Source organism: Electrophorus electricus, chromosome 25 (assembly GCF_013358815.1).
Source record: "Electrophorus electricus isolate fEleEle1 chromosome 25, fEleEle1.pri, whole genome shotgun sequence".
NCBI lineage: Eukaryota > Metazoa > Chordata > Actinopteri > Gymnotiformes > Gymnotidae > Electrophorus > Electrophorus electricus.
The window spans coordinates 3287297-3358690 of record NC_049559.1 but is presented as its reverse complement, the minus strand read 5'-3'; the positions used below and the strand labels follow the sequence as shown (position 1 = coordinate 3358690).

The 71394-nt window shown below is 40.6% G+C and overlaps 4 protein-coding genes across 9 annotated transcripts in view; 3 read left to right on the top strand and 1 right to left on the bottom strand.

Annotated features, from left to right (window-relative positions):
* map3k19 (mitogen-activated protein kinase kinase kinase 19) overlaps positions 1-10530 on the bottom strand; it is an 11587-nt gene extending 1057 nt beyond the window's left edge. Inside the window, exons 1-12 of one of the 2 annotated variants that reach the window (XM_027010021.2) lie at positions 10274-10530; positions 8924-9115; positions 8474-8628; positions 8015-8130; positions 7757-7839; positions 7136-7196; positions 6276-6363; positions 2951-3198; positions 2809-2852; positions 654-2708; positions 403-507; positions 1-163 (exon numbers count right to left, since the gene is read on the bottom strand). The exon at positions 1-163 is cut by the window's left edge and continues 535 nt beyond it. In XM_027010021.2, the coding sequence (XP_026865822.2) occupies positions 1-163; positions 403-507; positions 654-2708; positions 2809-2852; positions 2951-3198; positions 6276-6363; positions 7136-7196; positions 7757-7839; positions 8015-8130; positions 8474-8628; positions 8924-9115; positions 10274-10441 (3478 nt within the window). In that variant the 5' untranslated portion in view covers positions 10442-10530. Of the gene's footprint in view, positions 164-402; positions 508-653; positions 2709-2808; positions 2853-2950; positions 3199-6275; positions 6364-6729; positions 6845-7135; positions 7197-7756; positions 7840-8014; positions 8131-8473; positions 8629-8923; positions 9116-10273 lie in introns of those variants that run through there. The other variant, XM_027010022.2, reaches the window with a different exon arrangement.
* Positions 10531-12020: 1490 nt separating this feature from the next.
* Positions 12021-41793, top strand: kif5c (kinesin family member 5C). Of its 3 annotated transcripts, XM_027010056.2 has the most exons (26): positions 12021-12487; positions 20637-20724; positions 20883-20956; positions 23023-23127; positions 23610-23658; positions 23814-23869; positions 24233-24320; positions 24643-24767; positions 25718-25822; positions 26302-26450; positions 29392-29540; positions 30448-30614; positions 31231-31299; positions 32534-32740; positions 32990-33136; positions 33718-33906; positions 34079-34196; positions 34440-34516; positions 34900-35009; positions 35350-35451; positions 35621-35681; positions 35834-35905; positions 36774-36878; positions 37043-37259; positions 38403-38562; positions 39766-41793. In XM_027010056.2, exons 1-25 carry the CDS (start codon positions 12362-12364, stop codon positions 38546-38548), a joined length of 2901 nt encoding a protein of 966 aa, XP_026865857.2. In that variant the 5' UTR covers positions 12021-12361; the 3' UTR covers positions 38549-38562; positions 39766-41793. The 3 variants fall into 3 exon arrangements, with proteins under 3 accessions (XP_026865857.2, XP_026865859.2, XP_026865858.2); XM_027010058.2 differs by lacking the exons at positions 38403-38562; positions 39766-41793 and having other exon boundaries at positions 37015-37148; XM_027010057.2 differs by lacking the exons at positions 12021-12487; positions 20883-20956 and having other exon boundaries at positions 20659-20724.
* Positions 41794-42095: 302 nt separating this feature from the next.
* lypd6b (LY6/PLAUR domain containing 6B) lies at positions 42096-60059 on the top strand. Of its 2 annotated transcripts, none has more exons than XM_027010052.2 (5): positions 42096-42167; positions 58065-58198; positions 58439-58537; positions 58838-58968; positions 59113-60059. In XM_027010052.2, the coding sequence occupies exons 2-5, from the start codon at positions 58093-58095 to the stop codon at positions 59287-59289; spliced, it is 513 nt and encodes a 170-aa protein (XP_026865853.1). In that variant the 5' UTR covers positions 42096-42167; positions 58065-58092; the 3' UTR covers positions 59290-60059. The 2 variants fall into 2 exon arrangements, with proteins under 2 accessions (XP_026865853.1, XP_035378879.1); XM_035522986.1 differs by lacking the exon at positions 42096-42167 and adding an exon at positions 46764-46818.
* Positions 60060-69684: 9625 nt separating this feature from the next.
* Positions 69685-71394, top strand: part of lypd6 (LY6/PLAUR domain containing 6) — a 21718-nt gene continuing 20008 nt past the window's right edge. For both annotated transcript variants that reach the window (XR_004775609.1, XM_027010034.2), the window contains exon 1: positions 69685-69806. The gene's annotated coding sequence lies outside the window, so the exon portion shown is untranslated. The remainder of the gene's footprint in view (positions 69807-71394) is intronic.

The following is a 71394-nucleotide window of genomic DNA, read 5'->3' as shown; positions in this document are numbered from 1 at the left end:
TGCCCAGGAACCCCACTATGTTGGGATGATGGAGGTTCTTCAGGAGATCCACTTCCCTCTCCAGCCGATCATACTCTTTCTCTATGCTCTCTGAATTTGAGATGTCCAGTGTCACCTGTTTAACTGCAATGAGCTGGCCTTGACTAGTAAGGCCACAGTACACCTGCATTTTAGAAATATGGTGCGAAGTGTCATTCCTAATGGACACTAATTCCTTAAAACTGCTCATTAATTAAATTATGTAGACCGGTAAATAAAAATAAGAATTGTGCTAAATTTCTTGATTACATGCTGAAAGTTAGTTTCACAGTCTCTTATAGAGGGTTATACAATACCATGAATATTTATTTTAGGATTTAATTTTCTTTGTTTGTGATCAAATGGATCAGCAACAGTACTTACGGTTCCATAGGCTCCTCTTCCCAGAACCTCACCTTTTGTCCATGTGATCGTATCATCTGCATTGAACTTCTCAGTGCAAGGCAGTTCATCAGAACATGGTGTGCCCTAAGAAAGAACATTAAAAAAAAGACCTTGTATATGCAGCATGTGCAACTTGGTATCTATAAATTCCCAGTATTTTGTTAAGTTGAATATTATTTTATTACAACTGTAAGATTACTTCATTCATGTTTTGATTGAATATCTTTTACCTCACTGAGAACTTTGTTGAATTTCAGTGGAAGGTCAGTTAAGATCCCTTTGCTCTCTGTATTTTCAGTCTTTAGTGTCTCTACATCTTTCTCCTCCAGTGAAATTAATTCTTCTGCCAGGCATCTAAGCAAATCATCTGTTACAGGCCCCTCACCCACTTCATCCATAAATGTCTGGTACACAGGCGACCTTGTCCTATCACTCGTCCATGTGTTCATCATGCCTTGTGCTGGGAACGTATCTGCTACAGATTCCACACCTTCACTTGAGACATCTACCTTATCTTTACAAGCTTCTGTTTTTACTGGAATGATTTGCCTGCTGAGACCAGCTGGCACGACTGAATGAGATGAAGTGGGTAAATCTCTCTGCTTATGATGAATGGTTGTCCGAGTTGCAGAATCAGAAAGAGCTTCTTCAATGGGTGACAGCATAGCACTCTCCACATTCCCCACTCTCATTTGAAAGTCCTTCTTGTAATCCTCAGTGGTAAGAATATCATGTCTACTCAACTGTCTATAACCATCAAGGCCAGAGACGACAACTGCATCCTCTTTATTTATCTGAGCCTGATTGTGGCTTTGTGTTCCACTTGATCGGGTTTCCCTCCTTTTGCGTTGCTTCCCCTTAGCTTGGCTGCATTTCTGTGGATGTTTCTTTCTGTTACATTGTATGGATTTTTGAGCTCTGCGTTGGCCATTTAATTGTTGATTAACTGGGGGAGTTAATGTGACCTGTTCAGTCCTTTCTGCTGAACTGCCTACTCTGAGATTTTCATATATTGGAGTAGCAAACATCTCAAATATGGCTGGTCCTTCCTTCCCTTGATGGATTGCCTGAAACATGTCATTGTAACTGACATAGTCCAGAGCAGACTTTGCTCGATATGACCCTAAAATCCCTGGCTTTTTCATCTGTCTTGCTGTCTTCAGCTCCCGATTGAGAAGTTGCTTTTGACTTTGCGATTTATTTAACATCTTCTTGTCTCCATTAAATCTTACATGATGCAGAGGCTCAGAGGGCCTCCTTCGGTTCAAGGGATCTTTCTGTTTTTGACTTTGCTTTGGGGATACTGTCTTCGGCCAGTCCAATTTGTTGGTCTCCTTACTAATACAACCAAGTACAGGGCCCAGCTCTCCAGTTTTAACTTGAGATAAAATGGATGAATTCCTTTTACTCTTTGTAGGCTTAAGAGTACTCTGTACTGTGCTTCTGTGGGCCAAGATGTTAAAAGATTGATTGGTGAGAAAAGGTCCACATCTTTTTTCCTTGATTTTGGTTGTCATAGTGGGTCTGCCTTTCTCCAGTGAAGTGGGGCGTAACACTGTGATGTTCACAGGAGATAGGTGTTCAGGCTCAGCAGCACCTAAAAAGATGGAGCATTCCTTTCTAACTACAGGTCTGACCAGTGTGGCTAAACCTTCATGTCCATCAAGGGTATTTAAAGACCCTGTTAATTCAACATTTTTGTCCATTTTTGTTAGGTCTGCTGAATGCCTTGTGCCACTGTTACAGTCATTCACAGCTTCACATTGATGCTGCAGGGATGAAGCCCTCTCAGTATTTTTCAACGTTTTGGAAAATTCAATTCTAGAGTCAGTCCTCATTTGTTCTTGAACTTGTCCGCTGCTCTTGATTTGAGATGTGACAGGCATATCAGTATTACTTGGATTTATTTCTTTGACATCCATTATTTCTGAATTCACCAAATGTTGAAAAGAGGATGAGGAGCTGAGGGATCCCTGCAACTCACTCTCTATGTTCCTGAACCTCTGCTGTGTCATACTGCCACTATCATCTTCTTTATCTTCCTCCTCCTCATCCAAGGAGCTTTGACTGCCACAGCTTTCCTCACTGCACCCCCCTGTGCTCCTGGATCCTCTCAAGCTCTCCCTCCTTTGCCTGGACACTGAGCCAAATGTCAAGTGTCTCATGGGCATGTGTGGCAGGTGCAGTGAACTGTGGTGGTTTGAAAGCACAGGGCCACTGCTGGATCCTCTGTCAAGTGGAGCTAAGCGTTTTGGAGTTCGTGTGCACAGAACAGAAGGTGTATCCTAAAGATTAAAGTCCAGAATATAAGTCTTCTAAGATGCAAAAAAAGAGATCATGAGAATGAACTGTAAGACATCAGAGCACTACGTACAATAGAATTACCTTTTGTCCAGAAACATCACTGTCTGTTTCACCACTACTTAGTCCTGTAATTTATTGAAAAGTTAAGTGATTTATACGTAACAAATATTTCGGTTAAAACTGGCAGTTTTTGCCACTTCCCCTGTACTGAATTTGTACTCACGGTTGTGTATGTTTGCCCGTACTTGTAATAGTTCGTTTGCATCCAAGAGGGCCAGGCATGGATCAGACTGGCTCAGTTGAGGAAATTGTGGGGCTGGAGGATCTATTATGATTGTGCTCTTCTCTATGAGCCTTGGAGGTAAAGGTATCAGGGAGGCTTTAATGGCAATAGCAGAAGTGGAATGCAGAGCACCAAGTTGATCCCAGCATTTATTTCCATCCCTCAGGCTTGGCAATGATGATGTCCAACTAGGGAAAAAATACCTTAATGTTATATTCTAAATTGCATTGTTACGTATATATTAAATGTTTATTTATATCTGTTTATATATATATATATATATATATATATAATATATATATATATATTATATACACACACACACACACACACACACACACACAAGTTATTTAACCCTAACTCATGCAGTGAGTAGCTTCTCATTTGTTAAACAACCATGTCGAAAGACACATCCTATGGTCATGGAAAAGATGTTAATCTGTTTCAGAAGGGTCAGATTATTGGCATGCATCAAGCAGAGAAAATATCTAAGGAGATTGCTGAAACTACTAAAATCAGGTTAAGAACTGTACAACGCATTATTAAAAAGTGGAAGGACAGTGGGGAAACAACATCTTCGAGGAAAGAATGTGGTCGGAAAAAAAATCTTGAATGATCGTGATCGGCGATCACTTAAACGTGTGGTGAAATCAAATCGTAGAAAAACAACAATAGAAATCAGGGATATGTTTAATAGTGAAAGTAAGAGCATTTCCACATGCACAATGTGAAGGGAACTCAAGGGATTGGGACTAAACAGCTGTGTAGCCTTAAGAAAACCACTTGTCAGTGAGGATAACCGGCAAAAACGGCTTCAGTTTGCTAGGGTGCATAAAGATTGGATTCTGGAGCAATGGAATAAGACATAATTTTCACACATGGATTGGCCACCACAGAGTCCAGACCTGAACCCCATTGAGAATCTTTGGGATGTGCTGGAGAAGACTTTGCGCAGTGGTGCAAATCTCCCATCATCAATACAAGATCTTGGGGAAAAATGAATGCAACTCTGGACAGAAATAAATGTGACATTGCAACATTGACGAAGGACCTCTGTCCAAAACATCCCATTTCCCTGCAAACCTTGTGCACCTTACTATCAAGTACAATAAACAAATATATACCTTTATTTTATGTATATATATATATATATATATATATATATATGTATAGATAGATAGATAGATAGATAGATAGATAGATAGATAGATAGATAGATAGATAGATAGATAGATAGATAGATAGATAGATAGATAGATAGATCGATTGATCGATTCAGGAGTACACCAGAATGATGGCCCCAAGTAAATACTGAGTACCTCAGTCAACAGAAACCTGAGGAGTATTGGAATGAGGAGAAGCAGGAACCATCATGGGAGGACAAACCTATGCACGGTATATACCCACCAGCAAATAGTGGAAATGACTGATATGGAGAAATCCTACCAATGGCTGGAAAAGGCTGGACTGAAAGACAGCACAGGAGCAAGCTCGGAATATGAGATCAATAGAGACTGGGATCTACCACACCAGGCAGGACCCCAGATGCAGGCTGTGCAAAGATGCCCCTGAGACAATCCTGCACATAACAGCAGAGCATACATGGGATGTATAGAGCATACATGGAATGCCATAACCAACTGGCTGGCATAGTATACAAAACATTCCAGGATTTACACGTGGTTTCATGTCAAGGATGGAGTATGGGGTTCACTGCACCAAGAGTACAGGAGACCTCCAGATAGGTTTAGAAGCTCAATTTATTGGTAAAAAGGTTTTTAAAGTAAACAGCAGTTCAGCAGGACTCTAATGCTCCTCAGACATTAATCAACAATCCTATTAATTAACACTGGACTAAGCTTCAGTACCAGGCTAAAACAGAATTAGATGAAGCTCATTCAGCAGACAATCATGAAAGGAGTAATGCTCATATCACCTATATCTCCAACCTCCACCTGTGCACAGTTCAATGATCATTATATCAATACGTTTATGGGTTAATATGAACATTTGTTGACTCACTCCTTTTTTATCCACAGGTGTTCTTGTTCGGCAGCTCCCCCTACCCTCGTATGGTCACCTGTACCTGACCTGACTGGTACAAAGGTTGGAGCTGCTCCAGCTTCCAGTTTTTTGGAACAAGGATCTCAGGTAAATCTACTTCTTTGGTTCACTACATGAGGCATCAGGTATCACTAATGTCCAGCAGGTGACATAGTGATTGGACAGGTCTCTGATTTCATCACATGGTGGAAAATGGCCATGCTTGTAGAGCTTCCAGATACAGACTTACAAAATGGTAATAGCTAATCAACTGGAAATAGTAGTGGTGGATGAACAGCAGAAGAGGGCTGTAGTGATAGATGTAGAAATCCCAAGTGAGATCAACATCAGGAACAAGGAACATGAAAAGCTCGAGAAATACTAAAGGCTGAAAGAAGTGATTCCAGCAGCAATTGGAGCACTAGGGGCTGCAACCCCCAAACTGGAAGAATGGCTCCAGCAGATCCAAAAAACAACATCCGAGATCCCTATCCAGAAGTGTGGTGTCCTAGGAACAGCTAAAATAATATGCAGGACCCTTAAGCTCCCAGGCCTCTGGGACCTGATCTTGTAGGCAAAAGACCAGCCAGAGGAGGGTGAGTGGGGGATTTTTTAAATATATGTATATGAATATTCAAATATATAGCTTTATTTTTATAAACTATACCTAAGGTTTACATCAGTTTTTTAAACTTTTATTTCTTTCTTTACTTCCTTAGATTTAACATTAGAATTCAATTCTGGATTATGTTTGATAATTATGTCTGGATTATTTTATTTCAAAATAATTTCAATATCAACAATTAAATGGGAAATTAACAGGTATTCTCAGATCAATTCCGACTGCTGCACACTCAATGTCCCTAGAGTTTCATCTCTTCCTCTCCCTGTCCATTCTGGGATAATAGCATGTGCTGAAAAACATGGAGTTATGCTGACAGTTTGTTGATGCTGTAACTGTATTCCTCTGTGTAGTCTTTGTGTGAACAAGTGCTAGTCACTGAACATAGAGGGGCCAGTATGGCTTATTTTCTTGAGCACACAGTGGGTCTGTTTGTATTTGTGGCTCTCTGTATGCACGCATGCGCTGCTGCTCTTTGGAAAGTATTTGTGCAACTGTGCAGCTGTTTGCTAACTAGTGGATGGCAAGTAAACTTGGTTTATTTGAATGCTAATTGAGTCTAATTAGCTGAGTTAGTGTATGTGTGGTCAGCTGCCTTACCCATTTCCTTTACTAAGCTGTGGGAAGCTTCGTCTAGGGTTCTGTTTGGGCTCCATGGCAGTCTGGAAGCAAGGGGTGGTGATCTTATCTGCAGACAGACCGACACATTAAATTATTAGGTCACAGTGGGTGAGCAGATCAGGGACATAGTTATAACACTGGTTTGTTCCAGGAGCCCTATTCACCTGATGGTGTTGTCAAAAGACAACTTAGGCCTTTTCTTATAAATAAAATTATGTAGCTGTTACTGATGCAGGCAAGACAAAATAGTGACATAGTTAAATCTGCATACCAACTTATTTGCCCATTTCAGTCTCACACCAGAGTATTATGTATAGACTTAGCATCCATATCAATGTCTAAAATGCTACTTTAAATGGCATAATCGTAACAAGCAAATCTATTGTTGGCAAAAAGTAAAATGCATTTAAAGCAAAGAAAATCTCACTCCTGCCTCTTTAGATGACAGATATCAGGTTGTCCATTCAGAAAGACCTGTTTGTTCCTTCAAGCTTCTTTGTTCATGACAATTGTTTCTGTAGAGTTCAGCCGTATTCCAGTAATGTGCTCCTAGGTGACTGCATGTGTACTTTTTTGTAGTCACTTAGTACAAAATAGGCTAGTCAGCTCGGCGAGTCCCACCTCTTCCATTGTCATTGCTCCTTTGTGGGATGGGCTGCCTCTGATTATCAGTGTGTGTGTGGACAGGGTGAGCTTGTGTGTTTAATTCAGCTGAAAGGGTTGCCTCAAGGGGCACACAAAGTACAGAGAGGTACTGTATTTCTGGAAACAGAGTGCAGGTGTATCTCTGGCACAGTCTTTTTGACTCAGAGAGATTGAATGTTCTGAAGTTATCTTACCTTTGGTAAAATCTTTGTGGCCCTCTCGGACAGCAACATCCTTATATGATTTTGCTATGTTCTGTGAAAAAGGAATTTCTCTGTTTTGCATTTTTAAAAGCAATGTCATGTACAGATACCTCAACTCTTCGACTTCATATGGGAGGATCCCATGTCTACAGTATCATAATGGATATTATTTGCGGTGAAAACCCAGCTAAATGCTGGCCAGCCTTGATTAAGTGTCCATGAAACTGGTGATCTTTGGGTTATGCATGCTAAGCAATGACCATCTGGAGTTCACCTGTTCAATCAGTGTGATTGTTTAATACAAGTCATCTGGGATGCCTGAATGTTACCTTTAAACTGTGGCTAAGGGCCATTCAGGTAGAAACTACTAATCAAACTCAAATACTCGAGTCACGTTTCATGATTCAGTCTGCCTTAAAAGATTATTCAATATTTCTCAAAGGTGTCATCAAATTTGACAAGGAATTAGGTTTTTCTGTATTTAAAAATCTGTATTTAGATGATTACCATTGTTTTAAGATTAGATGAAATTTAACTTTTACCACACAGAGTGTGAATGGTCAGTGGCATTTTTGCCATAAGTAACATTCTTGAGTGAATCCTGCAGCTCACTCTGTCACTGGCTGGAGTTGTCAAACCACATGGTGCAGGGCAGTCTGAGGGGAAGTCACCAGCTGACTCCACATGTGGAGGTGCTGTGGTTCAAAACACATGAAACAAGAAAAACGTGAGTCATGTATTATGTCACATTTTGCTTTCAAGAGACTTTGAATCATTAGAGGGCAATCTGCAGGAGAAAAGGGAATTTGATCATATCTGAAATTTTACTGGATATATTAACGGTTTTCAAAGGAAATAGTCTAATCTCACCTGACTGGGATAGGGATTCCAGAATAATCTGGAGCAGTTTCTCCTTAAGAGAGCTCTTGATCTGAGAGACGTAGTGAAGAGCAGTGTAGCCCTTTTTATCCGGCACTTCAGTGTTTCTGGAGAGCAGAAGAGCAAGATGAGTAAGGACTCATCATGTGCTGCTCAGGTACACAGTTGTTCTCTACATGGGTTTTTTCTCCAATTCTGTGAATGTCAAGCCCTTCAAATGAGATGATATGGCCTGAGTCAGGTGTAACAAAGCAGTGAAAACAAACAAATGTTCTGTCCATGGGCTCCCCAAGACAAAGGCTGAGAACTAATGGTTTAGTTCAGTCTCTTTCGCTGTGCCGCAACTGATTTCATTGAGAATAAGGCCTTACTGCAAAAGTTCAGAAAATAAAGTATCTATGCAAAATGGATTATAGACTGAGTGAGACGAGGCGAGGCCGGTTGGCATACGCAGACAGAGCCAGCAGTGCCTTCACTACTTCAGCAGGGCAGTAGTCCCAGAGAATGGTGCCCTGCAGCTCCGTAAACAGGTCCACATCCCTCACCACCAACATGAGTGGTGTCAACCCATCCCGGTTCTTCACATCCACCAAGTCTGTATGCATCTGAAACAGACGTTCACAGTGAAAAATTCTGTTAACCAGAATTTCACTTTTTATTTTTATATGTTAACTTTTATTACCCATACAAAATCAATTTGCAGCACCAAGAGGCTGGTTTTACTTTCCTCTGGCTATGGTAGGTGCCCTACCCTGGAAAGTGATTTCAGATGGCTGGTGTTAGAAGTTTCCAGTCATCCTGTGCTTTTTTTTCTATGTTAGTGTCTAAAAGCATATTGCAGTCATATCGTGTTTCCTGTCTGACACATGGTAAGGGTAGGTTACATGCTGGCCCGCTTACCAGCAGGTGCTGCAGGGAGCGAATGTCACCTTTCCAGGCGGCCTCTAAGAGCTGAGCTGGGTGGGACAGTGGTCTCGAAATGGCTGCCAACAGCTCCCTCTGCAGGCCTGGCTGACTGGCATGCAGAGCTGTCTGGTTGTTGTGGTTGCACAGTGTTACATCTACGCCCCTGTCCAAAAGGAAATGCATTACCTGCATCCAAAAACAAAATATGAGGAGAGGTGTGTATGCTGACCAAAATCAACCACCACATATATCCTTACCAGGCTTCCTAGCAGCACATATGTAGTATGTGTATACATCTTTGTAGTATGTGTATGTTAGTATGCATGTTTGCAGACTTAAACTGATGTCTGTGAGATTTTAAGGGAAGCAGGACCTTGGGGAAAGTCACCATTCCCATTGGAACCCACACACTTGCAGAAAGTCATGTGCTTATTGTGAATATCATGCGTGAGAGACTGTTCATTACATAAACACATGACCAAATCGTAATTATGCCTCAAAGTAACTGCCAAGTTAGATGTTTTCATGCTAGAACCGCTAGTTATTTATGTGCTCAGCCTGCATTAACTAGCAATATTAATTACTTCATGGACCAATTTCCAAACAAAGTGCAGTGTTGTGCACCATCGCTTTTGACTTAAAGCCTCCTAAATCTGTGCATGAGAACCTTTCCTGTAGTGTAAGAATATTGCAAACATGAAAATATCATTTTAGTGTGACCACAAGCTCCTGCCCTTTGACTGTGGTAATAGTTATTCACAATTAATAAATAATTTTTAAAAATAGCTTTTAAAAGATAACTGGTATAAAGAAATAACTATGACAAATCAAACTGTGTATTACTAAATCCTCTCTTTTTCTAGATTGCTAAGGCAGTTTGTCAAAGTTGGATTCTCTGAGTAGTCTGCTTTGAATGATGCTTTTGAAATCAGTACAGAGGATAAAATGTTATTTTTTTAACTATAAACAATCCTCTTTTTTATTTAAATTGAGTGAACAACTGATCTGAATACAGTTGTAGGACAGGTGACATAAGGGTGGAATTTGGTTAGCAAAACATATAACTTGCAAAGAACAGTTATATTATCTTGCTTTTTGATATGGCTACATTAAACACCACTATCTAATGTATTGCTACTTAACTGCTAGATATTTATCTGCTGCAAAATATCTAAAGACAAATAAGTAAACAATACTTTTGCGAAAATGAAAGTCATTACAAATGACCTGATATCCAAATGCTACAGATTGAGTTCTCCGTTGGTGACAACAGGCATTAAACTTGTCATGGTGTACCTTTATGTACGTTTTATATTGCTACAGAATTACTGCAGTGCCTCTTACCTTAGTGAGGCCCATCTGGCAAGCACTGATAAGGGGAGTGGAGCCGTTGGAGTCGTGAGGCTCGTCCAGTTCCTCCAGTGTGTAAAGCCTTTGCTCCAGCCCCACACTCACAGCCTCCAGCTCCTCCTTCAACAGGAGCTCCACCATCCTCCACCCCTGCTTCTCCATGGTGCACAGAACCTTGATGCAAGCGTGATCGCAGGATCTGAAGCCGCAGGAGCAACCCCGGTCAACACATCATAGCGGCCGTGCTGTTGTCTTCGGCCTGGCTGTGATTTCCACTCTAGGTCACCCAGCTCTTGGGTGCGGTTGCTGCTTGGTCCTGGAGATCGCAGGTCTCCTGTAGGTCCTGTAGAGCAGGAGAGAGCTGTTTGTGATTTTCCACCATATAAGGTCACTGGCTGCCTTAAGGCATCAGGTGCCAGGCTAGTAAGTCAGCTTTAATGGATTAATGGATAACTCTGCCAGATCATGCTCTCCTTAAAAGCTACAAAAACAAAGTCAGTAAACCAGGATTGGTATTTGGTCCCTACTCACACAATCTGAATCTGTATTTATTACAGAAGCATAATTCAATGTTGATCCACTTGTCAAAGTCGCATAAAAACTCCAAGCCTCTTCAGGTTAGAACAATGATGTATTTCTCTGTTTGCAGCAAAATAATCAGCATTTGAAGCAAATTAATTGCAGTGGGCATCCATGAACTTGAATATGTTTTATCTGTTAATATCCTCATTGCTGCACTGCACATGCAGTCCTCCGCACAGAGCAGCATTGAGTTAACAGCCTGTTACCTAGGAGACAGTGGAGCTGGGGGACCAACAGTGAACTGAACACTAATCTTTGTTTCAGTCTCATAACAACCCATGTGTGTAGTGAAAGGAAGGTTTGGGGGCATTTTTAAATTTTCTCTCAGTTACCTAATTTGTTTTGTTTATATGTGTGTGTGTGTGTGTGTGTGTGTTGTTGTGTGTGTGTGGTGTGTGTGTATGTATATATATATAATTTGCAAATATTCTGAACAACAGTAGAGTTTGAACCCAACATAGCTTTGTGCTGTGCTTCAAAGGGTTTAAAGCAACAACCATACAAACTGCATATCTGCATAAAATAAAAACAAGACTATGAGCCAAACAAGACGTTGAACCATGAAAATTAAATTCTCATTTCTGCCTCCTGCTGGTAGAAGAGGTGAAGTGCGTATCATGTGATGTAACAACTGTACCCAGCACCTGAAGCATGACACATCACTTATTATGTACTATGTACATGCTATGAATATATGTTTTAGTCAAAATATTTAGTAAGGCAAAAGAAAAACGTTTAGACTAGGTCTACCTCAGCCCAGTAATTATAGATTTGCCATTCTTCAGAAGGCACTGCAGTTACCACTTTTTACTACAAATTGTGTCTTATTTCACATTTGGTATAATTATCTTTGTTCTATAATTACTGGGTCAAAGGACGTAATCAGGACGCTATCAGTCCATCCTTCTTAAACCCAGTCATTAGTGTGTATATATAGCTTCAGACTTGCATGTTTATGGGTTTACTGGGTAGTTTTCTTTTCCGGTTAATGTTGGTACATATCTCAAGAAAGGTTAAAAAATGATTTGTGTGTGTTCCCTCTGGCTAAAATGTGTGTGCGTGTGTGTGTGTGTGTGTGGGGGGGGGGGGCGCTGTTGGACAGTGCGTTTCTACCCTGGAAACGGAGTATGTGCGCTGTAGGTAGTTGCTGCGCGTTGCTGATGGTGCTCGAAGGGCGATCCAGCGTATGTGCTCCTTGGATTCTATATATAACACTGTTTGCCTTTACAGTTAAAATAAGAATTTGCTTAATCTCACTGCATTTAACTGAACCGACGTCATTTTTAGGCTGACAGCCTTTTACAGGTGGAAACCCGAATTTATCGCGTTTAATTGCAGTGGGTTGAAATTTTCGCATTAGCAGAAAACTGGCAGCAATGGAGATTTGTGGTTGATCCGTTGCCTCTGCGAACTACTGGGCGCCAAGTTTCTACCGACTTGAAGTTTTCTCAGGATAAATCTGTTTTCTCTGGATAAGAGTGGTTTTCAGTCCAGCTTGTCATGGTGGATGCAGCTGAATGCGGTGTTAAAGTGATGTGCCGATTCAGGCCATTGAATGAATCGGAAATCACTAGAGGAGACAAATTTATACCGAAATTTAAGGGGGAAGACACGGTCATTATAACGGTAAGTTGCCTTACTTTTGTAAAACGTCAACTGTGAAAAAAGTATATGTAGTCATCCTAACTTAGTTCTCAGCTCAACACTTTTTCTGTTACGAGGATATGAAGGTAGAGAAGGTCACGTCAAATTTAAAGCACTGAGATGCAGACCACTCTTGATTACTATAAACGCTATAAGCTTATTTCTGGGGTCTGTTCCACACCCCTCTTCACACGAGCCTCATTTATACCCGCAACCAACAACTTTTTTCCCCATTCATCAAGTATTTGCCATGCTGACTGTAACAATGTCGATATGTGTTACAGGCGTAGCGTGTTGTTTTCATCTTTGGGATGTAGTTGATTTGAATATTATTCTGACTATTATTATACTATTATATTATTCTTCGGGTGGCTCGGTAAAAGAAATGTCCAATTAAAATTTCCACTACAATGATAGCTTGATATTCAGACAATAGCCTACGATTTTCTATAGGCTACATATGGATTGTATTTGTGGACTCCCTATAGACCATGTACACATTCAAAAATAGCTGAATAGCCTACAGAATGACAGATGTGCATTGATGGGGTAGAAATGCTAATTCCAGTAGAGTGATATTTTACATATGGATGTCTCACTAATAAAGGGTTTGCTACCTTTTGTCTGAACAAATGCTCTTGGGCAAATTATGGGCCATTTTTTTAAGATGGAAACTGGTCCAAAAATACAACCCCTGCTATAATGCAGAAAATCGACATAATTAAAAACAAATAGGGCTATATTAAAAATCAAAATATATATAGTGTAGTTTAGGTCTAAATGTTTGTGTGCACTGTGTTTGCATTCATTTCTTGAAGACAGCTGCTTTTCAATTTAGCCTATAATTTCCAAATTTCATAGAGAAATACAGTTTTATAAAGTGATACCTTTATAGAGTATTATACATTTAATTTCACTCTTTTCCTTTGGTTTTATAATAAATAAGCTATGGCTCACCACAGTTTTGTTCTAGAAGCACACAAATTGCATGTACATATCACCTAGTTCAGTGTAGCCCTCTACTACTGGTAGACCTATTAGTAATAAATTATTAGGAAATCTGTATAGTCATTAATTATTGAAATATAGCCATGTTAATATATGAACACCTTTTAACTTAAAATAAATACATTGTAATTTGACCTGTAGTTCTGTGTCTGTATGTCAAAACACTGCAGATATCACCTATTGTGCTGACAGTTTCCCTGATTTATTTGTTCAAATGGGTAATTTAATAAGTACTCCTAAAATTAACCCTTAAATTAAGCATATTATCGTTCACATAAATTCTCAATCTAATCTTGCCTATTTTGTTTTCTGGAAGTACACAGTATAATCTAATTTTAAGACCAACAAAGTGAATTTCCTGCTTAATTAGGAACAGTGTTATTGCACACCATAAAACTATCACAGTATGATTCCTTTAGCACAATATTAAAAGCAATCTGAGTAAAAATCTGAAGTAACTGGAAGACACCAGAACAGAAGTACCACCTTGAATAAAAGAGTATCATATCTATTTTTACATCCTTAAACTGTAGGTATTATGGCATGAAGTAGCAACACATGATTATTAGATGTGGTGATTATCTGCTGCTTTATGTCGAAGTGTGGTGTTCTGTTGTTCTTCCCACCACTCTTCCATATTTTCCCTAAATAGGTGTGTGTGTGTGTGTGTGTGTGTGTGTGCGCGTGTGTGTGTGAGGGAGTGAGGGAGAGTGAGAAAGAAGGAGAACATCATGCCTGCATCACAGATTAGACATATGAAACAGAGGCTTACATTTCATCAACATTTTTCCGCTGATGCTTTGAGAGGACATTCTCTCTCTCACTCAATTTAAAAAGCATCATGGTGTCAGTGGTCCCTTGTGCAGACTTCACATTCTTCATGTTCCTTCGAGCAGCATTATCTTGTGTCCACTTTGGTCACTGTGCTTTAAAGGAAACCGGTCATAACTACAGAGAGAAGGAGAAGGATTACATGTTGAAGTGTCTGCTGGTCTGCAGCAGTAGGTCATGCTTGTTTAGTGCTGGGCCTTGTGCAAACACACCCTGATTATGCACAGGGAGTCAGCCGCTCCCTCCCAGTAGTGTGTGAAGGAAAAAAGGCTTGGAATGGATTGATTCCATGATATCATTTATACAGTTATATTAGTACTATTACTATTATTTGATTTTCACATATTTGTACACCAAGATAATTCCCAATGACATTTGTATATATATATGAGAGAGAGAGAATGTGAGTTTGAGCCATCAGATAAATCGACAGATCATATAACAAATGTGCTTTTGATCAGTCTGACATTGAAGCTCTTTTTGAAAGTAACTACACATTCCTGACTTTGCTTCCTTAGCACTTTTCAGCTGTTATATATGATATTAAGGCATCCTACTGTATGCTATTAGTAGTTACATCTCTGATTATAGTATATGTGTGTGTGTGTGTGTGTGTGTGTGTGTGTGTGTGTGTGTGTGTGTACTACTCACTGTGAACAGATCACATGTTGAAACTTGTACAGTGAAATTTCACACAGTGCAGCACCTGTTCCCTTGCTCGCTCTCTGCTGGGTGTGTGTAGCTGAGCTAATTTCGACTACTAGCTTGTTGTATTTAAGTCTTTCCAAAATCTCAATGTTTTAAAGTCGTGTTACTTTTGCACACAGAACTGATGCTCTATATCTCAGATAAGCGTAATCCATGTAGCATTGATTAGGTGATGTTTGGTTTTGTCACCACCAGTGAAGATGTGGTTTATTTTTAATTATTTCTTTTTAGAAGTAAACTAGGTGCTAAATAACTGTCTCCCTAGATTGTAGCTGAAACTCTGTGGTAGCTTCACACTGTCCCCTGATGAGTACCTAGTAGTCTACTAGGTCACATTTTTCAAGCAGCTGCCGTCCTGACACTGACAATAGAGGATATTTGTAATACCCCAAGTTCACCTTCCCCCAAAACTCTTTTCCAGCATCAAGCTTATTCATATGGTAATCACCATACTCATGCACAAATTGACCGCTACATCCATTAGACAACCAAATCCTGTCCCCAAGGTTTAGAAACATTTCTGAGACATTTACATGGCTCTTTGCCAAGCATGGCTCATCCCCAGGTGTAGTTCCGGACCCTTGGCCCTGAGATTTAGCTGATCCTCTCTGAACTCAATCTGTCCCATTATATTTTGATATATGCACATATATTACTGTCATTGCTTAACTGCACCTTATTAATAACTTTTATTAGGTGGCAAAGCTTTCTTTGTACTGTCACGTTTAACCTGTCAGCATGTATTCTCTAGAGGTTTCCTGATGTGGGGTGTAACAACATAGTATATTTAACATACATACTTGGAATGGGAGAGGGGTTTTGGCCTTAGCTCCTTTCCTCTTTTCAGACATGAGCAATAGATTTTAGGATTTAATGTTGTAAAACACCCATCTACACATTTGTCCATCTATCTATCTATCTATCTATCTATCTATCTATCTATCTATCTATCTATCTATCTATCTATCTATCTATCTATCTATCTATCTATCTATCTATCTATCTATCTATCTATCTATCTATCTCTGTTTGCTTAGGCTGTGCTCTGTTTGTCTCTAATCTGTATCTCTCTTACTCTCTCATTCTCTGTCTGATCTGTCTTTCTCTCTCTCTTTTTAATCTTGTCTTTCTCTCTCACTCTCTCTCTCTCTCTCTCTCTCTCTCTCTCTCTCTCTCTCTCTCTCTCTCTATATATATATATATATATATATATATATATATATATATATATATATATATATATATATATATATATATATATATATAAGTTAAAGCATTAGTACATTAGTATAGTGAGTGTTTCTTTTGTGTGTGCGAATTATTTTATTTGCAATATTCAAGGCCTGAAAATCTTTTTTGTTATTTTGATCAGTTGTCATAAATGCTATAAATTATATTTTCATTTGGAAATTTGTAGAAGTGTTGTCAGTAGTTCATGAAATAAAACAAAAATGGTCATTTTACTCGCACATGTTCGTATACTGTGGCCAGTCCGTTAGAGTGGCCTGTTAATTTATGTCTTTCTAGCTTATTGTTCTCCACTTAAGATTATTAATCAATGTATTGCGACATTCTATTTATTTAGGCCAGCCTTGATGTTCGAATTCTATGTACAAGGCTGCATAGAAACCCACTCAGAATCCTTAGGAGTAATTTATGTTTCTATCGTGACATGGGGTAGGGGTTCTAGAGGCATGATTCATGGAGCAATACTGGGACTTGTGGAATATTTATGCATTGCCAATGCAGGCACACGTTCAAGCTAAACACCCACCCACCTCTACACATACATAAAGATTCACGTAGTATAATTTCTATGTAAAGGTGCCATCTGAGTACTGGTGTTTTGCTCCTTGTTTTTCACATTCAATCTATTTCTGTCACAATAACATTGCAAATGTTGCTCAGTATACCACAGTCAATCATGAGTTGGCTTCTGGTACCATTATAGTGGATGTTTCAGCCAAAGTGTTGACATGTATATGTGTCACAGCCCTGTGTTAGTAGATCGTACATCATGTGACAGAAATTTATTTGTGTTATAAGTAATGTTGGATTGGTTGGTGAGAGAGTCTGCTCAGGCGTGGAACACTTAACAGTATTGGTGGCTTTAAGCCTTGATCTGGCTGGAACACAGACTTCCCCCACACATCTGCCCACCTATGGAGGCCTTGACCGCCCCTAGAGAATCTGCATTAATTATTGACCAAAGGAAGATCCCATTTTGAGCCTGCATCTTTATGTTCCTGACCACTTGCGTGTGTGTGCATGTGTGTGTGTGTGTGTGTGTGTGTGTGTGTGTGTGTGTGTGTGTGTGTGTGTTTGTGTGTGCGTGTGCGTGTGTGTGTGTTTGTGTGTGCGAGTATGTGTTTGCTCATGTAAGCTCTCCTTTGTTTTCTTTATAGAATGTGAAGTATAGGTCTCAGTTCTGGAGCTCTGTATTTTACAGAAATATATTTTATTCACAGGGCCTTTTAAGCAGGAATGAAAATAATAAATTATCTGTTAATATAGTTCATAGCCTGATAATGCTGCTCTTTTTGTGACTAGCCACAGAGTATTACCCCATAAATGTGTACCAATTCATAGTGTATGTGTAGTTTGGGAACCATCAAAAATCTTTTTTCCAACTGTTCTTCAGCTCTAGGATATTTAGCACTGGTTATGACTTTTGTATGGTGGCTCCTGCACCCCTCACTGGTATATATCCTGCCCCTGTGTGACACCATTAACAGATACAGAGTGAGAGTAGGACAGAGTGCAATGACTGGAAATAAAGACAGACATTCCTCCTGACCAGCAATCATGTTTCCATCTTTCCTCAGTACGCCAAGGGACACCTGGCTTTGTGTCTCAGCCAATCAGTGCAGGGCTCCCCTGCTTGGGCTGTAGTTTCCGTGGCGACAGGGTCTGTTCAGGAGCGTAGGCTTTTGTGCCCACACCCGTGGGGTCCCTTACCCCTGCCTGTCTAATCAGACACTGAGTGAAGTAGCACCGGCCAATCGGCCAGTGGCAAGAGGCAGCGGGTTTAAGAACACACGCACACACATATACACATACTGCACCTAATAGGTAATGCAAATTGATTTCACTAATTTGTACAGATTGTGTTTTTAAATGACAATGTTGGCTCAGTGTGTTGAATTAATGACTGCGTGGATGAACGAATGGATGTGTGAATGAATAAATCAATTAATAAATAAGATATAGAGTATATAGATACTAATATGTGGGCTCTCCCCAAATCCTTACATGCATGAAGATCATCTTGGTATGCTACAGACAATGTTTCAATATGCAGATGATATGCATACAGACCTTTACTTGCAAAGGCATAGGGCTCTGTGGATGTACTGAAGACCTGCAGCTCCTTATGTCCATTCAGTCGCGCCCATCCTTGGAGAAAACAAGAGAAATGGTGCAACACTTTCCTTTATGTGTGTGTTTCGCAGTACGCAGACGTTAACTGTCTCTCTCTTTATGCCCATTCTGATCTGGTTTTTAGTTTTCTCACCCTTTAGTGTGGTCTGAGAAATCTTCCAACTACTCCACTGTGTAGTCAATATGGATTGATGCTCAGCTCTTTCCCAGCTCAGTGACTACTTAGTTTGTCCTGTGAAATTTGTCCTACATCTTAAAAAATTAATTACATATAATGAATTGCATGATGCTTGTTCAGAGTGAAAAACTAAACATGACAATTTTTTAGGGTGATTGATGACACATGACTTACCAGTGATTCAGTTAAGTAATATATATTTTAGTAATATACAGGATATGTAGCCAGGTAAACAACAGTTCCAACCTCACAGTCTGACTGATTGAGAAGCGCTCTAACTCTATTCACTTTTTCACACTGAAACTGTATGATTCCTCTAACACGTTGCTAAGTAACAACTAGCTTTATGCACCCAACCCTTAGTTGTTTTGTGCATACACAAAATGAGGAAAACAGTGCATGACTTTATAAGATAAGATTTGATCTGCAGGCTGTTTGGATAATGTGACCGCAGACGTACATCAAATACTACATCCACCATTAACATTTAGTTCGACTGCTGTGTGGACAGAACAAAACACACGAGGCTGTTTGATAGCGATGCATGTCTTACAGAGCAACCTTTTTATTTTCTAACTGCACAATGAATGGGTGTGCATAGATTAACATTACAAATAACAAATAACACAAAACACAATTACAAATATTACAAATTACAAATAACACAATAACCCTAATAAATAACTCAGTTCTATCTTTTAATTCTTAGTTTTTGTTATTTGTGATGAAACCCCCCCCCCCCCCCCCATGATCTATTGCTTATTTGAGATATACGTCAACCACACAGCTCTGCCATAAATAAAGGTAAAGAAAGAGTGTGCAAAACTGTTTGTTCTCTAGGGAAATGCAGATTGATAGTCATGGGTGAGCATTTGTCTTTTCTACTTAAATGATGTGTACTCCTTTAAAATAAATATGTTTTATCTAGGAAATGTTATAGGCATATGTTGGTGTTTATTGTCATTTGCATTTAATTAAAATGTACTTCATTAGTATGATCTTATATAGGTTTTAAGATTGAAAACAATCCAAATTGTTCTAAACATATTCTTGCATTTTCTTTCCACATTTCCATTCCGCATTGCTTCTGCTTCATGATATGCAATGACACCTGCCGAGAAAATGATAACAGCTGTGGACTGAGATATCTTCCACTGTACTGGTTACAGCAATAACAGCAGTGGACTGAGATATCTTCCACTGCACTGGTTACAGCAATAACAGCAGTGGACTGAGATAACTTCCACTGCACTGGTTACAGCAATAACAGCAGTGGTCTGAGATAACTTCCACTGCACTGGTTACAGTGATAACAGCAGTGGTCTGAGATAATCTCCACTGCACTGGTTACAGTGATAACAGCAGTGGACTGAGATAATCTCCACCGCACTGGTTACAGTGATAACAGCAGTGGTCTGAGATAATCTCCACTGCACTGGTTACAGCAATAACAGCAGTGGACTGAGATATCTTCCACTGCACTGGTTACAGCAATAACAGCAGTGGACTGAGATAACTTCCACTGCATTGGTTACAGCAATAACAGCAGTGGTCTGAGATAACTTCCACTGCACTGGTTACAGCAATAACAGCAGTGGTCTGAGATAATCTCCACTGCACTGGTTACAGTGATTACAGCAGTGGACTGAAATAATCTCCACAGCACTGGTTACAGCAATAACATTTTTGGACTGAGATAATCTCCATGCACTGATTATACTAGTGGCTGGAACTGCTTAAGTAATTAGCTCATTTTAAAGAGGCTAAAACATTAGTACGTGCCATTGTAGAGGAAGTGTTCCAAAAAATGATTTTTTAAAAATAATTGTATGTGTAGGTTCTAAGAATGATAAATAAATAGATAAATACATAAATAAAAAGTCTTTATCTAACTCAGCAGCTTTTTGGATGAGTATGAAAAAACATAAATATTTCATATGTGACTACCTAAAAGGGCTCTGTGGGATGGACTTGGCTTCCTGGTTTCTTTCCTTTGTTCTGACGTAACTCTGTTGTCTTTTCTAGGGCAAACCTTACATATTTGACAGCGTTCTTCCTCCTAATGCAACACAAGAGTTGGTTTACGATGCCTGTGCTAAACAGATTGTTAAAGGTAAGATCGCCTGAAAATTCTCTACTCTCTACTCTCTACTCTTCACCATTCTCTACTCTGATTATTGTATTCTGTTTCTGTGATAAGACTTGACATTTGTAGCTCACATACAATGCACTAACAAATAATGAAGATTAGCTGCAATTTCTTCTCTACAGATGTGCTTGAAGGGTACAATGGAACCATATTTGCCTATGGACAAACCTCATCAGGGAAGACGCATACCATGGAGGTATGCTAATAAAGCCTCTATTATTACCTGGCCCCTGGAGAAATTTGGTTTAATTTAGCCTTATACAGTTGGAGTCAATATATTTGCAGCTGAAATAAGCATCAGAATAAAACACATTCCTAAATTGGTTTTGTAGCTTGTAGACTAATCTCCAAGACAAGTTCCAGTAAAAAGATGGTCATGGGAGAATTCTTCCTCATGGTTGTTTGCCTCATGAAGGCAGGATGGAGTAGACTACCACTGCTGGATAATCAGGGGATTTTTTTTTACTGTGTTCATCAATCCAGCCATCTGTCCTGGTGAGCATAATAAGGCAGGAAATTGCAAATTGCAGTTTTTGTAGCGCCAGAAGCGTTAAGGGGATATGTGCTCTGTGGAGCAGTACCAGGGTCCTGGTGATGTCTGTGAGTGAAGGTGAGAGTCCTGCAAAACAACCCATCCTAGTCCTCTCACCTTCCCCTCCTACCAAATAGCATCCTTTATGGGGATTGGGTTTGGACCTTTGGGCCAGAGTTATACACATGCATAATGATGTTTTATTTCCCAACTGCATGGGTGCTGTTATTGGCATACATAATTATGCCTTAACCCCAAAATGCACAGGTGATGTGATATACATGCATTGCAATGTCTTAATCCACAAATGCACAGGTGTTTCACTGGCAATTTGTAGATGGTTCAGGTCTTCATCAACTCACCACTGTGATATGAATGAATCCACAAATTGCCATGATAGTGTAAAACTATCAAAACATTTTACTGATATTAACAATTTAAAAAATCATATTTTAGTATTTTTGTCACTTATCTAGAGTATACTATTAGAATCTCTCTCTCTTTCTATATATATAAGAAATTATGTGCATTAGAGGGAAAATGAGGGCACAGGTAGCCCAACCCAAGGATTGCATTTGAGGGATAAAAGTGTAGGTATTGTTAAAAACATTTATTTCCCTTAGGAAAGATTTAGACAATGAGATACAGAACAAATCAGCAAATGGAAATAAAAAAGATGCTGCAAAATCAGGAAATGTCATTCATTTTGTCAGTTTTGCATGTTCACTAGTCACACTGGGAACCTGTGTGTTGTGAAGGTTCAGACAAATCTCCACGACTCACGCATTCAAACAAATACAGACCATTTCATAGAAATTGCTTAAGACCACACGTCTAATATGTGATAACAGTCGTGCCCTAAATACATAACACAAAACAGTATGTCTGTTGCAATTGCAATGTGATATTTTGTCTGTATAGTGCAGCCCTAAGTTTTAAAAAAAATCCTGAAGGTTCTCTGACATTGCTGTGGTCTATGGGCAATACGGGCTTTAACGCCAGGACTAAAATGGCGATAAGGTGTGAGTACACCAAGGCACTCGCAATATGCCAGACGATAAGTGCCTGTTGCCTGCCAATTGGCTGCAGCTGTTTCCCTGGAAACAGACAATATCTTTCAGTGAGCTGAATATGAAGTCTAATAATTGCAGTGGTAGTGTCTCATAATTGGAGTCCTAAGACAAATGGCTTTAAAAAGAGATCGTTAACTTTGATATGCTATACCTGCAAACAATCCTATTATGCTTAAGGTGTTATAATCTAATTGTCTGGAGTGTTATTTTGTTTTATTTTTAATTTTGGTTTTTATTATTCTGCATTCACACGACTTCACATAAAGTGAAGATGATATACAATGATATTAAAGATATTCAATCACTTGCAAATACAACCCCCATCTCTCTCTCTCTCTCTCTCTCTCTCTCTCTCTCTCTCTCTCTCTCTCTCTCTCTCTCCCTCTCTCAGACTTTTATATCATATGAAGTAGTGTTCAGTATGAGAAGGAATATGAGCCTCCTGCAGTCAAATACATATCTCATGTCCATCTAGAATCACAGGCATTCAACGTGAAACCACACTATGGAAGGGTGTTGAAGCATCCTGCACTCTAAGTGCTGCAGATGACCCAAGTGTTTTGCCTTTGTTCTGAAAACATCATCCTGCCTGATCATAAATGCCCCATCTCTTCAAATGACATCTGTCCTGTCCCTCTTTCCATTCTTCTCACCCAGGGAAAACTCCATGACCTGGAACATATGGGCATAATTCCACGTATTGCTCAGGACATCTTTGACCACATCTACTCCATGGACGAGAACCTGGAGTTCCACATCAAGGTAAAATGAAAAAAAAAACAAAAACAGCTCAGAAAGGCTAAGTGTCTTTTGCTGGCCTCTTTAAAACCCACAACATTTACATTGCTATTCCTCCGTATGTATAACACGTCAGCGGTTGATCTAATAAATTTCTTGCTCTAGGGTTTTCAGATCATTTGTGGATACCTCTAGGGACCAAGGCACACTCTGGTGTGACAGCAGGAGTTTTACCTGTGCCATATGAGTGTGGTTCACATCCATTAACCTTCCCTGTTGCTGTTATGCTGCCTCTGTCTATTGAACCAAAACCTTTTAAAATGTGTCTGTACTTCCCTCTGTCACCCATTGACAGCCATAGATTTGGTTTGGTAATCGCTCTAAAATTAGCTGACAGCATGATAAATAGCTTAGGGCCTGGCTAAGGGTTCAAAAATTATTTCTCTAGTGCAAACACATTATAATGTATTTCTGTGTCTTGATAATTTGTTACTCTGTCTATTCAGGTGTCTTATTTTGAGATTTACTTGGACAAAATCAGAGACCTATTGGATGGTGAGAATTAGCTTTTTATAACTGAAATAAGAGGTTTTTGCTTATGTGACATAATACTAAAGAAGAAGCAGTGTGAGTGTTTATCTGGTTTGAATGTTAAATTTCATAAGATAAATAGTCTGTCATTCAACTTCTTACCTCTTTTTGCCTTTTAGTGTCCAAGACAAACCTGGCAGTACATGAAGATAAGAATAGGGTACCATATGTCAAGGTAGGCAGAAATGATTTCACTGTTAAATTGATCAGATAGAGTTTAAACAAGACAGAATTCCTCAAGTAAACATTCTGCCACTTTGATTAAACAGAAATAAAAAGTCTAGCATAATACTGTTGTTATGTGCATATAACAAAATCATACAAGAGGGCCAGTGACAAAGGGTCCAGAATCCACAATTTTCTTGTAAATTAGATTATTTGTAATTTAAATAATGAAATTTATATAGCAATTAGGGAATGGATAGATATAGTAAATAAGCAACAAAAACATGTTTGTAAACAGCAAGAATGAGCACTGCATTTGAATATTTATGAATAAATAGAATGTGTTTAAATGTGTGGATCGTTCTGTGGAAAGGGCTGTACGGAGCGCTTCGTGTCCAGCCCTGAGGAGGTCATGGACGTTATTGACGAAGGCAAAGCCAATCGTCATGTGGCCGTCACCAGTGAGTAGCTAAGATCACCAGGACTTTCATTCTATAATAAAAGTCACATAGAGCATTCTGCCGATCACAGCTGAACTCATGTTTCATTGTTTCATTATGCGTGTTGCACTAAAGCATTCTTCATTAGTCATGTCTGAAACATAATCCCACTGGGCTGTCATACGTTTCACCACTCCCAGTTTTTCTCAGACTGTAGGTTACTCGTACCTTGCACTAACACCAACACATTATCATAACGTTGTGTACATTGTGCATACGCTGCAATAACATTGTTTAGGTTGTGCGTACGTTGCCCTAATGTTGTGCTGATGTGTCTTCTCAGACATGAATGAGCACAGCTCACGCAGCCACAGCATTTTCCTGATCAACATCAAGCAGGAGAATGTGGAGACAGAGAAGAAGCTGAGTGGAAAGCTCTACCTGGTGGACCTGGCTGGGAGCGAGAAGGTGCAGCACCTCTCAGACATCATAGTGCAGGGCTGATGATGTGTCATGGGACAGGGCTGATAATACCTGATAGGAGAGGATTGATAATACCTGATAGGAGAGGATTGATAATACCTGATAGGAGAGGGCTGATAATACCTGATAGGAGAGGATTGATAATACCTGATAGGAGAGGATTGATAATACCTGATAGGAGAGGGTTGATAATACCTGATAAGAGAGGATTGATAATACCTGATAGGAGAGGATTGATAATACCTGATAGGAGAGGGTTGATAGTACCTGATAGGAGAGGATTGATAATACCTGATAGGAGAGGGCTGATAATACCTGATAGGAGAGGATTGATAATACCTGATAGGAGAGGGTTGATAGTACCTGATAGGAGAGGGTTGATAGTACCTGATAGGAGAGGGTTGATAATACCTGATAGGAGAGGGTTGATAATACCTGATAGGAGAGGATTGATAATACCTGATAGGAGAGGGCTGATAATACCTGATAGGAGAGGGTTGATAATACCTGATAGGAGAGGGTTGATAATACCTGATAGGAGAGGGCTGATAGTACCTGATAGGAGAGGGCTGATAATACCTGATAGGAGAGGGTTGATAATACCTGATAGGAGAGGGTTGATAATACCTGATAGGAGAGGGCTGATAGTACCTGATAGGAGAGGGCTGATAATACCTGATAGCTGGTAGGGCCAAGTTAGCATTATGTAGATGCTGGCTCGTTCTCCACCATTATTTAAATATGTTAGGAGAAATATTCTTGAAAACACACACACGCAAACACACACATACTCATCATACACATACCTTTGAATAGATCAGAACAGAATAGAACATCATTGTGTGTGTGTGTGTGTGTGTGTGTGTGTGTGTGTGTGTGTGTGTGTGTGTGTGTGTGTGTGTGTGTGTGTGCATTCTCTCACCTCTTCCTTTAAGGTCAGTAAAACTGGAGCAGAAGGAGCTGTCTTAGATGAAGCTAAAAATATCAATAAATCTCTCTCTGCTCTGGGGAATGTTATCTCAGCGCTGGCTGAAGGAACTGTAAGTACTGTGTGTGTCTTTTTCTCCTTCATTTTCTCCCTCCCTCTCTGTGTCTGTTCTCAAATTCTCTCTTGTTTCTTCCTTTTCTTTCATCCCTCTCTTTCTCCTCTTTCCCTGCTCTTCTATGTATCAGTCTATGTATCAGTCTATCTGGTGTTTTACCTATTCAGTGTTATATACTTTTCTAAAAAGTGCATAATCACATTAAACACAACAAAGCTATATGAGGGTTTTTTTCACCTGAAAAGCCTTGCATTTTACATTTACATTTGCTAGTCACTTTCTAGCCAACCATAACCTATAATCGATTATTACGCATCCAAACATTACAACATACACATATAACTATACCCCCATAATATATGACTATACTGCCATGTCAACATTAACCGTCATCAGCTGTGTGTAACCCGGTATCTGTGAGTGTGGTCAATGGCACTACAACATGATGCTGCCATGGCATGCTTTTACTCCTGCAGAAGACCCACGTCCCATACAGGGACAGCAAGATGACCCGAATCCTGCAGGACTCACTAGGCGGCAACTGCAGGACCACCATCATCATCTGCTGCTCGCCGTCCGTCTTTAACGAGGCTGAGACCAAGTCCACGCTCATGTTCGGCCAGAGGTCAGAGCGCGATGCCGTGAGCACCACATTTACACTGGCGTTTGCAGTACTTAACAGACGCTCCTGTCAAGAGGTACTTATGGTAGTGCTTTGTTGTGTTCAATAAAAAAAGACTCATGCTAGGACATCAGGCCAAGGGATCTCCTTTAGGATTCATTTTTATTTGTAGTGTCCTCTTTAAAGTGTATGTGCGGAGACATGTAAATGTTCCCATGTATACTAACATAGGAAAAATACAGTTGGGGTGTCTCAATGAGGAAAGGAGACCATGGAAAGTGTGAAAATTGAATTTTTTCCCAAACAGCAGGTTCTAAAAAATAACAGTTGAAAGATGAGCAGGTTTAATATTAGGTGTACAGATAGCATTATTAATCTACAATAGTATACAAGTAAATGGAAGTATCCCACAATGGTTGTCACTGTGTGTGTGTGTGTGTGTGTGTGTGTGTGTGTGTGTGTGTGTGTGTGTGTGTCACTCACTCTAGATCATCAGCAAGTGTTGTAAATATTAATAAACATAAATATTCATGGCGGGTTCTCTAGCAGGCTGTGATCCCCTAGGTCATTCTCTGTCTTAAAGTGCAGTCTATGCCCTGCAAACCTCAGCAGCCTGTCTGTATTCCCCAAGCCCTGCCCCTCCCCTCAGCAAGATGCTGAAAGTTAATTATTATAAAATCCAAAATGCACTGATACTTTCTATCTTCTAATGCCTTTCACACAAACTCTGCAAATTGTGAATGATACAACAGCGGTCTTATTGTGAAGATTTAATGCACCTAAAATATTTGTACCTACAGATATATACATAATGTTGTATTTGGAAATAGGTTTTAAAAGAATATTGCATGGTGGTTTTGGTTAGCAATAAAGCCTTACATGGTGTCACGGTACGGCCCCTCCCCCAAACGTCTACGTGTGTGTGTCCGTGTGGCTACGCGCCCATGTGTTTCACACCTGCTCCTCGCTGTGTTGTTAATGTGAGTATATGTAAGTCCTTAGTGGAAACGTTAGCATTGTCCGTGTTTGATTCCCCGATGGCCTTAGAGCTACGTTGTCTACCATGTGTCTAAAGAAACATCGTTGTGTGTATCACGGCTCCTCTTCGCATCCTGCTAAGCCTCCCCGAGTCACAGAGACACTGACTGCCAAAGGATGCCAGGGAAGAGGAGCAAGAAGAAGGGGAAGAAGGCGTGTAATTGTTCCTCCCCAGCCCTTGCGGGGAAACTCTCTGCACTGGTTCAACAGGGGAGAGTGCTCCTGGGAAATTTTGGGGGGCCCTGAGTGTAGTACGGGGTCAGACTTGGCGGAGTACTACAGACCCGTGACGGAGTACCAGAATGGGGATGATGGCGATAAGTTTCCGGGGTCGGACTCCACGGGGTCCTACGATCCATACTAGGACTACCGGGAGGACTACCGGAGACATCAGTCTCCAGTCAGACTCGGAGGTCGACCGTTTGGAGAATCCCGTAATGGAGGTAGAGGAGGCCCTCCATGAGGATTCCCCGTCTGTGATGGACACATGGTCAGCAGATTCGGAGAGCGACGAGCCTCCAGTGCCCAAGTTTCCACCCAAGGCACGTCGCACTCAAATCAGCAAGCTGCCCAGCGTGACTCACAGAGGCGGTGCCGTCATCATCGGAGCACACTCCCTCACCTGGGGCACACAGCACACAGCAAAACCACTGGTGCTCTTCCTAAGACATGTGCCCCAAAGCCAGAGAAGCTACCCAACTCGGTGAAGGGCAATCCCCCACAGCAGAGTCGGACTCCGAGCCAGCCGACAACTGGGGGACAGGCTGGGGCTCCTGCCAGCTTCCCCATACTTATTTAAAACCTGTTGTTTAATTATGTGCATGTACCTGTCCCGGTCACTGTCAGTCCCAGTCCCAGTGCCTGTGCCCGTCAGTGTGTCCATCCCTGTGTCTGTTATTATTCGGCATGGGTTTCAGAGCCGTAGCCCGATAGGCTGGCACGCCAGGAGTCGCGCCATTGGGGAGGGGCTCTGTCACGGTATGGCTACGGGTAAACGTTAGCATTGTCCATGTTTGATTCCCCGATGTTTGATTAGGCTTCCAAATACAATGCAGAATTGCAGAATTTACATTCATATTACATTTCAATAACCATAGAAAAAACAACCACTGAAACAGTTTTGCCAGTATCCATTGCTATTATCAACATCATTATGTATAAGAGGACATAGCACGTGTCGCTTCTTCATAGTCGGAGTCTATATAGCCCTGATAGTTACAGTAATGGCTTAAGACCTGTTTGCAGTGAAGGTAGTGTGTGGGAGTCAGAAAAGCTCCAGCCATGTCAGACTGTCAGTGAGCTCGACTGTGGCAGGCAGATAAGTTGGGTTTGGAACCGAAGCAGGATAGCTCAGTGTCACGAGAAGGTCTCTGTTTTGGTGTAATAGCCTGTGGTAGTCCACCTGTGCTAAAAGCAAATAGTCCACCTGTGCTTAAAGCGGATAGTCCACCTGTGCTTAAAGCAGATAGTCCACCTGTGCTTAAAGCAGAGCACAGTGCTAAAGTGATTACAAATCAATTTCCCTTATCCTCTCAGTGTCATGAAGACTGATTCCCCCCCTATGTGGACTGTTGGTCAGGGAAAGTTCTGATAATGCATATGGCTGTTAGCTTGACTATGACTAGGAATGGTGTGTGTGTGTGTGTCTGAGTGTGTGTATTCAGTTCAGTTATACTTTACTACTCATATGAATTATAGTCAGGGTTCGCCACCAGCCAGAGCAATGCTTAATTAAAAACAAGGAGCCCAGAGAGACCGTGATCATTATCATAAGCGACTCCTTTACAGATCAAAAACCTTTTTTTTGTCACCACGATCATGACTACTTTAGCGTTAATGAAGAGCAGTAAAAAGCACTCTGCCATATGCACACAATTGATGGAGATCCCCACATGTCTCTCTACAGGGCGAAGACCATTAAGAACACAGTGTCGGTTAACATGGAGCTGACGGCCGAGGAGTGGAAGAAGAAGTATGACAAGGAGAAAGAGAAGAGCCGAGGTCTGAAAATCATCATTCAGCGTCTGGAGAATGAGCTCAAGCGCTGGAGAAAAGGTAGAAAGAGAAACATGAACAAGAGCAGCATAAGAAACATGTCTGATTTCAAAATAAGCCATATATGGTGCCCACATCTTGTGTCATATTCTCTGCTGAATATGGCAGTAGTGCACATGATGGATACGATGTGGCACATGATGGATACGATCCAAACACTTAAGACCCTCCCGCCTCAATCTCTGAACTTCAAAGCCCGCAAAGCCCTTGAAGCTTCTTAGCTACACATCTGATGTTTCAGGCCGAGTCTCCTCCCCGTGTCAACTGGGCTGCCCTGAGGTCTCAGTGCCGCTTTTTAGTCTGAATTAAAAGGATCATCACTTTGGAGGCTAATCTGGTCTACTGGCATTTAACAGACTTAAAGCACCTCATCACCTGTTAGTTTAGGATGAAAATCCATATTCATATCTTCTGTTGTGAGAATGTGCTTTATTATTGATTTAAGCTGCTGCTTTGCTGTTAGCTGGACTGATAGTTGGGCAAACAGACATGTTTCCAGCTGTACCTGAAGAGGGGTTCATATCTGCTTTATAAATGTATAATTATATACAGATAATCTTGAAATATAACTATATACCCACAATAATTAGTTTGTTGCCTGACATACAAACTGTATGTCTGTTAATTACACTGATGCACTTTCTTATTCGTTACAAAAGATATAGATATTTTTGATACATTTCATCCCTTTAATTAAATAAGCCCCCAAATTAAGAGTATTAAATTATAGTGTTCTGTAATACTGGCAAATATACAATAAAGTAAAGCTTTTAGCAGCCAGTCAGATAAGCTATTTAAATTAAGTCTTCAGAAAGAACTTGACACCATCCAAAGGGTTCGCAATCAATCGCCTATTTCCATCACCTCTCTTTCTATGTCTTTGTCTGTTTTTTCCTCTCTATCTCAGGCGAGACAGTTCCAATTGAAGAACAGCATAACAGGAAGGAATCAAAGAATGCAGAAGCCACACCCATAATAGACACTCTGGCTCCACCTCCCCAGCCTCTTTCTGACCCAGAGAAAACCCAGTATGAGGAACTGATCAACAGTCTCTACCAGCAACTAGATGACAAGGTGCACAACATTGAAAAGCAATACTTCATGGCAGCATACAGTCAGAGAAGGGATTTCAGGTCAGGATTCATGGTAAGAGCAGCACCGTGAAGCCTGATTGCACAGGGGATGCTAAAGGCAGCCAATCAACAGCCGTCCCTTCCTCCAGAAGTTTCATGCCCTCAAACGACACACCATGCTAAGAGATAATAAGCCACATTTGAGCACATGAAAAGGTTTCAGGAAGTAAAACCAAAACGATGTGTAGGTTGGTGTGCTTTTTTACGTGGAAAAGTAAGATCAGATCTCACCTGGTGACACTGGGGATGCATTTTAGTGAAAAGTATACAAGGAATCTGGCCAGTAAATCCAGAAACACTCCAGATATGAATCACGTTAGGTGCAAGGTGTAAACAGGCTATCAGATCACTGGCTTTCTCTCTCTCTCTGTTTGTCTCTCTAATCTGTATCTCTCTTACTCTCTCATTCTCTGTCTGTTCTGTCTTTGTCTCTGTCTCTCTTTTTAATCTCACTCACTTGTCTCTCTCTCTCTCTCTCTCTCTCTCTCTCTCTCTCTCTCTCTCTCTCTCTCTCTCTCTCTCTCTCTCTCTCTCTCTCTCTCTCTCTCTTTCTCCAGGATGATGAGATCAACCAGCAGAGTCAGCTGGCAGAGTCACTGAAACAGCAGATGGTGGATCAGGACGAGGTGAACCTGCTCCCCTATGTGGTGCCCCAGTGCATCTGCAAGCACTTTCCTTTCTCTCACAGCTCATTCATGAAACTCAGCACTGCATGTCATAGAACATTTGTAACGCATACAAAATTCCATACGTATAACACACCTACTCTACTATACAAAACCTATATACTTCTTTATGAAATCTTGTGATAGTAGATAGTAGGCACCGCTGGCCATATACATGAATAACTACATTTCATAATTAATTATGTAAGTGTTATATAACTGCTCTATCAACTTAATGTCCAAACTACTAAAAAATATTATGGAACCACAGAGATTTTGCTGTATACATGATAAATAGCAATAGTCAAACAGAATCATTCATCTTTTTTTCCAAAACAGATGTAATCTGGTGTAATCTGCACAGACATATAAACAGCCTATATGAAATGACTCCTTTTTGTATAGACCTTCAAAGGTTAAAATGTTCCAGCTGTGAGTGAGAAATTATCATTTTGTGTGAGCTGATAAAAGCTACTATAACAGCAACTTGATTTATCGCCACCTGGTGGATATAGATTGTCACTACATTATTACTTCCCATCCCAAGTCATGCTTATAAGCAACACTGTAAACGCCCAAATTGGGAATTCTCATCAGATGAACTCAAGGTCGTTCCACCATGAATTAAAGCTTAATCCTACTGAGCTATGCAGGTATAAGTTAGAAATTCATTTGAATAATGTTGTTTCCATGGAAACTGCTTTAGTCCACCCACCAGCTTGTCACACATTTTCCACATTTTGACAGCTTGAGGTATCTAATGAGCAGAAACTTTTGTTGTTTAAACTTTTAATTATAATGTAAATTACAATACCTTTTTTTGAACATGCTTAAACCTTAGACCTACTTTAATGCCATTCTTGAATCCATTACAATAATATCATGGTTGTCAAAAGGTAAAGATTTAATGTACAGATTTAAAATTTCTCATTCTGTTGTTTAGATTTTAGATTGATGGACTGTGGCTGTTTTTGCCATTGTTCGTATCAATGTGCAGATGTCAGGATGATTTCAGTATCATCAAAAAGTTCCTGAGTAAACTTTCCCAGACTTGCCATTGTTTTCTGGTTGCACCTTTTCACCAGCTGGTCTGGGTTTTCTTATCTACCTGTCCAAGTCCAAATAGCGTGAAATCTTCTGCCCCACCTTTATCATGTGACTAAGACACTAGACATGTGCCTTTTCATGGCTGCAGCTAATACTGTCAGTGCGGCGGGACTATGAGAAAGCCCAGGAGGAGGTGGCTCGGCTGCTGCGTGAGCACGAGGCAGCCAAGGAGGAGGTGAAGGAGGTGCTGCAGGCCTTGGAGGAGCTGGCTGTCAACTACGACCAGAAGAGCCACGAGCTGGAGCAGAAAGGGAAGTGCAACGAACAGCTGTCCGACGAGCTTGCACAGAAGAGCGTGAGTGGGAGGGGCAGGCGAGGGCGGGAGGGAGGGTCTTGTCTGAAACGATGCCTGGATCCGTGGGAAGGCAGAGGTGAGAGGATGAGACAGGGTCTGAGTATAGTGGAGATAAAAGAATGACCCTAATTGTTTGGAGGAGAATTATTGGGAAAGAATGAGAGAAGAAGAGAGGAGAGGAGAGGATTGCTGGTATAATACCCTACCTACAAACTAAGTAGTGACCCTGTGTGTATTTGTGTGTTGTAGACGCTTCTGTCCACTGTGGAGCAGGATCTGGCAACACTGCAGGAGATGAGTGGCCATCATAAGAAGAGATCTGGAGAGATACTGGGTATGCTGCTACGAGACCTCAGTGACATCGGAGGCATAATCGGCACCAGTGACCTTAAGGCTGTAAGAACATCAGATATGATATACCTTACACACACACACACACACACACACACACACACACACACACACACACACGCACGCCTACACACACACACACACACACACACACACACGCGCACGTGCACACACGTGTACACACACACACACACGCACACACACATGCACACACTCATCTTTGCCTGGTGTCCCATGTCATGTTCAAGTTCTAGTATTCCCTTACCATCAGAAACTACAAATAGAACAGTTTTATTGATATTGTAATAAGGACCTTTTGTTTAACCTATTCGTATTTCTTAATTGATGTGTTGATTGTGTCAATGAATGTCTTTTTTTTTTCTCTCTCCATCTTGGCATTGTAAACTGACCTTGAGTCTGTGAAAGCCACTATATAAATGAAACTTATTATTATCATTATATTTATTATTGTTGTAGGCTATTACACCAAAACAGAGACCTTCTCGTGACACTGAGCTGTCCTGACCATGTCCTGTTCCAAACCCAACTGTCCCTAACACTCAGATGCACTCAAAGTGTTGACTATGCAACCGTTTACAATGACAAGCACTGTTGTTTTCACTCAGATGACGGAGGCGCATGGTGCGATGGAGGAAGAGTTCACCATGGCGCGCCTGTACATCAGCAAGATGAAGTCGGAGGTGAAGTCACTGGTGAACCGCAGCAAGCAGCTGGAGGTCTCTCAGGCTGACACCATGCACAAGATGCAGGCCAGCGAGAAAGAGCTAGCCTCGTGTCAGCTCCTCATCTCACAGGTGCCAACACACACTGCTCAGGACTGACTCGTCAGAGCCCTCTAGTGGGGGAGACGATAGAAATATGTTCTCTTTTTATGTAACAAAAGCAAGTCCTCTACAGGGTGAGGGAGGGAGGCGTTCCAGCCCCTGTCCCAGCTCCTGAGGGTTACTTTGTCCCTGTATGATGCAGCTTCAGGCCAAGATAAAGTCCCTGACAGACTACATGCAGAATGTGGAGCAAAAGAAGAGGCAACTAGAGGAGAGCCAAGATTCACTGATGGAAGAACTGGCTAAACTGCATGCTCAGGGTGCGTAATACACACACACACACACACACACACACACACATGTGAGAGCGCATACACACACACACACACACACACACACACACACACACACACAAACAAAAATATATCCAAGAGTGAACTTTCCCACCACTGCAATACATTCTCATAGATTGTCTGGCTGTCCTTAAAATGCTAACTCTGTGTTCTAGAGGAAAGCTGTGATGGTGTGATTTAACCGTAGCACATGTCTGATTATTAATATAGGAAAGATGCAGGAGGTGTCTGCAATTGACAAGGAGAAGGAGCATATGAGTAAGATGAAGGATGCTGAAGAGATGAAGGTACAAAATTGTCATCTCTCTGCCTCCCTCCCCACCCCAGACACACACCCCAGCAATGCCACTGTCCCAGCGCACCTCCTCAGTACACTATTTACTAGTTTTCTCACTAAACACAAAAGTTTAGTGCTTTGTGACCTAAAGGTGCTTTTCACCCACCCACTACTTCATGCTAATGAAAAACCTGATTGGCTTACATGATTGGCTGTAGCATATTTGGTTGAAGGTTTGTTTAAGGGAGGAAAATTAATGGTGTGAAGTAAAGGCAGGACCTTTGGGAGTATCTGCACGTGTCTCACCTGTGCAGTTTAACAACTCACCTGTGCAGTGTGCACGTATCACCAGTGCAATGTGCATGGTTCACCTTTGCAGTGTGCTCTGTGCAGAAAGCTCTGGAGGAGCAGATGGAGACTCACAGAGAGGCTCACCAGAAGCAGCTCTCCCGCCTCCGAGATGAAATCGAAGAGAAACAGAGGATCCTGGACGAGCTGAAAGAGTTAGTGCTCTCTCTTCAGGAAGTTGTCACACAAAGGAAAACAGCAACCCAAAGTCTTTGCATCACTAAGAATTTGGGAAAGTAGCAGAAGAGGCCAGTTAGGGCACACTTACTGTTCACATCTACCTTTCATTCAGTGTTTGCAGTGTCACACAATGTCAGTGTCAAACAGAAAGATTTTTCATTCACTTTTTTGCTGTTGTCATAAAGCTGGGTACTTTGAAACTCATGAAGTGAATTATTACCCACATCCCCAGCTGACTAAGTTTGTTGTGTAAATGTGTCTGAGAAATAGCTTGCCCTCACTTAAATGACCCGAGGCCTATTGGTTTGCACTCAGCCTGAACCAGGCTCTTCAGCTGGAGCAGAAAAAGCTCCTGTCCGATTACGACAAACTCAAGGAGGAGGAACAGGAGAAGACTGAGAAGCTCCAGAAACTGGTGTAAGTGGGCAGCATTCAACAAGGCCTTGCTGACTTGTATGAACCGATCACAGTGGTCATTGTTCGTATTCAATTCAAACTTGGACAAAAGTCCAAAAGGGTAAATGTGTTCGGTGAGAAGTTTCAGATGTGGAATGTGCATGAAACATTTTTGTTTTGCCCACATTAGTTTGCTGAATGAGAAAAGGGAGCAGGCCAGGGAGGATCTGAAGGGCCTTGAGGAGACTGTGGTAAGTAAACTGCAGTTTCTGATGTGACTCCAGGGCATGGCAATGAACCTTCACTTTTATTTCATTAGTCATTCAAAAGAGTTTATTTTTTACAAGAATATTTTCACATCCTTTTAAAAACGTAAAAGCATTTTTTTCCCATTGACTCATAGGCAAAGGAGCTGCAGACTCTTCATAATCTGCGTAAAATCTTTATTGAGGACCTTTACACACGAGTCAGCAGAGTAAGTGTCCTTCGCTGTTATTTTAGCCTTATGCTTTACCGCATTTCCCAGCATCCCCTTGAGTGCCTGGGCCGTACCCAGCACTGACTCATCCACTCACAGATGTCCCTTGGCTTCAAGGCTTCATTCTGTGGCCAGTAGCTGAAGGAATAATGTGCATGTATGCTCTCTAATAGGAAGAGGAGGGAACACACTTAGCCTATTTGAGATATTTCCAGTTTAGTTAGAAAACAGGTTTTTTGGCTGCTTTAAGCGTGAATGTGTCTTTACCTCATTGGAGTGATGGTTAAACAAACTCTAAAAGGAATCAGAGGCCCAATTCCCCTCCCAGTAATGGATGTTTCCTGACTTCACCTACCCTCTTTTCCCTTTGGGCCATGCTGTTTAAAAAAACAACAGAAATGTTTTTGCAGCTTGAGTAGTCAGAATGACAGCTTCTGTCCTGATATTCTGAACTGAGATTCAGGTGTTTGTGCTTGTGACATATATTTAGTGTTAGGATCACACATAATCTAAGTACTTCTTTCACATGTGCTAGTTAAATGATTTATGTTGTTTAGGACACAGATTACAGTGTTGGGCAGAATAGGGCAGAGACAATAATTTATGGCCCAAGAGTAGAATCAGGCCACAGTCATATTCACTTTGCTACATCAGATTACAACACCTTTTCCCAAGGGGATGAGCCATCGTTTATTCATGTTGCACCTTCTCTGTTGTTTCTTTTATATGCCTGTATTCTGTGTCTGCCATTACATCTCAGAGTTCTGTTGTTCAGCTGTATCAGCAGACACATTAATGTTGGTGAACAGACTTGAGTGAACGTAAACCATAGTAATTACAATGTATATCTTTGTTTTTTTGATAGAGTGTAGAGTTGGATTCAGATGAGTCTGGAGGAAGCCTGGCTCAGAAACAGAAAATCATTTTCCTGGAGAACAATCTGGAGCAGCTGACGAAGGTCCACAAGCAGGTCTGCTGTGTCACGCTCGATGTTCTTCACCTGTTGCACAAAGAAGATCAAAAATAAAAAAATAATGTTACTTATCAGCCTGCGTCTCCGTTCTCTTTCTAAACCTTCTCCTCATCTTCTGGGGCACTTCACATAGCCTAGTTTCTTTCTTTCCTCCCTAAAAGCTGGTGCGCGATAATGCTGAGCTGCGCTGTGAGCTGCCCAAGCTGGAGAAGCGTCTGCGGGCCACGGTGGAACGTGTAAAAGCCCTGGAGGCGGCGCTCAGGGAAGCCAAGGAGAACAGCATGAAGGACCGCAAACGCTACCAGCAGGAAGTGGACCGCATCAAAGAGGCCGTCAGGGCAAAAAACCAGGCCCGTAGGAGCCACGTCGCACAGATCGGTGAGTGTCAGCACTGGGGCCCTGGCACGGACCCGATGCCCACATGCACATGCAGGCTCCAGTACTCTCTGTTCCTGTCTCTCACAGTGATACTGAGCTGGATGTCTTCATCTTGTATGACATTGCAGTCAGGATGCAACAGGATACGTGCATAAAATACACACTGAAAATTTCTTTTGTTCTTGAGGGATCTAGTCAAATCAAAGGAAAAAAAGATATTTTTACAAAAATTTGAGTAAATTAGCATCTTTGGCTGTGTGTGGCACTCCTGCTAGAGGGGGTGGCCCATATCTCCTGATGCTGGTGATTATGAAAAATTGAAAGATGAAGATAAAAACTTGCTCTGTGTTTCTGCTGTATTGTTTCAAGTTTCAAGTTTCAAGTTTGGTTAATTTGTCACATACATAGTCATACACAGTATAACTCGCAGTGAAATGGTTGAGTGCTCTGTCCAAACTGAGGAAAAAGCAAACAGGGGTGCATAGAGAAATATATATTCTATATATATACAAAAATATATTACAGTGTATGTACAATATATGTATATTATGTTTATATACACAATGTACAATGTATATATGGATATTTAAATATGTATGTACACAATGTACAGAATGTACAGTCCCATCTTGCAATTGACATATTTACAATTATGTTGTGCACTTGGTGATAAGATGCACATGAAACCTGTATAATACAGTTAGACAGTAAAAGCTTGTACAGTAACTGTTACATTGTCAAAGCCTTCTCCGTATAATAAGTTTATACAGGAGTTTTCATTTCTTACTATAAAGTGCTAAGATTGAAATGGTATGGTTAGATTAGAGTTTGGAGGTTTGGATTTAGCCTTTATAAGTGTTTATGTGGATTTATATTAGCTGTTATAAAGGCTTAGTGTAGGGGCCATGCAGCATTATAATCACCTTCTTGAGCACTTCTCAAGTTTAAATTCCAATATGATAATATTTTTAACAAAACGTTTGCAGGCCTGTTTCTTAAAGAAACACACACACGCACACACACACACACACACACACACACACACACACACACATATATATATATATATATACACACACACACATACTAAAAAATGACATGGTCTGATTGATTAATCATTTGGCTTTCATCTGTGTTCTGTAGCCAAACCCATTCGTGCTGGACACCATCATCCAGCTACCTCTGCTTCGCCAAACCATGCCAATAGAGGTGGGGTAGCATCCAGCCCACGCCATCATCACCACCATCAGATGCAGCCAGTTCAACAGCACCACCACAGCAGCAAGTGAATGACACAGAGATGGTACAGTCAAGTCTATGCACTACATGAGCACATATCCACAGAAACACATGTTCATCTTATTTATTTCCCCCCATCTCTTCCAACCACAGTCTGTGGCATAGATCCACCTGTAGGGCCCCGTTACACAACACATTTTGGTACTGCCATTGTTTATTTCTTTGATTTTGATTGGTCATGGGAGTCACTGGAAACCACTCCAGTGAACAGGACAGTGTACTGACCTCTACTGTCTGCGGAGATCTCGTTAAGATGTATTCATTGCAAGTGCAGCTCTACGTTACTGATTGATGTTCCAGCTTTGGAGGTATGAGATGACACAGCTCAATTTATGTCTTTCGACAGTCCTAGGTCACAAAAACCAACGTCTGGTCCTTATTTTTAGATTGAACATTCCTTCAATCCCTATTTCTGGACTTTTTGATCAGGATGTTGTAAAACCTACTTCCATCAAAGTCAGATTGACCAGATTAAATCACCAGACAATTTAGCAAATCTCCATCAGAAATCCTTTTAAGAAAGCAGAAGTCCACCTCCTGGCTTAGAAAAGAGAGTCCTAATTGATTGAATTTGATGTAACATCCTACTAAATAGACCTTTATTTTAAGAAGAAGAAAAAAGTCTTGTCTGTTTACCTCAGTGTTGTGTTTTAGGCCTGCCTAATTGGATCTGGTTTCACCAGCGCCAAAGCTTTTTGGCCCGTTTATGTTAAACTGTGATTAATGGCACTCTACTAATTACGTTTCAGGAGAATGTGACATGTCTGGAACCATGAGTGGCTGTGAAGTTGCGGTCAAACAGTGCCAGCATCTTGACTAAGATGGAGCAATTCCTTTATAAATTGCACAAAAAGGTTTATGTCTGTAAAGGCATGAAAGCCTTGGGAAAGCGGCTCAGAGCAGGACGTTTACATAAACCATTTGGCATTTACTTAGGGATGGTGGGCATATATGGATTGAGGCTTGGGTTCAGAGAAGTTGGTCTTACATAAGGGAACTATTTGTAACTGTAAGCAACAACCCCTGAGAAACAAAGTTGACTTTCCTCAAAGTTTCCTCAAAATAGTTTTGCCTATGTCCACTAGGGGGTGCTATATATTAACCAGTTTCTTACAGAAGTTTTTTTTCTCACCATGAAAAATGCATGTTAAGTTATTAAAGTTTTCATGACATGACTTTAGTCCTGTTCTCTCTGTTTCTGTTTCAGCTTGAAGAGAAATGGCTTTTCCTTGGGCATTCTGTCCTCCATCTGTCCACAGGATCACTCACCATGGAGGGCCTTTCTGTTTCAGGAAAACCAGCACAACTGCTTTCACCTCTGAACCTCTAAACATGTTGAGAACATTCTGTCTTCAACAATACCTCTTCTTCCTCATCCTCTGGAGGACAGATTCACTGGATGTTTGACTTCGTGTTATATTAAACTGATTCAAAGACAGCCACACGCAAATATACACTGACATAGAAATGACTAATTGCCCATTACAGAAAAGCAGTATTCTTATTCTGCTTCTCTTCTTCTTTCTTTCTCTCTCTGCCTCTCTCTTTTTCTCTCCCTCACTCTTTCTCTCTCCATCTGTCTGTCTCTCTGTTGTGACTCCTTCAGTGATCCAACAGTTAAAGCTGTTTTAAAAAGTATTAATACAATTATTTAAAAAACAACCCAAATGTTCTGGTAGTTATTGGCAGGCTGAGGTGATATAGCCATGTGATGAACACATCCTTCCCCTTAGGTGTAACTTCAGGGATATTCTGAACTTCTTGTTATTGGCAGCAACTCAGCTTGCTTTTATTGCCTACTTAGGACAGGTAGAGACATGACAAGTTTGTTTCAGAACTCAAACTTTGTTCCTTTAAGGTATGTATGTATTACATTTTTTATACAGTGAGAAATGTCAGTACTGAATTTTGTACTTGGATTTATTTATATTTCTAATACTTTAAGGATTATTTGTTTAAATGTTTTTTTTATTTTTTTTATTTTTTTTCATATGCTTTGTCTACTGTACTTATGAATTCCCTTTGTCAGCAATATCTGCAGGCCTAGTTATTTGTTTCTTTGTTTATTACCAGTGTTCAGTATTTAGGCAGTAAAACACGTGACGGATCATACACAAATAAAGATGCCTGAACTACATGTTATGGTGACCAAAACATTAATAATGTATAGTTTAAAGGTAATAGTCAACATGCTAATATGTGCTCATGGCTAGATTTTGGGTTGGTAGTGTTTTATGGAAAATAATGTTTTTTGAATGCTTCCTTGGAGATGTTGTTGCTTTGATGCTGACCGTTCACTCAGTTCATCAAGCAATGATCCAGGAGTCCAGGATAAAGAGTAAAAAGTTTAGTTATAATATTCTGTGTCATATTTCCATTAGATTTTCAGATTTATTATCTTCCTCACAATGGCATGCTGACTAGTCACTCAGCATCTGACCGAAGGGAAGATCAGATAAAGCCATTCTGTTGTATTAAAACATTATGTTGTGTTTGAACTTTTCTTTTTAAACTTTTTTTTTTTTTTACATTGTCCATTTTGGCAGTTGTCATACTGACTACCAGTTGTCTCACTACCAAATGAGGCTAATGCACAGAAACCTGTTTTCTGAACTGGCACATAGTTCTTGATTTTCTTCCTTTGACTGTGTTTACTGAGTTCAGGAGTGACATACTTCTGCCTATCTTAGAAAACATTACAAAAATACTTTTTTGTATGTTGTACCCATGCGTTTTATACTCATGAGCTGAGTACCTCAAGTAAAAAACAAACCTTATTAACAAGGTTAATTCTTTCAACTGAAGCACCTAGAGGCACCTAGTGAGTGGTGCAACACACATATGATAGTGGTGTTCCTGTATAATGGTGTAAAGTGTTACATGCTGTCTCTCTCTAATAATATGTTTTTATATTTCTCTGCTGTATCCATGGTCTTTCTATGGCAAATCTGTGGTTATGACTCTGCACACACAGGTCTGCTAATTTGTGTGATATCACATTCCTCTGCCTCCAGTGTTTCATTGCTGTAATGTGATGTTGTTTTTAATGCTAACCTAGTGCATTTCAGAGCCATGAACTGAGCATCTGATACACATTTAGCTGAAAAGTATGTAATCTTTTGACAAACCTCTCTGATTTATAAGGGGAGACCACGTGATTTGCAATGTATTTAACTACATAATGCAAATTCAGCGATGAGGGATCAATTATGGAAATAAATGTTAGCAACTTTTACAGGTGTCCTTTTTTGTAGCTGGAAAATTGTGAAGTTTGCCTAATATCCCGAGACAAAATGATAAGCAAATTTATTCAAGACCGTTATATCCAAACTGCAAACTGGATAGCAAAGTTCGCAAAGTGACACAGAACTCTTATTTCGAGGTTATAGCTTGCTCGGTATTCAACGCCATACAACGGTGTGCTTTTTATTTGAAAAGCGTCCGTTGGCCGGGAACTTTACCTGCCCTTCAGCCACGCCTGCGAGTGTGTGAGCCGCCTCGCTGCTGATTTGGGAAGTGTCGAGAAGTTCTGTAGGTTACCGAATGTGTTTGATCTCTACACTAAGGGAGAGTTATCAAAGCAGGCGAACAGACGCGCGCATTCCCGAGGTAAGGATGCTTTACACTTTATGCCTTTCAGTGATAACGCTGCGTGATGAAAATGTCATTTTAGACTCTTTTTTTTTTACGATATTATCCCGAAATTCGATGATTTCTTAATCTAGGAAAGTAATAATAAAGCAAGTGCATTACCTTTTAATAAGAGTAAGCAGCAACTCAACTAGAAGAGTAACTAAATTTCGCTGTAGTTTTTGTAATCGTACTTATCGGTGGATCAATCGATGTGATGAAGCGAGACTGTTGTCGGGCGTGTAAAGGAATCCGAATTGGCTTCCTAACCAAGTGGGGGAAAACGCAGTAAACTAGAGAGATTTTTCGAAAGAGAGCAAACATTACTGTAACTCAGTAGGTTTTAGAAAGTACATGGCAGATTCAGCTGCCTGATTGAAGGGCAACCCCCACCTTTCTGAGCCATGTATGACAGTTGTAGGGTCCCATATGGTTGTGTGTGTGTGTGTGTGTGTGGGTGTGCGCACGAAAAGAGAGGCCTTTAAGTGACCCCTGCCACTGAATGCCTTAAAGTTTTGAGTTAGCTGATGTTAAAAATAGCAGTGTCCCCTGTTTGCCCTGTTTTGTTCTAATACACTTGTTTTTAAAGCAGCTGTTGCACAGGTGCACAATGCGTATGGAAATTGTTAAAGACCAAGAGGACATGGTCTCATAGCTTAGTGGGGTGTTCCTTCCAGATTTGAAATTGGAATGGTTGTGTATTTGTCACATATCTCTTATAACGGATACTTTTCTAAGGCTAAAACCTTCTGAAATTTGTCACATAATAAAATTATTTATCTTTTGAGACTTCATATCTTAAATGTGTATTATTAATGATATTAATAATCATTTCTAATAACTTTGTTTCATTTGTTTATTGTAATAATGGATAGTGTTATTTGTGTCTTGCTGAAAGAAGATGCACAACTTGCCAGTCCATCAAACTGAAAGGAATGTTAGCTAATTTTTCATAATTTGCTGTATATTTACCAGGAAGTACCAGGAAGTGATTTAGTATGCAAATCATTCATAGGTGTGTTCTCTTTCAGAATGTTAACACAAGAGCATTATATTTGAACAGTCCTCCACATGTACACTCACCTGTCACTATATTTCAAACACCTACCTTGTTCCTATACTTACTGGTAACTTTTTAATAGGTTTACCTGTCTTATAGGTGTAATTGTATGATGTGTTTGATAAATATCAGAGCATGCTAGCCTTATAATAGGATTTGTTATTAAACACCTTTCCTTTAAGGTTACAAGGTTATTGACACACAGTAGTGAATTATTATATTTAATTTTAGTTGTTACTCAAGATTCTGTTGTTTAGTTACTTCACTTTAGGATGTTTGTGTCCTCTTCTGTGTTCCAAAAACTGAAATGAATCTGAATAAAAACTGAAGGAATCCCAGCTCTTTTATATCAGTGTATGATTGCATACATAAAACCACAAACACGATGCATTACCTGAAGGCTAATTATTACGAATACCAATATTATTGGTCTAGCAATATATATCAACAGCTGGCAAGCTTAAATACACCAGTATTACATATACCTCTCCAGCTGCCACAGATCACCACCATTGCTATTTCTCTTTTCATCACTTTGACATCAACCATCTTGCTACTTCCCTGGTCCAGTCTTTACCTCTTGCCTCTGTCTTCATCCATCAGTTGCTTTCCGTGTCATGAGAAAGGAAGGAAAGTGCCTCCTCTCCTCTTACCCCAGCTGTCAGTCTGGAGTCACTCCATGCAGTTGGAGCACGGGTGGAGATCACAGGCGGCCTTGTTCACTTTGAAGTTCCCCCCTCTCTGCTTGAAGAGATAGCCAGAGCTAGGGAGCCTCCGATATGAGGGTGCTTCCATTAGCCTGTCAGAGTGGGCTCTCCCACACCGAGCCATCCCTAGAGTCAGGTTTCCCTGTCAGGAGCCATGTATCTTGATAACGTGAAGTGCAACTCGCATTGCCTCCTCAAATATACAAAGTTATAGTGGGCGCAAGACGGCAATGAATTACGAGTGTGCTCTGAGCTAAACCTATGCCATTTAAGCACTTTAAAGTAAGTCCATAGTTACTCTAAGCCAACATAATGTAATTAGAGCTTTTATCTGTGTTAATTCCACAACTACTTAAATGGTAATTATCATTTGCTTGTAAGACTGTGTTTAATCAGCCCTGAACAAGGCCATGGACCCTTTTCTTACCAAAAATAACAATGTTGCTCAACATTCTTAATAAAAAAAATTTGGATCAGTGCCAAAAGACTAGGCTTTTATCCTTGTTTCATTCATTTTACACTTCACCCTCCAGTGAGGTCATTAACTGCCTTTGCCGCACACTTAAGTCAGTTTGAGCCCAATGCTGTGGAATGTAAAGACTGGTCATGTTGTGCCAATTAACTTTTTATCACTTGCTTACAAAAAAGCAGCATAATTATGTTGGAAGGCTGGTTTGGGGAAAAAATGCAGCTGATGAAAGACCCAGGGAGACAGATGGATAGAGAGGGAATTCTGTGTGGATGTGGTCTGGAAAACGGAGGCCCCTGGAGAGAGAAACACAGCGGCAGTAACACCATACACCATAGAAACATCACTATTCTCTGGGGGAGTGTTTACCAAACCCGGTCCTAGAGTAGCTGTTGGTCCCGTTTTAAACATGTGAGGCTCTTTTTATTAGCTGAAATCCTGGTAACGAGAAACACTTAAATATTCAGTGCAGTGATCCACCAGGATCTTCGGTGGAAAGTGCTGCTTTGAGATAGAGCCAATGGCCTAGAAAGGCAAATTCAGAGTAGGTCTGCTGTTATGTTATGTTATTTTATCCAGTATTAGAGTTTAAAAATGATTACTGGTGTCAAAGCCTCTGCCATTCATAGAAGAAGGCATGATTTATTGTAGCAAATCTCATGGCGGATCTTCCTTTTTCCGTTTTGGAAGTGAGAAGCCCGCAAGTTTTGTTAGGGTTCTTTCCCTTGCTGCCTGCTTGGATGCTGTGCAAAAGCTTTTGCTAAATAGATGTTTGGATTCTCTTTAAGTAGAGGTTTGCTCCATGCCTTGAGGTGCCCTGAACAATACCCATGTCCCTCAGCTATTTGAGCTGATCTGAATGTAGTCTATCATTATACTGAAGCCACGGCTCCTACTTTTGAAATGCTATGACATCATTGTTTTGAAGGGACATTATTTAGACCATGGAACTGGGTCATTTCCTAGGGCAGCGTTTCTGTTTAGCGGTGACTTGTGAGCCTACATCTGGTGTGCTCAGGTTGTTGCATAAGTGTGGTGATATAAAACATTTTGGAGTTTGTGAAAACCAAAAACAACAAGGGTTATGTAGTGGTTTCTCTTCTTTTTTCCACACAACTCCATATTTCACAGCTGTCTTCCATGCTCAAAGCAGAGATGGATACTGCTTAAGTGCCATATTTCACTGCTAGGGCCCTCTCGGCCTAAAGTGCACATTCCGGTTTCCTCGTGCTCATAAAAGAAGACCTCTAACAGTAACATTTTATAAAAATTTTCCTTTCTCCACACTGAAAGAGATGATTCACTATACAGGTTGTAATTGTTTGTATTTTACAATCATTAAGATTTTCCTACAACTATACTTTGAAATCTGGTACTTGATCATAGCGATTTTATCATGACTGTCGCATGTACTGGATAGCATGTTACTCAAATAACTCAAAAAGAGGTCACTAGTGTATTAAATTTAGTAGGAAGAGTATTTAAAATTGTTTTATGAATGAATGTGTTTGTTCAAGGCTGGTGCACAGGTCACTGGGGGCAGGTGATAACCTGTGACTGTGGATGGCCAACCAAAGAGATAAGAGCTGACCCAAGGCTCCTGTCCATCACAGGAGTGCCACGGTGTCATTATATGGGACCACAGCCCTCACCACCAGGATCACAAATGGCCCAAAGACATTGCAGGTCACTTCAGTTGATGATAAGAAGCACATCGCTTTGCCTTATGTAAATGTGAAAATGTTGCCTGGCCTCGTTGTCTCATTTCGCTCTATCGCTCTATCGGAGTTTTGCAGATTTGCTCTGGTACAAACATGTATCTATATTTCAGTGATAATTCAGTTCAATTGAACTCAGTTCAGTTAAATTCAGTTCAACTTTATTGTCATTATATCAGTACAGGGCTGAACAGTATAATGAAACACTGACAGGCAGCTGTGTAAGTATAGTGTAAACGTAGTGGAACAGTTACTCATGTATTTACTGCAAGTTGGAGGCAATAGCAAAGGATGATGCTAGAAATCCACTAACATTGCAAATCCGGTCATTGTCTCGACACCTTTGAATAAGGAACGTGCTGCCTAAAAGTTTTAATTCTGTCTGTTTGAATGCTGTCGAGAAGTTTTAACTCAGAAATGATTTGTTCATTTCAGAAGTTAAGCAGTATTTGAAGTTGATAGCCTATTGTCACCTCTGTCACGTACTAAGCCCCCCACCCCTGCCATTTGGTTATCAGATAAAGGCATGTGACGCTCATCAATTGCACAATCAACACTGCTGGCTCTTGTCCTGCGACACCTGAGAGTGGACTGCAAGGATAAGGGGTTACTGTACTCGCCCACACGAGAGGGATGTCCAGGTATCTCGGCTGAATTACCTTGGCCCTGATCCCAGGTGAGACAGCTAAGGGATTTTATTTAATCTTAAATTAACAAGGGATAGAGCCCAATCTCTCATCATCTAAGGAGATTAGATCGGTGCAGCCCTAAATCGGAATCGACAAAAGCCCTGGCTGAGGTAATGGCCACTTCGGGTTTGTGCTTAAGGCTCCCAGAAACAGCATTGTGCCAAGTTAATTAAAGACCATCACAAGATCCCTGGAAGAGGATCAGGCAACTCCAGAGTAAATGAAAATAATCAAACCCCTATTCCACCCAGTTATACACCCAATTAAGCCTTTATTTCAGCGCATAATAGCAAGTTGCCTCTTTTTACACTGTCATATTACATTTTAAAGTTTAAAGTTTACAGATAAGTCAGGCACTGAGTGATTGTGTGAATGCTGAATAAATGGCACCTGATGTTTCTGAAAAATGCAGACAAGTATTAAGTAGAACATTTTTCGTACACAAAGAACATCTCTTAGCAAAAGACACCACTTGTACCTTTGTCACCTGATATTTTCAGATGCCTTGTGCTGTCCATCTGTGAAATGGTACATGAACAGTTTAATATCCGAAGTATAATCCTAGTTCAGTAAATGACTAATTTAAGCATATCTTAGTTGTGCACAATGAGCTCTCCATTAAATCACATTCATTTTTCTTGTGTGCTGTGTGGGAACTGACACTTTGGATTGTGAATAGCCTGATAGATGATTGTCGTGAGTCTGCCTTCCACGCTAGTAGCATCACTCACATGCAGTGACTCATCATACTGTGAATAACGTTGCTGAAAACAGCAGGTGAGACCTTAGCCTTTCAACATTCATTCCTGGTTCACTACTATGTTTTACTACAGACATATCACTATTATAGTATATAGCAATATGCTAAAAACACTCAGTGTAGTGCATGATGTAGCTGAAGGTACTACTTTTTCAAGGACAGATCTGTTAGTAAAATGAATTGGTACTATTTTCATGCCAAGCACAAACTTAGGAATATGCTGTGCAGAACCCATTTTGAATGAATCTTGAATTGTGAAGGCAGGCGTCATCTCCTCAGAACTGATGCTGGTGATACCTAAGCCACGGTTCTCCCGTGGCCTCGTCCAGACCATGGAGGCAATGGACAAACTCATCTCTATTTCCTGCTCAGGCAAACTGCACAAAGAGAGGCTTTGTTCTGGGACCGTGATCCCTCTGAACCCACAGGCCAGTGAACAGGAGGGCCTCTCAGAGGCTGATGGAGAACGGGGTGGGTAACTAGAGGTTGTATAGTGTGTAATCAGTTGGCCAATTAAACAGACCTTGGTCTCTCACCCTCATGTAATGAGAGAGCCAGGCACTGAAGGGTTACTTTCTCATAAGAAAGCGATGAAGTATCTAGGCTGGGGAGCCAACTAATTGCACTGACTGTTTCCTAGCTATTATGTGTTACCATCATTTCAGTGCTGTTATTATAGTTACAATTATGTCATACCATATAAAAAAAACTAGTAATGAAAGTGTTGTGTTTTGTTTTTTAATCAATAGACAGCCAGGGTTTGATACAATGGGATTTGAAAACCTTTTTCCCCATTCAGCTCCTTCCAGCAGTGAATGCATTCTCCTACACTGAATAAATGTTGAGTGAAGACCTCAGTTTAAAGGAAGAGGTTTTCATTTATAATCTATGAAAATATAATTAGGAGAAACAGCCATGTGTTCTCTGGAGCACCATTTGAGGTTTCATGTAGTGAGAGCTAATCTGTACAAATGTTATGCAAACAACTCTGGAACAGGTATAAATGAGAAATTAATATAATTTTATAAAAATATTTTTTGACATAATACTTTTTAAGTTGTTATGGGAGGGGATCCTAAACACTTCCTGATAAGTCAGCCCTTTTTCTGGTTTGTTACAGAGGCCAGTTTGAGTCGCATTATGCCATTATCTCCAGATTTCAGCTCAGTTGGTCTGTTTTTCCATTGCATCTTGACCAGTGTGTTACATGCAGTCATATTGTAAATTCCTTTGATCAAATCTGATCTTTTTGAAGCTGTAAAAATCCTTTGGAATATGATCCAGTAGAGTGTGAAACAGTCATGCCTTCGAAAGGCTGGCCAGTGCTAGAGCATTTAGTATTCAGTTCAGGGCACATTCATGTAGATCTTCTAGTCTCAGCTTCAGAGTTCCCTGACACAGCACCTTCTGGAGTGTCTCCTGCTCCCAGCACATGCATGATTCAGCTCACTAGCTCGTTAACCAGCCCTTGGTGAGTTTAGTGTTTCCACTGCTTTGGCCAAAGCATTTTAAAGTATGTATTTTCCAGCAAAAGGGCTGCAAATGCAGGTCTAGTTATTAAAGTGGTTTGACATTGAAGAAATCAAAAAGGTCTATTATCCTAAACTCTGAAAAGGACAATAGGTTTTAGTGTGCCAGAGCTTGTGTTTCATCTCAGAAAGAAGGGAAGTATGCAAAAGACCAACCCTACTAAACCCTTGGCATTGACGGGGCTCGTTAGCAAGCCCACTCTCTTTTGTGGCTTCTGCTACTTGGAGTTTGCTTCAGGCAGTCGAATTTTGTCCCTTGGAAAGTCTAGAATGCTGCCTTACTTATGTCAGATTTATTATTACTTATGACAGCCAGTCTGGAGGAACTGCAGAGGCCTTGTTGCAACTTGCTTGTATGTAGTGCTGACGCAGTTTGTGCAATGTTCTGGGAGGTCTGCTATGAGAAACCACTGGAAATGACAGCAGGTCTTGTTTGATGATGCCAGTGGTGTTCATCTCACTCCTTCCTTTTGAATAACACCGGTTTAGTGTGACACTGCTTCTTCTATCAGCTTTCCAGGAGTATAGAAGCCTGTAGAGATGACTGTACTGCATGGCCACATTCTGAAGCAGTTGACTGTCATTAGATATGCAAATTCAAGTGTTAGATTCCTCTTGTTAACTGCTGGTCACACGTAATGTTTCTGGAGAGCTGAGGTCCAGCTCCAGATAAGGGTGATTGTTGCTTTGGGTTTTTTGGTGGTTTTTGTTTGTTTGTTTGTTTTTTGGAGCCTTGATTTTACCTTTTGATCCCCAGATCAAGTGGATCATTTTATACTTTGGCCTATTAATAATTAACTTCCTGAGAAATCCTGAGGAAGCGTACAATGACTCGAGCTGTGGTTTAATAGCCGTGTCATAGGCCAATTTGTACTCTGTTCTGAGCCATGACACAATTACTTGATCCAATCAGAGATGATCTATGATGGGTTGCTCTCACGATCGTAATTCACGATGGCCTTACGCTCTAAACACAAGTGCCTGAAGGAAGGTAAGTCGTCAGCATTTCTCCAGTCAACCAAATGATGCATGGCATGCTGACACAAATTCTTTCATTTTCTTTAGTTTCAGTACAGCTTTTAGAATGTTTTAGGTTGCTGTTAGCTAAACTCATCTTTTAATATTTTGTTAAATTGTTAACCATTTATACATTAATACACACCTTGACATTAAGTCAACTGAACACTTATAGGTTGCAACAAATCTGTTTTAGAAATGTCCTTTACATATTTTCTGACTTATGAGTTCACCTGCCTATTACCTTAACTTGAGAAATAACCTTTTTTTCCCATTTGCTTTGAGAATGGAAACTCTGAGTTTTCAGTACAGCATTCATCTCTTAAATTGCACCTAACCATCCTTAGCTGCATTCAAAGGCTTCCAGCAAGTATGTATCAAAAGCTTCATCTATGTCCTCAGCTGTGGTTCTCGTCCTGTCCAGACTATGGGAGGACAAACATCAACACAGGCCCCCAAGCCCTTCACAACAGGGAGACTACTATAGCTCTTACAGTCCCTTTGCATGTTCTTTCATTCCTGTCAGATTGTCCTGGGGGGGTCTTGGTGCTTTACAACCTAAACGTCTACCCTCAGACCTCCTCACTTGGTCAACGCTGATAAATGAGAGAGAATGGCCATCCTTGGAGAGGAGTCGTAAAAGAGATCCCAGGAGCACCTGTGGGTTTTATGTCCTTGGCTTGTTTGTTAAGCTCTTGCTACCTCTTCTCGGTCAGTGGGTGAGTGGGTAGCATTAACAGAGCAAGAAGGAAAAATACAGTAGTTTAAGTACAACAGGTGGCAACAGTTTTGTTGGATTTTCCTCTGAATCAAGTGATAAGATCAGCTGTTGGCACTGAACCTGCAGGCACGACTTGAAACATTTGTGATTCATAAGGGCTAGCACACACAAATGCCTAAGAATTCCTTTGAGAAACTTTGAGATTTTAACTTTTTTGTAAAAATGAGAAATTGTTTTCATGGTTTATTCATATTTCTTTTGGAGGCTCATCAGGAACAGTAGAGGGCATCTCAATATCTTTATATCTGTCTGTCTGTCTGTCTGTCTGTCTGTCTCTGTCTGTCCTTTTATATTGCTAAAGTTTATAAAGACTTAAGATTTGCAAATTCTATGGTGAATACACACATTTACACACATGCTAAAGCATGGTGAGTCATTAATCCATATCTTCCTACCTTAAAATGGCAAGTCCGGGAGATGATGATCTTGGTGACAACTCTTTGTTTTTGTTTTGTTTTTTGTTTTTATTTTATTTAAATGTCATTGCAAACAGTAATGTGATCTGGTGCATCTCTCCCTTGATAGGGGCTTCCCATAACAAGTGTAATTGAGGGTCCCATGCTCGTCTGTTATATCTGATGCTGTTTAACTGATCGGCTCTCTGGCTGCCAAAGCGGTTAGAGGAGTAAGCGTGCCATGCAGACCGATGCACCGATCTACCGAGCTGCTAAATACGAGCAGCCGCCCTGTGGGTGCATTCTCTCCTCACTTCCTCATATGGAGTGTGTGTCGTCATTCATTTATAAGCTATATTCTTTAAGATGTTTGCTGTGCTCTGTTTAAAAGGGCAGAAGGGTGATCAGCAGTGTTTCAGTGTTTTAGATCTGGATAAAGCTGGTTGAAGGTATACGCAACAACCATGCAGAGACAGAAACAAAACAAAAGCTACAAATCCATCTTAGCATGGGCACCAGAGGAACCTCAATGCCAGAGGGTGAAACTGTGATGATCTGGTGTTGTGTTGGCATCATAAATGCAGCTTGAATCTTTCTGTTCACCAAAGACCACAGAAAGCCAAAAATAGCTCAACGTGTCAGGTAGTAAAACATGCCCAGTGAAGTCCCTGAGGTTTGTATGCATCAGTGAGCAGCTCATGGAGTGCATGGCTACTTGAAAAATGCATCTTCCATGTTGGTCTCAGCAAAGGAGAGTAGCAGAGTTCTATCAAAACAAAGTTGTAAATCTGCTACCTGTGTCACAGCTGATGAAGCAAGCTGGAGGGGCCGATTAATGTTATCCCATCACTAGAACTTTCTCCACTGATGAAATGTGGTCTTTTGCGAATGCCCACTGTTTCAGTGCACCTTATGTGACTGCTAACCTGAAGTGGTCACATTTATATTGCATTTTGTTAAGGCCTTTAATCTGCATCAAATTTTTTCCCTTTTTTTTTTTTTTTTTTTACTGAGCCAACACTGTTTGGGTAAATGGGTTCTACCATAAGCAGTGCGTGGGTCTGATCTAGTGTCTCACTCTGTCAGCAAAAAGTAGTGAGAGTGAACGCAGCCACATCAGCTTCCAATAATTGTACTGTGACTGGTTTGGGGGGGATATTTTGCTACTGCTTTATAACCTCAGTGCCAGACTTATGTTAATAAATTAAGTGCTGTAATTTTATAGGCTTCTATAAATAATGCCAGTCAAGAACAGCAGTTAATCAGAATGGCATCTTCTCTTTCTTTCTCTGTTTCTTCTGTGTTTGGTTATTGTGGAGTGCTATCATACAAAACATTTAGTTCACTGTCATGTTCCTGGGGTTCTGTTGTCCTAATTCAACACTGATTGTAAACCTATAAAGTGCTAAAAGTGTTAGTATTGTTAAAATTGATGAGTTCACTCCATATGATGGATTTGGAAAGCACAAAATGTGTAGTCCAGGCCAGGCTAGAGAAACATTGTAGCCTACTAGAATATTCCAAGCTCGGTACTTTAGTCACAGTAGTTTGTGACAGGTGCAGGGAGAGTGTGAGATGCAAGTACAAGTTTGGAGTGTCTTTAAGACAACCGAGAAAGCACAGTGGTGAGCTAGTTAAGCGCCAAACAAACGCAACAGCACTAGTAGTAAAACTCAGGGTGATGAGACACAGCAGAGTGGCGGTAACATTGAGGATATCCTGTACACACAGCAGTAAGGAACAACGCACAGCACTGGATGAGCATCCCTGCTTTAAATAAAGCAGAAACAAAAGGGCAAACAAGAAACGGGTGTGAACAATCAATAATCAGGGGATTGGGAGCAGAAAAGGTGCTGCATGTATGTTTGTGCGCGAGCACACATGAGCATGTATGTGTGTGAGCCGAGGGCACCGTGATTGTGGTTATGAGTGATATATATTTGTTTTGTTTTGTTTTTTTGTTTTTTTTGTTTTTTAAATCTGCATTTGTGCTTGCTCTTACATTGTTGTATTAGCATGACAGGTATTTAATATTCAGCTGCAGAGTTTGTGTTGTGAGAGAATACCTCTTTGATGCCGCCCTGTTTCAAAGGAAGAAGGAGAGAAGGTTGACTGTGTGCGTGCATTTCTGCGTTGACAGAAAGGCCCCCACAGGCGAAGCATATCAATTGGAGGGCAAGTTTGACTATTCAGTCATTAATGAGTTCAGGGAGCCATTTTCTCAGCCATGGACATAGAAAAAAGCCCTCAGTCATCATTTTTATTTATTTATTTTTTTGAGGGAAGATGCATCCCAAAGCTTTCAATTACTCGCATGTGGTCTGTTTGATGTTCAGTAAAGTTGTTTTATCTTTCACATTTTTACAATTCAAAAGACTGACATGCTTGAATGTAGTATGTCACCCAGTGAAAATGTAAATGGCTGTTCAGGAATACTGTGCAGTGATGGTTGGAAGGAAGCTGGGGAGTATTTATATGTGGAAACTGATTTTTTTAAAAGATGCCTCACCATTTGGTATGGTCCTTTTTAAATGCTTAGGATCATTCTGTAATTCAGATCACACAATTGACAAGTTTATCAGCATGTCAGATGTGTGGGAACCTCCAAGGAAGCAATAAAGGTCATTTGAGTGTACTGTAGATGGGTTGGAGATGCACGTTCATATATTTACTGTGAGAACCTTGAAGGACAGAGAAGCCATCACTGCTCAGCATCCTGGGAAGCTGCTTCCAGCTGTACCTCATCGGATTTCCTAAATTACAACAGGGAGTGTGTGTTGAACAAAACACTTTTAACATAACCTGGAATGAAACAGATAAGATAGGAGCTGCCATCATGATGAGAAAGCAAGCGTGCTAGTGTAAAAAGCAGGAAGTGTGCTCGCATGCAGAGTTGGCAGCCATACAGATCAGTAACCAAACTAACAAAGAGCATAGCAGCATGAAAACAAGTCATTAGTGCTTTCATGCAATGTGCTGCTGATGGAAGCCAGATGGCATGTGAAGTGTGCAGTCAGGTGCTCATTCCAAACAAGCCCCTCCGGAACTCTCCGGAGCTGGAAGCTGTTAAACCTCGCAAAAATGTCTGCCCTCCTGCTCAGTGCGTGCTTGGAAGCAACTGTCAGCCTGGCGACACTTCTCCTCACGCATCAAGGGAACTGGAGTGTCTGCTGATTCCAGAACCACAGACAGAATCCTGGGAAAAATGCTAACCTCCTGGTTTGGAAGAGTGGATTTCTGTTTGTACTAATCAGTAGCAACATGCTGATTATTTCTTGGGCATAAAAGAGCAGCTTATCTGAATGTGTTAGTAGATGTGCACTTGTGCACCTTTTGGTGATAGAATGTGATTTGTATGTTGTAATATGAAGATATGCTTACTCAGTTTTGCTTCTACTCCACATTCATTTAGAGCTACCGAAACGAGAGAGAGAGAGAGAATGATTACCTAGGCCATACATGCTGGCTTTACACATCCCTGCTGAATTGACACAGTGGTCCCAGGCTCCCCCCAAAATGCCTCAGCTGTCCAGTCAACCAATGGAAACCCTGTATTCTCAGGAAGTTGTGGGGTCACTGATTCCTTTGCAGCCCTACAGGGCAGACGCTGAAAAGGGAAATTGGCTCTTAGCCTTTTTTCCCCCCCCTTCATTTGAAAATCTCAGTCAAGGCTGTCTTACTTATCCAAGAGCTGTATCCTCTGAGTCAGACTTAAACTTCACTTGTTGCATGAACATTTAATTCCACTGCATTAAGGTAAGGCTCTGTTTCACATGATCTGGAAATTGATATATTTCTGATTTGAAGTGTTTATACTTTTGGCTTTATTTCCATTTAAAGTGCTCGTGTGCTTATGTGAGCTATAAAGCTAGCAAATCTTGTTAATTTCCATCATTTAAGGAGGGTTATTTTTTTTCGTAAAGTATTATCATTGGAAGTGCAGGCTTTGTTTTTAAATATTTCCTGTTTTGCAAAGAACTGACACTGTACATGCTCATAGAAAAAGATAAGCAGTAAAGCCCTTGTTTTACCACGTCCACGAAGAGTGACTATTATTCGGGTGTCAGTCTGGGCAGCTGAAGTGGAATGATCCTCACCAAAGATCATAGTGTTTCTACAGCATACAGAGGAGAGGTCTCCCACTCAGCCTTCAAACCTGTCAGGCAACAACACATCTCAGACCAATTTACATGCTGCTCAATTCCAGTGCCAGCTTGACAAAGCAATTAGAGCCATGTTCGAAACATCAGTGTCCGGTTTCCTTTGTTACTGGTGTCTCTTTTGTATTCAGAAACACTAATGCAGTAAATGCTTTATATGACGCCATTCTACGATGGCCGTGGTCCTCTTCACAGCTTAAAGGCCACACTTCTAACATGCTTGAGCTTGGCTTGTGTCCTCTGAGAGCTTGTGTGCGGTAGAAGGACAGCCGAAGAGCCTGTGAGAGGGGCCTGTCTCAGCATGTGGCTCTGCGCTGCTCTCAGTAGCACTCTGGCCCACTGTCCTGTCGGGGCTAAGTGGCCTCTGTTTACTTTGTCAGGGCTCTCGAGCAAATGCTGTCACTGACAATTTTAATCGCACTTCTGTGTTTGCACAGAAGCACTCGTTTTGAGGGATAAGGCATGCGTCTCTGAGGCAAGTGTGTCCAAGGCATGCATGTTTAAGGCATGCATGTCGAAGATGTGCATGTCCAAGACATGTGTGTCCTACTTTTTATGCTAAGGTCAGCATTTGTATGCATTTGATTTGAAATGGCAAAACAAGATTGACTGAATACAGATCTAGGGAGAGTTGCACTGCTCTTCTCACAGCATGCTGGTCCTGCAAACACCAGCCTTGTTTAAAGAAGTTCTCAGAGAGAGCTCAGATGTGGCATGTGTGCTTAGTCAAAACTGCAGACCATAGCAAAGCAATATGTATGAGCAGCAGGTTCCCCAGAGCTCTCCCTTGGGCCAGGCTGTGAGTGGGCATTATAGCGTGGCAGTCCTCTCCACGCTGCTGCTGTTTCCAGCCTTAACTATTAGCCCCAGGGCTTGCCATGCCACGCTGCTCCTCACAGAGAGCAGGTGGAGGGCAGGGCTGGAGGAGCCCGTCTTGGCTCTGACGCCACAGGCCGAGGACCAGCCTCCACCCCCACGTGCACACATCCGCCTCCTCACAGGGCGAGCCTGCTTTTAGCTTTGAGTTTGTTTAAGAGTTTATTTATGCCCATGATGATTAGAGACTTTTTCCTTGTGTACTTTCACACAACCTCGTAGAGCCGGTGTGGTTTTTCACTTTATTTGAACACGACAAAATCAGAAGTCTTGATGTTTTTACGATATGTTATCAGGTCAGTTTTACCATAATGTTTGCCCAGCAAATTTAATTTTAACTAGCAGGAATCAAAAGGACTGATGTAATCCATGGCAACGGCACTGTTAATAGCAAAACATGGTCTCAACAGTGAATTCACTAGACTTAAGCGCTGAGTATGAATGGACGTCATCAGCACAGATGTGGATTATATGATGAGATCCACGATGAGGCCAATTAAATACCAACAGAGGGTAATGTAGCCTAAAATTATGAGCTATTCCAGTGTTGAGCCCTGAAATGCATGCTGGTGAACAAACATGGGATTCACATCTAATTTTCTAAACTGAAGCAGGGGAAAGATCACTCATATACTCATATACAAAAGAGACGTTCTGCTTACTGCATTTGCTGGTCAGATGCATTAATGTTAAACAGAATTCCAAACGCGGACCACCTAATACGATGGTGCAGTGCTACGTTTGCTTCAGTCACTCAGTGGATTTATTTGCATACATTTGTCATTCTTCTGCCATCCGTATTCTAATAGCTGTAGTTCTGTCTTGATTTCTGTCACTCAGTTTCATTTTGCCTGTTATATTTTGATATTTCAAGAAAACCAAGAGGTACAAACCTGACTGAGAGTGCAGAAGTGCTTATATGTGAATCAGTGCTGCAATTTCTTACACAGTAGTAAAAATTAGGGGAGTTTCTGCTTTGTAGCCACGAATAGGTTAAATTAATAGTAAAGAAGCACTCTTTCCATCTCTGTCTCGGTCAGGCCAAACCAAGGAATCATTCCTAAACTCTAAATGGTGCTCAGATAAAAACATCAAAAAGCGTATACTACTGTGATCATATTCAGAGGCACTTTTTGACCTTTCTCTAAATTTTTCAAAAAAACAAAGTGACCTTTTCTTAGCCTTAAGCCATTTTTTGTTTCCCTTTCTAGTTTGATGTACATGTTGCAGCTTATCTGAGCTGTCAACCAAGGCAAGTGAACTGTTACCTGTTGCTTTCAAAGCCTAAATTAGAAGTGGCATCAAGTGTGCATATGGTCATCTTTTGCCCAAAGGGCACGCTTGATGATCATTTGGGGCAAACTTTTTGTTTGACATCTAGTGTGTCTTTCATTTCAATTAAGCATTTTGTTTTGGGACCTTTTGTATCTTCTGATCCCATTGAATCAGCGCTGTGCTTTCTGCTGAACCCTAGGATGCCTAGATTAGGCCAAACAGCCGTTTCTCAGGCTTTGAAAGGGTCATGTTGCTGATCCCACTGTGGACTTGAGTGATGCCCAGTTTATCCATTAAAGGGCTTTTTACCTAAATGGAGATTTTTACTGCCGTGTGAGCTTTTTGCCTGAATCAGCATGTGGAAAGCATTAAACAGCTTGTGAATGTCAGGCACTGGAAGACAGTGTTTTTTTGTCTTTACCTGTTTTTCATCTTTTCAGAGGTGGCCCCTCAGTAGCCTTCCCAAGCATGGCTATAGCCACAGCTGTGTCTCTCCTTGTCACCTGCAGCCTGCTTTCTGCTGCGGTCAGAAGCGACAGCATAAACTTCTACAATATCAGGCCTCCGCAGGGTGGTGAGTGGGTGTCATTGTCTTTTGGACACAGAAGTTATGTCAGTCTAATTTAGTTTCAAATAAGCTTGCACACTGTAATGTTTGAATATTAAGTCTTTACCATTAGCCATTAACACCATGTAAACTATACGTGGGCGGTAGTATTTTCTTTGCTTTTACACCGTGCCCCGGCATGGTCTAACCTGTGTCTGGAGAGACACTAATGTTTCTCCAACACACACACACAACATGTCTGTGCAGCGACTCCATATCCCAGAAGCTTCAAGTGCTTCACGTGCGAGCAGGCCTCGGACAACTACAGCTGCAATCGCTGGGCTGAAGACAAGTGGTGTCCACAGAGTAAGTGACCCCCTACATCATACAGGACAAATCACATTCCCCACAGTGCAGTCACTGTCCCTGCTGGTCCACACGGCACATCTACAAAGAGCTCAGGTGTGTAATGAAGAAACACTCATCTGCCAGTGAGTCTCACATTTAGTGCTCATTTGTTTGTGAAATTTGAGCTGTATTTTATAATCTGTGAACTTTCCAGGCTTTCTTTTTTCCTTTAGATGTTTGTACATTCACAACACAGATTCAGACACTGAGTATTGCATTTATGTTTATATATAAGTTTCTGTACTGCATTTCCTACAGATACAAAGTACTGTATGACAATACACCACTTTGGGCATCATGGAAAAACCAAGTTTGTGAGTAAAAGGTGTGCAACGTTGGAGGACTGCAATACATCAGGCTGCCGGCATCACGGAAACACACATCACACAGTGAGTTAAGTCACACACACACAAACGTGCATTCTCGCACACACAAACATGCATTCTCACACACTCACACGCACGTGCAGATATGAAGTCTCTACTTTATAATCATTGTTGGCTTATGTGTCTTTGTCTCTCATTCTCTGTCAGGAGTGTGTTTCATGCTGTGAAGGTATGGCGTGTAATGTCGAGCTCCCCACTAATCACACCAACGCGGTGTTTGTGTGGAGTCAGGCCTACGGCTCTGCTGCTCTGGGTGGTGGCAGATGGAATTATATGCTCCTCATCGTTTCAGGTCTCACAGCACTATTAGTCTTATGCCAGTGACCGTAAGGACCTGCACATACTACACCTAGTGAAGTGGGGCTTCTAGCCCCTTGCAGAGGGTCCTTACCATGGACAGAGCTCCCAGGTTGGTATAAAGGCAGTGCTGACAGTGGAGAGCTTGTCAAGCTGCTCATGAGGACAAACTCTGTCAAGGAGACAGCAGAATCGTCATGCGGCTTTGGGTCGGACCAATAGCGGCAGCTGGTGGGAAAAGAGAGGCGGTCTCACTGACCTGACAGTTCTGAAAATGGACGCTGGGGTCCAAACCAAGAAATCAATGAGACTTTGTCAGTGGAATGGCGAACTTTGCCAATGACAACTCCTTGCCAATGACAAGCTAAACAGAACAGAAGAAAGGAAGCGAATTATTTAGCTGTGAGGGGAGTGATTCCCCTCAGTAATGCTTCATTGGGTTTGTATCAGCCATACTGAAGCCCACATCCTGGACTAAGGGTTCCTGGGAGGATGAAATGGCGTCATCTATGCCCAGAGCCCCAAACAGTCCAAGCACTACAGCACGAAGACACTGAGCATGTCATCATAGCTTTAGAAGCAATGCAGCCAGAAGAGACCGGGTGTGAGGGGTGTGGAAGGAGTTGGGCAGCTTCACATACTGACTGAAAGCAGCCTCTCTGTCTATATGTCAATAGATGTTTTTAGCATTTATTGATAACAGTCTACTTCAAAGGTACAACAGAAATAATCAAGTTAGATTGATATTTAACTTTCATTGTGCACTGAATGTCTGCATTTTTTTTTTACCAGTAATATGAAACAGTAACAAAACATTAATTTAATGAATGTCTGTATTTTTAAATAATGAAATAAATACAGTTTTAAGAACACGATGGCTCCATCTTTAATTATAAGAATATTATATGATATACTGATATCTATTGAGATAATGAACATATTATTATTATTATTATTATTTAATATTATTACTTCATTTCCTTGCATAATTTCTGTGGTGAAGCTTTCATACATGGTATTTAGATCCAAGCAGCAGGGCTTTACCTCCAATACAAATTACTCTGTGTATATAACTTGCATATAATATCATTCATTTCTTTGGAAAGTTTCGATTAAAATAATTCCGTTCCCAGAGGATTTAGAGAATGTCATAAAGTACCTCATGTTCAGTTTCAGAGTCTGTGAATAAAATTGCTGTGACCGTTTGATAGAGGGTTGCCAAACATAACAGATTCATTCAGAAAATGAAAACTGCGGTATAGCGTACAATCAGCTGAGGAATGTTTTTAATAAATGTGGGCATGGTGGGTGTATTGGACCTCTCCTGACCAGCTGAAGCTCATGGCATTCACTACAATTACAGGATGCTGAAAGAGGAGGCTGGAAGTAGAGCACTGAATTCAACTTTTTATACTTTTATAAATACAATCAAATACATGTATTAATTGGTAAGGTTAGACTTCAATACCCTGAGTTTCCATAATGTATTTCTCCTACATTTAGCAATCATATGATTTTTATTGTTTTCATAATTTGGTATTACTTTTCTTAGACCAGCCTGTTTCAGCCCCACCTGAATTTATCATTATTTCAGCCCTCTTTTAAAACATCAGATTTTTGTTTTGAAACATTTTTGTTGGTTTCATGTCATTTATAATGTAAGTACCATGCTAACAGCAGTCCTTTGGGAATCTCCATAATGTGGTGAATGTTTTGTCCAGAAAATGTCCCTTATATTGGGAAGAGCAGTTCTGAGACCAGGGAAAAGTCATCTTCTAGGCAAAACACTCACCACATTAAGTGTCCCAAAGGACAGTTGGCATGGCGCACAAAGTCAGGTCCATTTGTAAATGTTCTGTCTAGACAATGGGGATGGGGGTTTGTCTGACTAAACATGACATATGGTTTTTCCTTCTACAGTAGTTTCAGGAGGAAATTAAATTGGTCTACATGTTTCAAGGTAGCTTTTGTTGACTGATGGTGTTTGTGTGTGGATTAGATGTTGTCTTTTTTTTTTTTTTTTTTAAGTGAGCATTCAGTATTAAAGAGTCTGTGGGCATTTGTGTTACTGTCTGGCTGCCTGAGTGGAACAGTCCTTGTAACAAAAGAGTGTGTGTGTGTGGGGGGGTGGGGGGTGCTGGATCTTTGTTCTGCTTCTATTGGGCGTGGGGCTGTAGTCTGTCACCCGCAGGCCTTGTCCGAGTCATCGTCACTCTCGCAGAGGCTGCTGCTGTTTGACCTCATTCTGGACCCCCCCCCCCCACACACACACACACACACACACACATGCTTATCCGCACTGAGGCACCTGCCTGCAGATCACAGCCTGCCTCGCCCTGGTATTTTGCTTCAACAAGGAAGCATGACAAATCTTTGAGACCAGAACCAAATGTATAATCTGTCCCTTTGCTAGTAACACACAATGGGCCACATGGCTTTCCTTACATAGGCTAGGCTATGCCAAACAATTTTACAGAAAGGTAGTTATAACAATGAGATTTGTTTAGCACTGTTAAAACTAATGACTTCTCATGTTCAAAGCACATATTATGCATCACTCGTGTGTTATACAATAATGTTACATATTAACTAGAAATTTGAATTGTTAGACTATCTCAAATCTTGTAATCATGTGAAACCTCCACTATGACATAATACCTACTCCTTTTATTATTCTTATATTGATACAATTGATATCAGGATACAATTTCTATCAGGATCCATTTGATTGAATTAAAGAATTATTAGATTATGATGTAAAACAATGACATTCACTACCCTACAAAGCTATCTTTTCAAGACATTGCTATTCATTTCTATGGTGGCGCCAAGCATATTTAAGATTCATTGAAGTCGATGGTGCCTTGACTACAGAAGGCATTCTCCATAATGGACTTCCACTCTGTAGAGGAAGTGAGTGATGCTTGTTCACACTGAGCTATGAGCTGCATTCCACATCCACCACGTAGCCAAAGCCCAGAGATTCTGTGACTCTGATCAATCATCTGACCACTGCAAACTTTCCTCTTGTGTCTATATGACAGCAGTGGAAACTGCAATCTCCAAAGGAAACCATATTCTTGTGATTTTACATGTTGGGTAGAAATTAATGCAAACAAAGAAAACAGCTGATCCTGTTCCTGATTGATCCAGATGATTTTTTAAAATTTAAATTAAATATGTTTATTTATATATTTATATGTTATTTTTTTGTATCCTTGTTATGTTGTATATTTTGGTACAATACTTCTGTAAGCTGCCACAATATAGTGTGACCAGTGACCCTTTGTGGTTGGTTCCATGCTGTGTTAGTTTGATAGACCTGGTAGCTCAAAATGCTTTAGTCATTCCTCCCTAAAAACAAACAGAGAGGTAGCAGTGTGTGTGCGGTTCAGTGGCCCGTTCTGTTCTTCCATGTTTCCCGACAGGCTGTGATTTAAACCAATATACCATGCTGAACATAAAGTGGTGCCTTTCAGTCTAATTCTCTTTCAGCCCTGACCACAACCTCTGTTTCAACCTTATTCAATAATTAGATCTTGTCAGCTCCATAATCAAAATGTGTTGCCCCGGCTACATTTGTATATTCGTGTTTGCTGTGTGACAGCAAGTGGAGCTCAACATTCCACTAAGGGGGCAGAGTTCACTATGCTAATTGGCTGCGTGCAGCATTTCGGAAAGATCCAGCCGCTTTGTTCTGCTACGAGGACCTCTGAGTCGTGGCTAAGCCTGTCCTCAAAGCAGCCCCGCCTCTCTCACCGGCTCTTAGTAACGGAATGACAAATACACTAATGACTGGGAGACTCACCTGATGGATTGAAAAGGGAGTGGCTGGCAGGAACCCTCTCCATTTACGGCTCTGGGCAGCAAAAATGAATGAATGGGTGCAGATTGGTTTTAACTCTCTTGAAGTTAGTCCATTTCACATTTAAAAGAGAACTGTGGTTGATGACACTTTGACATGGTTATGGATAAAGAACACCTGACCCTAAATGTCTCTCCTTATGTCACTCTTTTCATCACAGCTTTGCTAACATTGTTGCACTCAAGAAAGCACTGACCGCATATTCAGTGACAGTATATGCCATGTAAGTCTCTAACTGGTGCGTCTGCAACTGTCTGGTTATGGGTTTCTGCATTCCTGCTGCAGCTACTACCACTAAAAAAAAATTCTGTCATTGCTGCTTTTTTCAAGCAACACCTTAAAATGTACAATACCTGTATAACAGGTATGTTTACATGGCCACATTACAGCATTAGCACTCAGCTGGCATTGATGCACACTGTTTGGAATTTGTCAGTAACATGGCTTTCATACGTTGGTCCTCAAAGTTTTTTCTTTTCCATCAAAAAAACCTTTCATGCCTTTGCTGTCCGTCTGAGTGGCAGGTGATGGCTTATAGTCCAACATATGTTACACTCATCGAGGGTCATCAAAGACCCCAAAGAGGTCCACCAGGGAGGTTCGAGCCTCTCTGACCCACCTTCAAGACCTTCGAGTCCTGCAGGCATTTGCAAATGGAGCCGGTCTGGGTCGGAGCTCTGAGTCAGGGTAGCACCCCTGTGGTGCTGTGTAAACATGAAGGAAGCTCAAAGAAGAGGGTCATGCATGTCCAACGAGCTCTGTGATCTTTCACCACACCTCACACCATGAGTTACCTCTGGGGAAAGAGGAAGTGCTGGGATCTCACACCTCCTTATGGATGCAAGGAATCTTTCAATGACACCTTAACTGTGGCCACAGCTACCCATTACACTATTATCTGGGGCTCTTTATAGGGTGAGAAGTGTAATCAGAACTAAACGAGGGAGTATAAATGTGGACCTGTCAAAGCCGTTTCTCACTAAATAGGCAGCAATAACAAGGCTTCATTCAGTTTAAAGTGGTTGAAACCTTTATCTCCTTGAAAGGTTATAATCTGACATGGATTATTTTCCTGTCATTAAAATAATAATGATCAACACTGGCCTTTTTTTTTGAAAGATCGATCATTGTTTATAATTGTATCATCAATTGTTAATTGTTCATCAAGTGGCAAATCACAAATAGCCTCCAGTAAATTTTTGGTGTAGGACTGAAGATAGAAACAGAGTAAAGATTTTGGAGTAATGAGGAAGAGGAAAAAGACATTGAAGGGATGATTGACACATAATGGACAGAGACACAAGTCCAGATCACAGGTGGACATGACAGCATGCTTCCTTCAGGCGGAAAGACTAACCAATCTGAGCAGTACCATACAGTGCCTAAAGACACTAGTGTTAATGGATGAATTGAACCCCTGAGGCCACCGTAACTCTGTGAAATCAGTGCAATCAGCCGTGAGCTGGTAGCCCCTGCATGCAGGGCTTGTCCACAGAGTGAGCGGTGCCGTAAGGGTCCAGGTGCTTCAGCGCCCTCCTGGAGCAAATAGCATGAAGCAGCCATGAGTGTGTCGGAACCTAAGCATGTTGTTTCCTACAGCTTGCTCATGATGTGTGACGTGTGCTCAGCATTTGCGCCATAGTATTATTATTATTATTATTATTATTTATCATTTATATAGTGCCTTTCTCAAACTCAAGGTGGCTTTACACATGATGCTTTTTTTTTCTTCTTTTTTTTTTTTTACACACACACACCTGATGAGAAGCGGCAGCCAATTTGCGCACAGCGTACTCTCAATCAGAAACCACAAGCCCCCTGGGTGGAGGAGGGGATTAAAACCAGGGCAGCGAACCATCCATCGCTGGACATGCATGTACACATTTTATATATCTATATCTATATCTATATCTATATATATATATATCACACACACACACACACACACACACCCACAGGACAATTTAGTAACCAATGAACCTAACCTCCATGTTTTTGGACTGTCTGACATATGACCTGTCTGTATTTCTGTTTTTAACAGCATGCCAAGAGAGGAATGAAAATTTGCCTCGTAGAAATGTAACCAGGTATGACAAAGTCTTAAAGGTTATCTTGGGTCATTGTTACACTCAGGACATTGTTTCAGTAAGCAGATGCTCATACTCATAGCCAAATACAGTAAATACAGTAAAAAATAAGAAATGCATTTAATCTTAAATTGTGTCTTTCTTTAAGTTAAGGACATAGAACGTTTCTTTTCTCCTTATGCATATATTTTGTCATCAAAAGGCTACAAGTAAAAAGGCTACACCTAAAAAACAAGATACATTTAACAACCTATAGCTCATGTAAATTCTGTTAAATAAGTTTCTCTTTCCACCTGAGGGTCCATGATATATAAACAGTTTATCGCCAGGTTTGAGAGGCTCCGCCCACCAAAGATCAAATGACTCTGATTCATATACTTGCTTTTATGGATCGCTGAGACAATGCAGAATGACTGCAGAAACCCAATGCTATCATTTGATGGGTGTTTGATGGGCTAAATTGTGTGCGATGCCATGTGAATCCCTGCTTAATACACTTGGCGTCCTGCCATGGGTCAATGCATGCACAGGCAGGCTGCTGGCTGTGCGCTGGCCTGTTCTAGCTGAGACGAGGAATGTCAACCTCACACTCTTAGTCTTGTTTCTTTCTTAGTATGTTTGTCATCACTTTACTTTTCTTCTTTCTCGCCCCCTGATTCATCAGAACATATAAACACAGAAATACAAATACACACACACAAACACACATAAATAATGTGTTGTTGTATTCAGGCCACATGACAGATTCCCATAACAGACCTGTAAAGTAATGCACCATGTAATGATTTATAAACAAGTCATAACCCTTTAAATTCAACCCAGTAGCTGAGAGCTGATGTACAAACCTGACAGTCGGTGTAATGCCTTCACTCATCTTCGTCTATGTTAGGATTCTACAGTGCACAGTCACTCTCCCCATGCTGCAGACAGTCATTTTAAGAAGAGCAGTAAAATGCTAGCTTCTTTCATCTCTCAGAGTGCTTAATATCAGAAATTGTCTGATATGTCAGACCTTGCTCTAGATTAAACTGCTCTAAGTGAAATGTAATATGTGAGCAGATTCTTTGTTTATCTGTGTATGTAAACACGCAGGGAATGCTCTTAGACTCCTCTTTTCCCTTTAATGGTCGGAAAGATTTGGTGTCCGTCTTGTTCTCCTGAAAGGGCCTCTGTCCTCACCTTTGTGCTCATCACTGTTACTATTGTCTCCTGCGATGGACAGACCTTCCACTGATAACAGAGCTGACAGCAGCCCACGGTGCACACAGCCCTTTTGGATCCCAGCTGGTTGTGAACTTATGCAGACGTTGCCTTCCATAACCGCGCAGATATTAGACCACGGGAGGACAGTTCTGTCGCATTGGTCCTGTGCTGCATTGCATTTCTGTATTCAGATAAATATTATTTCATAAAGAGATCGATGCTGTGATCACTTTAGTGGCTGTGCAGTGAATGGACGCTTCCTGCATCCTGAACCATTATTCACTGTATAAATCTGTGTTCCAGAGTAACTTGAGATACTTTGCCTTGTGATGGTCAAACTCTTTCCAGCTGTTTGATGTAACAGGTATATTAAGGCTAAATCGTTTAAAGTTTGTTTTTTTTTTCTTTTTGTACACTCATACATGTTTGGTCAGTACAAACTAGTTCATTTAAAGTGCAATAAAGGGAAAATAAAAGGAAATCTCTGTTAGTTAAATCTTTTTTTCAACATTATCTATTGTTCAATCTCTCTCCACTCCTCTCCTCTCCCTGATCCTGATGCCTTCTTCCTCCCTTTCTCTCTCTCCTTGTTTCATCCTGGGGTAAAGTTATCCTTATCTAGTGACTGGCTTTGCCAGTGAGCCCTCTTCCTTCCATTACATGAAACCTGACCTTGCCATGGGAGGTTGTAATTATGTGGAAAACCACAGATTTTAGGTCTACACTTTAAGCGGAGCTCAGCTGTGCGTGAAATTTGTACATAACTCCGAGGTTCCTTTTTGTGCAGGAAAAGGAAGGTTGATCCAGGGGTGTTTATGGGTAGGTTTTAGATAATGTGGACTCTATTTTCATTTGATAAGTAGTGTGCAGACCTGTCAACTACACTGTGCTGAGATGGTTGAGCATAGGATGCGTGGGTAGAAATACCTGCTCATCATCATGAGAGTGCAGAGCTCAGGGATCACTACTCGCAGGTTCAGGCACAGACACAGAGGAGCTAAAATTAATGCTTTTACATGACTTTGGACAATATGAGTTGATAACAGGTTACTATCTCTTTGTTACACTTGATTAAAAGTTACCTTGATAAAGTATGATGATGTGTTTATGCACTATATCAGAGCTGAAACATCAATATATCAAAAATGTTGTTTTTTAGAAACACATCTGTTAAAGGAATGAAAAATGGATTTTTGCTTTAAAATGATGAAATATTAAGGGACATATTAAGTGATGCTACTTGTATATGGAAAGTTGACATTGTAACTTATCTTGGCCTATTCAAAACGTTCTTCATTGTAGCCTATCATGACATTCTCACAATGTACCAGAACGAGTAAAACAGCACAGCCCGAGAACCTGAGAACAAGTGCCACACATCCTGTCAGAAAGTAAGCACAGCACACCAGAGCTATGGAGCACTCATAGCCATGCACTTTAATGTGTTGGTGATAGATTCATTCACTCTGTATGTTAATGTGTGCATCTTATTTTTATTTTCTGTTTTTATTCTCCAATGTATTTTTTAAATACCCCAGCCCCATGCTCTCAATGTTTAGGAAAGACTGATGCTTTTGTAGTTTGGGCTAAAACACTGACAGTGTTTTAGCCATATCATATTTCCATGGTACATATTTTAGTACACCACACACATCATTTACCCCCTAGTAGGACGAGAAAATAAGTGGTTCCATTTTTTAAATTGTACACTCCAGCCTCAGGGAAATCACCTTGAAGTTTCTTGGACTAAAAGCTCTAGACCGCATTCATTATTTCAGTGTCTGAAAAGTATGCAGTTAAATGTGGAATACAATAGAGAGAAAAACAACACATAATATAGAAATACATGAATTTGATCTATTTTCTTGACAACAGATGGACAGAGGACAGAGAGCAGCATTTGTGCAGAGACATTGCACCTCTAACCCATACAGCTGCCTGCCACAGGAACCTTTAAAACACATGCCTGGAAGCACTACGTTAAACTGTGGTGATGATATGATCTCTTTAATTTACTGGTACACAGAAGGGGATAGTTAAAAGAGCATTCCTAGCATTTCATTTTTTTTTTTGTTTGATTTGCTCATTGAAAGATTTATTCAAATCCCTACTAAAAAAACAACATTAAATATGTTATCTTGAGACTGATAATTAAGTTACGGCTAAATTAACTCCCTTCTGCTCATTCAATGAAAATTGCACTGAGTCTGTGTGTGCAGTTCATCTAGCTATTAATTTAATGAATTAAGGATATTTGAAATACATGATAAATCAGAGCATGACAAACACTGTTGAGAATTTGCACTGCAACTTTTATTTGAGTTTAAATAATTGCTAGGTGAGTATTTCAAAGCTACATACATATCATACTCGTGGCAGGAATGCCTTACAGTCTTTTGAGAGTTCATATCGTCCAGTTTTTTTTCACTGCAGTGAAAGAATGTAACGATAGCCCACCTCGTGTTTAATTCGCATGCAGAAAAGGCCCATCTGAAGCACATGATGGTGCAAGCTGCCAATGTTTTCCTCTCACGAGGTCAGTTATTATTACGCCATGGCGTTAGGGTTAGGGTTAACCCTAATACTAACCCTAACCCTAACCCTAACTAACCCTAACCCTAAACCCTAACCTACCCTTAACCCTAACACTTACCCTAATCCTAAACTAACCCTAACCCTAAACCCTAGCACTAACCTAACCCTAACGCTAACCTAACCCTAAACCCTAACCCTAAACCCTAACACTAACCCAAACCTAACCCTAACCCTGACACTAATCTAACCTAACCCTAACCCAAACCTAACCCTAACGCTAACCTAACCCTAAACCCTAAACCCTAACCCTAAACCCTAACACTAACCTAAACCTAACCCTAACACTAACACTAACACTAACCCTAACCTTAAACCCTGACCCTAAACCCTAACCCTAACCCAACCTATAGAGGACTCCAAACCTGAGAACCCTTAGTATTCAAATGTCAAAACGTTAGTTGTACCAAAAAACAGATGAAGCCGATCTTACATGTGTATGTATTTAAAAATCAGATGCAAGCGCTAATGAGAATGATCTTTTTGTAGAGAATGTTTAGACAGTAAAAATAATATGTACTGTAAACATTTACATTATTTATGGTGACGTGAAAGGCTCCGAAACCTTAGTAGGTGTGCAGCTTTCTGGGATGGTCCTGTAGCGCAGATAAACCCGCCTACCGCTAGTCTGCGGCAGTTCACAACGAGCGAGTGCGCAACGTTTGGGTGCTTCGACACACATTTGACAGACATAAAGCACAAAGTGAAAGGAAGAGATGCAAATATGGATGTAAGCTTTTGATACGTCTTGTTAAACGAAAAGCAGTGCAAAGGTTTGATAGAAGCGAGTCTCGGAGGTAAGTAGGCACAGACAGGCAACATTCTCGTTTAGATTTCACATTTGCTGCGTCAATGTTTGAATCTGTAGGTAATGTAAAAAACAACTCGCTGGTCCACCACACGTGTCTGGCTAAATCCAACAAAAAAGTGTAAACTATTATACGTTTATGTTTTATTGAAAAGCTTATTAAGTAAACTTGATCTAGTTTACCCGGGACATCTTTGGAAGAGATTGACAGTTCTTTATACTTTTTTCCACGTCTCTCTAGGGTGAGTGTTAACTAGCAGTTGTATTGTACCATGCATTGTGTAGTGGCCTAACAGTTAATCTGTTGTTACTGAATACCACATTGTGCTAAATATTACTTTCATCACGCTGACAATTGCATAAACGTGGACGTGAACAACCCATGAGAGCTGAAAATATCAGAAACAGTGTTTCAGTTATGGAACAATACTGAGGTCTGACCCTCCCTCCCTATAAATATGTGTCAAGTACATGCTATGCTTATATATTCTGGTTCGATTTCAAACATTTGGTCACTGATACATTGAACTAATGAAACCGGACTATTAAATCTAGAAGTGTGAATAAATCGGTAAGCAGGTGCACGGATGAGTTTCAGACATACTGGAGCATGTTTTCAGGACGCAAAGGCAGATGTTTGAAATTGTGTGGGCTCGCAATCTTTGTGTGCACTCTGGCAAGCATGAGGTTATTTTTGATTTGGTAAAACATTTTTAGTAATTTTAGTAAATATTTACACACACACACACACACACACACACACACACACACACACACACACACACACACACACACACACACACACACACACACACACCTATACCTCAGTCCTGTATCTGTATAACTAGTTTTGAATGCTAGTTTGAATTTTATATCTGCTAGTAAGTGAGGAGTGAAGATACAGCTTATCTCCATGATGATAAACAACAATATTATTATTAATAATATTATTAATACTATTATTATTAATAATAACTATTATTAGAATACTTAGTTATTATTAATCATTATTATTATTATGTAAAACATTGTAATCATATAATGATAATAATTACACTGCTATTACTACATAATAATAATAATAATAATAATAATAATAATAATAATAATAATAATAATAGCAGCATAGCTTGCTTTTGAGAGTTAGCTTTATTATTATTGTGTCTAATTAGTTTTATTATTATTGTGTCTAATCAACATTTCATGTTAAATCAAAGTGTTACTTTTTCTGGCTTGACCATGTAAACTCTTGTTTTGTTTAAGTGTACAAACACCGTGGCTTGCTTTTCCTTTAGCTTTTCATCATTTCCATCACAGCTCAGAGTGAATGTTTGGAATTTTGTATAGAGAGGTTATAGTATTACTTTACAGTGGATTAGAGTATTTCTTTACAGTAGATTACTTTGATAACAGCATTCATTTACAGTAGATTACAGTGATTATTGTAGTCCTTGACAGTAGATTGCAGTATTCCTTTACAGAAGATTATAGTGTACCTTTTTACCTTACAGTATAACTTTAATGTAGGCTTCAGTATTTCTTTCCATTGGAAAATAAATGGTTTTAAAGGTTTTAAT

Bases quoted from the DNA above. Each gene is read 5' to 3' on its own strand.
- kif5c (XM_027010056.2), top strand. From the start codon at position 12,362: ATGGTGGATGCAGCTGAATGCGGTGTTAAAGTGATGTGCCGATTCAGG. The intron at 20,725-20,882 runs GTAAGATCGCCT...TCTTCTCTACAG, and splicing joins TGCTAAACAGATTGTTAAAG to ATGTGCTTGAAGGGTACAAT. The intron at 30,615-31,230 runs GTGCACAACATT...CTCTTTCTCCAG, and splicing joins ACCAGCAACTAGATGACAAG to GATGATGAGATCAACCAGCA.
- lypd6b (XM_027010052.2), top strand. From the start codon at position 58,093: ATGGCTATAGCCACAGCTGTGTCTCTCCTTGTCACCTGCAGCCTGCTT. The intron at 58,538-58,837 runs GTAAGTGACCCC...CATTTCCTACAG, and splicing joins AGACAAGTGGTGTCCACAGA to ATACAAAGTACTGTATGACA. The intron at 58,969-59,112 runs GTGAGTTAAGTC...ATTCTCTGTCAG, and splicing joins ACGGAAACACACATCACACA to GAGTGTGTTTCATGCTGTGA.